We start from the raw sequence: 70907 nt of genomic DNA, 5'->3' as shown, positions 1-70907 counted from the left end.
ACACAGGGCCCTGCCAGCTGGACGGGCATGCTGAGAACAGATATTCGTTTACAAATATATATATGGATAGAGAGGAAGACCAGAACACTGCTCATCTCTAGTTTACGGTGGTGCTGGGACCTTTGGGGCCTCAGGCATGACAGTCATTTTGCATAACCATTATGCTGTTCTTCTGGCTCCCGTTACATTGTTTTTACCAGAGTACTCAGCTGACTCTGGCCAATGGTTGTGCCAGATAGGTTCGCCTGGGATTTTGGGACCTCAGGCATGACAAGTCTCTTTGTATCACCTTTATGCTATCTCTCCACCCCACCCCCTATAGATCTTGATTCTATCTTTGAATTTTTAAGACCTATGGCTTGAGTTTTCTCACATTTGGAAAATTTCAGCCTTTCGTCAAGTGTTTTTTCTCCTAATTGTGTCTTCTCCTTCTAGGACTTCAAATACCATGATGTTTTTCATTATTTTCAGTTGGTTCACATAGAGATTTGATAGTTTGAATTTTACCATTAATAAATTTTGTTAATTTAACTTAGTAGTTACTGCAGCCTATATAATATTTTCTTTTTCTCCTTTTCTATTGCCACCAGGTTTATCACTGGAGCTTGGTGCCTGCACTACAAATGCACTGTTCTCAGTGACCATTTTTCATTTTCTTTTTTTTTTTTTTGATAGGACAGATAGATATTGAGAGAGGAGAAGGAGACAGAGGAACTTCACTAGCCATGAAGCATCCCACCTGCAGGCGGGGAGCAGGGGCTCGAACCTGGGTAATGTGTACATGTGTGCTTTCACTGGGTGCACCACCACCTAGCCCCCTGCAGCCTGTATTTTATTGAAAACAAGTCCTGGTAACCACTGGAGAATTATTCTATAAAAATTAATTGTGCCATATATATATACATATATATGTAAATGTTTAAATATTTCAGTCCAACTATTTTCATCATTACTGTCCTTTTATTAGAGACTACTGTTCTCACACACACATTTTATATAAACAAAAACTCATCAAATAAGTCATATCTATTTCTGATTATCTAAATGCATTGTCAAAACAAATGGAGATGTTGCAAAATAAAGGGCCTTTTAAATTTCATTGAATTCAATACATAATGTGTACTTTTTCTCATAAAAAAAAAAAAACCTTCAAAAAAAGGTTAAGAATACCGGAATAAAAACTAGGCCATGAGCAGCCCCAAATAGCATAACAAGAAACATAATCTTAAAAAATGTCCTGAAGATGTAAGCTTTAGCCAAAGATAACACACACACACCTAGCATTGTTGAAAGCGCACTCTGTAACACGGGGTAGCCCAGCAAATACAATGCCTCGATTGATTTTTGGTTTGCTGAGGGCATAGAACTGGAGACAAATGCATAGGACACATGTGCCGAGAAATCAAAAGAAAACCCGATACAAATGACAAGGTTGATCATGGATATGGAATCAAGATTGACACGCCAGAACGCCATGAAACCAGTCACGCCTACGATCACTGAAGCAATAGCGAAAGTCACCCACAGGGAGCACAGTGGGTGAGGAATTAGAAACAAGGAAACAATGAACATAATTGCTGAAGCAATGAACACGTTTCGCACAGTGTTTTCTACAATTGCAGCATATTGGTCATAATAAATGAAGGCCTGGTTATACACTACTAGGGAAAGATCACAGCTTTTGGCTATGCTTCGAAACTGGGATAACATGTGCTTCTTATTGGTTGAGGAAGAAACACCTGTGACCTGAATGAAGGCACGGGAAGAAGTGATTTTATGTGATTTTCTATTAATGTCATACATAAAATTTGGAACAACTTTAAAAAAATTGTCAATATTATTTAAAAATACATTCTTGTCATTTACATTTAGTTTATTGGCTTCCAGATATTGCATATATCCTTGTAACCAAAACTCTGTAAGATTTTTATCTACAAAGACATTGTTTTCAAAATATTTCAGACATTTTTCCACTTGTGCCCTACTCTCCTTATCCCAGTAGTCAATAGTTTCATTAAAAATAACCATAACCCTGGGACCATAATGTGAAAAATACTCTTCATCTACGTTAAAATAAGGGGTGATGTAGGAATCATCACTTGCCAAGTTTCGAAGGTCTAACCCCTCCTCTACTTGGAAACACCCGTATATGCTGCATATCATATACACAATGTACAAAATCACCACGACAATCTTGGACCAACGTTGGATGAGTAAAGGGCCAAAATAATCTCGAAAGAACAAATTCATTGGGTGGACTTCAATGTCGACATTGTCTTCATCCAGAGAACCCGGTGGGAAACAGCACAGCCTTTTTAACGAGGGACACCTCTGGTTAGGATCTTCTTCTGATTTGTTCACCCACTGTAGACACATTTCTTCTCTTTTGCCATCTAGGGCCATAACTGCTCCAAAACAGGTGATGTTATACAAGTAACAGAAGATCAAGGTTGTTCCTGTATAGATGCAAAAGTACTGTACAGCCTTGAAAGAGGTCATAATCCCTGTATAGAAAGCCAGGACGTTGGTGATGGTGGTGATCGTAATGGACACCGCCACCTTTGAATAGACACTGGCCATTCGTTTTTCTATGTTATGCACAAGGCTGGTCTTCTGCCAGGCAGAAATCATGATAAACATGTCATCAACTCCAACACCTGTCAACGTAAAAAGAGATTCTTCATACATAGTAATGTCCATGAAAACTTTTAATAGATCGATTTAAACTTTTGTCTCTTAACATCTTATTTCTCTTGCTCAATCTCTGCGTAGGCGCTTCTTTCTCTGGTTGTCTCAGAATCCATCACTCCTTTCTCTATGCTAACTCTGTGCTCAGTGCAGACCTCTGTTATTGACTCCTGCATGCCTAGTTTTCACGGAGAGCGTTAATGGTGAGATCAGGAACCTGGCTGTCTGGAGGTTAGGTAAAGTGGGATCAGCAGCACTGTGTCTTTCAACCCACTAGATCCCTGGAGAGCCCACGGGCCATTTCGCTGTAATGCACAAGCACACCCAGCCAGCACTGTTGCTTCACGTATAACCTGGACCTCCCTGTTTACTCATGGCATCTATCAGTGTTGTATGATATTAAAGGCACTGGGTAATTCATCCACTCTCATAACCTCTCTCTTTCATACAGACACACAACAGTTTTCCTGGTAGTCTGTATTGTAGTCCTAGTACTCTGCCCTTCCCACTTGACTTTTCAGGTTAAAAGGTTTTATCTCCTCAATAGGAAAAGACCTGAATAGATCTGAAAATTGTGCAGGTTGTTTTTGTTTTTGTTTGTTTTCCCACCAGGGTCATAGTTGGGGTTCAGTGCATGCACAGCTCCATCATTCTGTTGGCCTCTTGATTATTATTATTAATTTTTGTTATAGAGGGCAAGTGACACAGAGAGAGGAGAGACCATTGCAACACTGCTTCACCACTCCTGGAGCATCCCCCCTGCCTGTGGGAACCCAGGATTTGAACCTGAGTCTTTGCTCATGGTAGCATGTGTCTTCGCTTATACTAAATGTGCCATCACGTGGCCCTTGTACGAAGATAAATCTTAAGAATCCTTCACTAGGAAACTAATGGCTCTTGCCCATGGTGACATTCCATGACGGGCTTGAATAAGGACAAGAACTTTCAAATCATTTCTACAGATTGGGAAAGACTGGCTGCAAGGCAAAGGCATTAGGAAAGACAGCATGAGTTAGCATCTGCAGACATATCTCCTCCTGCAAACGTCCTGCTAGATTGACACTGCTTTTCACTCACGTCTACCTTTGTTTCTCTGTGTATTGATACAAAATACTTGGAATTGAAATGATCTTAATTTTAACTCGGGGAGAATTTTCTCCATGGATCACACAGCAGTTAATATACACAGTGGGTACCGGCATTCACAATTTTGCTTCTAGTTTAGATGTTGCATGGATAGATCAAGCAAGGAGGATACAAACTGCCTCAATGCTGGTGGCTCAAGAGTCGGCACAGTGGTAGATCTCTAAACTCAGAAGCATGAGGTTGCGAGTTCAGTCCCCAGCATTGCATATTTCAGAGTGTTAATTCTGGTTCTCTCTCTCTCTGTAATTTTTTAAAAATTGGCTTAAGGCTATAAAGTGTGTCTTACTCATTCTCTATCTCCCCTTTCTTTCTTGATTTCTGGCTGCCTCTATCCAACAAATAAAGGTAGTTTTAAAAAAAAGTTAAGTGTGTCTCATACTGCATCTGGCACTCCCACTGCTGCCAGCTTTGAGATTTAGCAGGATAAAGAGAAGAATCAGACACACTGAGGCTAAAGAATGAATTCATTAGGCCAGGCAGGGTGCACATGGTTAAGCGCACATAGTACTATGCACAAGGACCCACGCAAGGAGCTGGGTTCAAACTTCCTTACCCACCTGCAGGGGGCTCGCTTCATAAGTGGTGAAGCAGGGCTGCAGATGTCTCTCTTTTCTCTCTCCCTCTCTCCCCATCCTCAATTTCTCTCTATCCTATCAAATAAAATGGAAAAAAAAATGGCCGCCAGGAGCAGTGGATTTGTAGTGCAGGCAGCAAGTGGGTACTAGACAGGTTTGAGATCGGTGCCTAGTACACTGAAGGAAACCAGTACTGTGGTGTATTCTTTCTAATCTGAAAAAGCTGGAAGTTTTTTCAGTGAAGTTCCAGTGACCAAAAAAAAGGAAGAATAGGAAAAAAGAATGAATTAATTTATACTTACTAGGTACCTAATGACTGGTTCTCTTACTTAGGGAAGTTTGTTCAGAATCTGTCCTCACCGGGGGCAGGTGATAGCGTAGTGGACTGAATACATTGCAAGAAGTGCAAGGACCGGCATAAGAATACTGGTTCGAGACCCTGGCTCCCCACCTGCAGGGTTCTTGCTTCATGGGCAGTGAAGCAGGTCTGCAGGTGTCTTTCTCTCCCCCTCTCTCGAGTTCTCTCTGTACTATCCAACAACAACAACAATAACAAGGGCAGCAAAATGGGGGAAATGGGTTTGTAGTGCAGGTACAGAGCCCCAGCAATAACCCTGGAGGCAAAAAAAAAAAAGAATCTGTCCTCTCACATTTCTTAGTGCTTGAGTTAAGATGTCAATATACAAAAGAACAAATACATACATTCCTATGCTAAAAATGATTTATGACAAACTGTCTTACAAATGATTTAATTAGAGTTGTTATTTGATGGCTGTGGGGAATGGAGTAATGTGGACTAGGAAAGTGAGCCCTGAAGAGCTAGAAGCAAGCTGACAGCCAGTATGCAGCTAGGCCACTCGCTCGCTCAGCCAGAACCAAACATTACTTCTCCCAAGTGGCTTATGACCCAAAAGATAAATACCTTTTTTCTCATGCTTATTGTAAAAATAAATTCTGATAGTATAAATAATTACAAAGAAAACAGTTAAATAACTACCTCACCCCTTTGGGATAATCACTGCTTACTGCCTTTCAGTATTACCCACCAGGCATTGTTCTGTACAAGTAGGCACAGGGAACTGTATCTCTGATGCGGCCTAAGAGGTGGCACTGTGGATAAAGCGTTGGACTCTGAAACATAAGGTTGCCAAAGTGGACTGAAAATAAAATGCATACCAATTTACAGTTGCTCCAAGGCTAAACAGGAGAGTACTTCAACATAATGTAGTAACCTTCAATCTTGCTAATATTCATCAATCTAATGAGAAAATAGTGTCTCCATTTTTGGCTTAATTTGCTTCCATTGACTGAAAGGTCAAATGTTTGCTTCCATTTTCAGTGATACTTCAGAATTTTGATGCTTGAGGGGTGTGTGTGTGTGTGTGTGTGTGTGTGTGTGTGTGTACTGCTTGTTCATGTCTACTAACGTTTTCTGTTCCATTGGGATTCCTAAAATTTCCAACTTCTAAAGACACACAAGTCTGTCTGAGCACCTTATTCTGGGTCTGCAGAGCCACCTACACAGAACTAAGTTGGCTGACCTACCCTAGGTTCCTCTCCTTATCTACCTCCCGCCCTGCCACACACACGGTGTGTTGCCTCAAGTTTTCTTTTACTCACCTAGGATAAGAAATGGTGAATTTGCAACTATGAGCACAAATGGCACCCCAGTGTACAACATCAGACCAAAGCCACTCACCACTGCCAGGGCAACAGAAATCACTCCAAAGGCTGCAACCCACATTTTGTTTTGTATACAGTTAACCCTGCAAATGTGAAAGGAGACATTATGCTATTGTGCTATGTTTCACACTACAAGTCCATCAACTATTCGAATCATTATAATTATAGCTCCTGGCCTCTAATGCCCACACTGTCGGCAGAAATTGTTTTCCTTCCAGAGTTATTGCTGGGATTTGGGGCATAAACAAATTCAGCACTCCTCGTGGTCACTCTTTCCCTTTTTCCTTCTTTCTTTTTGATAAGAGAAGGAAAGATTGAGAGGGAAGGAGGAGATGGCGGGAGAGCGAAAGAGGGACACCGGCGGCATTATCCCACAGCTCGTGAAGCTTCCCCCTACATGGAGGAACCAGGGGCTTGAACCCAGGCCCATGAGCATGTGTGCACTCTATTGGGTTTGCCACTGCCAGTGCCCCTCTTATTCCCACAAACTATACCCCGCCAAGTGAAATAGAAATGAGGGAAGCACAAACTTTAGGTATTTGTGTTTTTAACCAGATAATCCTGGATGAATCTTATGCAGCTAAACATGCACTAATCCACCAGCTGGCACTTCAGAAACACAAAAATGCAGTAAAACCCAGCAGATAGTTTAGTCCATGCTAATGTCCAAAGAGGCATCATACAACATGCCAACAAACGCAGTGCAGGCTGTAGCAGAGGAAGTCTCCGTACCCAGGGAGCGCCTCACCCACACCACCTCCCCATTAACATAATCCTAACAGCTCCTGCACTGTAGAGTTAGTTCAGTTTATAGTAGGGTTTTTAAAGGCACAGACATGGAGCCAGGTGGTGATGCATCTGGTAGAACGCAAACATTAAACGTTCAAGCCCCTGGTCCCCACTTGCAGGGGTAGGAGCTCAAGGAGAGGTGAAACAGAGCTGCAGGTGTCTCTCTCTCTCCCTCTCTGTCTACCCCTTCCTCTCAATTTCTCTCTCATTCTATCCAAAGTAATAAAAGAAAGAATTGTTTTTTTAAAAAAGCATGTGCAGCTCCTCCTCTTCCTCCTCCTCCTCAAACAATTCCAGGGTCCCCTCTACTGTTCAGGTGGGCTCCAGATAAGATGCCACATGATTTTTTTTTTTTTTTATCGCTACCAGGGCTATCACTGCAGCTCCGTGCCACACTGTAAATCCATCGCTCCCAGAAGCTATCTTTTTCCTTTTTTTGTTTTTTTTGTTTGGTTTGGTTTGGTTTTTCCTTTCTTTCTATTTTACTAGATAGGACAGAGAGAAATTGAGAGGGGAGGGCAAGAGATGGGGAGAAAGACACCTGCAGACCTGCTCCACCACTTCTCACAAGTGGAGCGCTGCCGAGTGGAGAGCTGGGCTCAACACATGTCCTTGTACATGGTCATGTGTCCACTAACCCGTGAGCCACTTACTGCCCCCTGCAGTCCACTTCGAGTAACACAGCCTATTGCCTGTTTCTTTGTAGAATCACCACAAATGGGGGTACAAATGTATGTGTGTAACATATATGATTTTAAAGTTTGGGTCAGTGCTTTTACCTCCTCTATGAGCACAGTAGCAAACTTTAAAATACTGGCATTGGGGACCGGGCGGTGGCACACCAGGTTAAGCACACATAATACAAAGTGCAAGGACCCACACCAGGATCCCGGTTCAAGCCTCCGGCTCCCCACCTGCAGGGAAGCTTCCCCACAAGCAGTGAAGCAGGTCTGCATGTGTCTTAGCTCTCTCCCTCTCTCCCTCCCACGTCTCTTTCAATTTTCTCTGTCACAGCCAATAAAATGGGGGGAAAATGGCCACTGGGAGCAGTCGATTCATAGTGCAGGTACAAAGCCCCAATGATAACCCTGGAGGCAAAAATAATAATGATAAAATAAAAAATAAATAAAATACTGAAATCATCCTCTGGTTCTGTATTCCACTCTTCAGTTAGCATCTTTAAAACAAATGACTGCTACCTGTCTCTAGATGTGTATAGTAAAAAATGGAAACTAAGGAGTGATGGAAGGCAGAAAGGCTCAGCGATAGAGCAGCGTTGATTCCAAATCAGCACACCATGACTTAAAGACCTTCAGACAAGACCACATTAATGTAGCTAGTCGCTTCATCTTACATATATGCATATATCCCTACTGTACAGTATCCATGTTCCACTCTGTCAGCCTGCAGGTGCTGTGAGCTAATTTCAGAGCACAAACTCACACACACAAATTCCAGAGCAAAAACAAATTGCTCTTGGCACGATAAAAGTTGACTATGATGGATATTTTCTTTGTCCAATACTTTCTTTAAACAACAATATTTTGGACAAGAGGGTAAGGTGAACGTCAGAAAGATTAATGTGGATAAAAGTTACATATTGCAAGCACACGTGGCCTGAAACACAAGGACCAGTGTAAGGATCCCGGTTCGAGCCCCCGGCTCCCCACCTGTAGGGGAGTCGCTTCACAGGCAGTGAAGCGGGTCTGCAGGTGTCTCTCTTTCTCTCCCCCTCTCTGTCTTCCCCTCCTCTCTCCATTTCTCTCTGTCCTATCTAACAATGACGACATCAATAACAACAATAATAACTACAACAAAAATGAAAAAACAAGGGCAACAAAAGGGAAAACAAATATTTTTAAAAGTTACATATTGCATATTTAGTCTAATGCCTTCCTTCAAGATTCTAGATTTTTTTGTTGTAGATTTTTCAGAGAGAAAAGTATTATTTCATTCCCCTCCACAGGGGGTGACATATTAGCTATAGTGATTCTCCTTTGACTAGTTGCTCTCTTGATGTTCCCTAGATGATCTTGATTTCAATGACTGAATGTTCAGCAGTAGCTAATGAAAGGAAGGAAAGATCTGGAAATGGAACACTGTACACTGTCTTATTTGACTGTCCTCAAAATGAAGCATGATCATCTCAATTGATGCAGAAAAGGCACTTAACAAAACTGAGCACCCTTTAAAAAAAAAAAATATATATATATATATATATATATATATATATATATATATATAGAGAGAGAGAGAGAGAGAGAGAGAGAGAGAGAGAGGCCGAGACCAGAGCACAGTTCAGCTCTGGCTTATGGTAGTGCTGGGGATTGAGCCTGGGCTCTCAGAACCTCAGGTATGACAGTCTGTTGCATAACCATTATGCTGTCTCCCCAGCCCTACCCTTTCTTGGTTTAAAAAAAAAAATCTCAAAAAGGACTCCAAGGGAACTTCTAAATGATAAGGTCAGTTTGAAAACTGTCTAGCCAGCATCACTCAGGGACCAGAGACTGAACTTTCTCTTCAAACTAGGGGCAAAATAAAGTTGCCCACTTTCACCACTAAGATTTAACATCTAATGAAGGAGCTAGCCAGAGAAACTGGATGATACCTTGTAGGAAAGTACAAAGTAAACCTATTTCTTTTCACAAATTGAATATTCCAAAGAATTCGTAAGTACCAGAGTTAAAAAATAAATTTGGTAAAGATGTATGGTAGACAAACAGCACAATAAATTACCTGTGTCGAATGTATAATGGAACATTCACAAGGGAGAATTAAGAAAACAAGGTGCACCTGCTTAATTAAGCACAAGCATCACAAAGCACAAGGACCCTGGGTTCAAGCCCTCAGTTTCTACCTGCAAGGAGAAAGTTTCACAAGTGGTGAAACAGTGCTGTAGGTGTCTCTCTTCCTCTGTCTTCCCCTTCCTCTCAGCTTCTCTGAGTCTACCTAAATAATGAATAAATAAAATACTAGAAGAAGAAAAAGGAAGAGGAGGAGGAAGAAACCAATTCCACTTAAAAGAGTGTCTAATAAAATACCTGGAGTCCAAGTAGGTCCAAGGAGGTGAAAGACCTAAAACTAAACACCTAAAACTAAAAATAATGAGAAAAAAAAAAACTGAAGGAGACCAAAATTGATGGAAAGATATCCTCAGTTTGTAGAAAGACATCTAAAATGTCAACAATTTAATACAACCTCTACCAAAGTTCTATTTTCCTTGTTTTTTTCTTTTTAGTAATAAAAGCCAACCCTCAAATTAATATGGAACTGCAAAACTGTCCAAAATAATATTGAGAAAGAAAGAAAAAATGGATGCCTGAGATTTCTAGGTTTTAAGGTGTATGGTAAATTAACAGTAATCAAAAGAGAACAATACTAGCATGTGGACAACCAAGTTGGACTGTCAGAAAAGTCAGAATGTATTTTTCTAAGTTACTTTTTAAGCAAAAAAAATGTACTATGACTTCTCCGACAACCCAATATAAGCCGGTGGAACAAAATAAATACGCACATCCACAGCCAATTAATTTTTGGCAAGGATGGCAAATTCAATCAACTTGGAAACTAAGTCTCTCCAGCAACTGGTACACGGAAAACCAGACTTCCACAGGTACTGTGAAGCTGGAGACCATATGCGTAAACTATAAACTGATCAACAGCCTAAAAATATGGCCCATAAAACCCACAGAAGGAAAACAGTGGTAATGTGTAGTATGTCGGTCTTGTCAAAGATTCACAGCAATAACACCAAAGGGACATTGTGTTTCATCAGAATTAAAAGCTTTTCTGCCTGAAAGTACTTTATCAAGAAAGTGGGGAGATAACTGAGAGAATGGAGTAAATATCTGCAAATCATATTTCCTAAAGGGCTTTATTACCTAACATATGAAGAGCAACTAATCAGAATGGGACCCCAAAACAAAAGGACAAACAATTCAGTTTTCAAAAATGCTAAAGGTATGAACATATATTTCTGCAAAGATAGGAACAGACACATAGAAATCTTCAAGTGGTTCCCATCTGCAGGAAGAGGAGATTCGCATGCTGTGAAGCAGTGCCACAGACGTCTGTCTCTCTCCCTCTATATCTCCCTTTCACTCTGTTTCTCTTTATCCAAAAATAAATAATAATAAAAATTTAAAGATATTCAACATCATTAGTATTAGCAGAGAAATCAGATTTTCACTTGGCACCTACTAGAAGAGCTCTAATCAACAAATTCAAAAATAATTCATATTGGCGGGCTAGGGAGACAGTATAATGGTTATGCAAAGAGACTTCCATGCCTGAGGTTCCAAGGTCCCAAGTTCAATCCCCAGCACCATCATAAGCCAGAGCTGAGCAGTGCTCTGATCTCACTCTCCTCTCTCTGTATCCCTCATTATAAACAAACAAACAACTAGTGTTGGGGGTGTGTATGGAGAGGTTGGAACCCTCCCATATTTATTGCTGGTGAGATATAACATAGTGTAGCCTTTGTAGTAAACAGTTTGGTGATTCTTCAAAGAGCTAAATATAAAACTGCAATATAACCCACTGACTCCTAGAGATCTGTAATGAAGACAGGGGCTGTAGGAAAGTGCATTTTGGTATACAGGTACAATGGGATATACATGTATACATGTATACAGCCGCTATACATGCTATCCCGTGGTTGAAACCTGAAAACATTATGCTATGTGAAATACACCACAAGACGACAAATGTCACCTGATCCCACTTATAAGAACTCTCTAGGAGAATAAAAAAATTTTTTTTTAAAGAGCAGCTTTGTAGAGAAAGTGGATTAAAGGCTAACTAGAACTAGGGTCTGAGTGCAGGGCAACAGAAATCATTGGTAAATGGTGAGAGGGTTTCTGTTGGGGGGTGATGGAGCGTAAATGGGAACAAATAGGCCTGAAGTTTGTACAACAGTGTGGTTCTAATTAATGTCACTGAATTGTACATTTAAAACAGTTTGAATGGCATACTGATCTTATGGACTACTGACATTTCACTATAATAAAACACTTAAGAGTTTAAAAACTAATAAAGAGCTTTACCTGTAGCAGGATACGACTGCAAACAGTACCATGAGAGTGTAAGCCAAGTGAAACAAAGGAATCACTGTTCTAGATGTTGACTCAAATTCCAATTTTCTAGAAAGGGATGTGAAGTGAACCATCTGCCACAAAAACATATTCATATCAATAACTTCTAATTCCTGTCATTTTGTGTGGATTACACATATCGAAACACTTGAGCTTATTGACTGATACAACATGGTAAATTAAACCTCAGTGAAAGATCAAAATATATCAGTTCTGATTTTAGAATAAAATAGAAATTTCCTTCTTCATATAAGTCTCTGGCTAGCTTTCCAAAGTTTCCTTCAGCATTTTACATTGTGAAATTCCTGTATCTATGTAAACTCTAAATTTCATATTTTTACATCACTAGTAGCTATAGAAATTGGAACTTTTCCTAAGTTTGTGTTAGTCTGTTATCTTTTTTAAAATTTTTTAGTCTGTTACCTTTTATTATTTTCAGTGCAAAAAAAAAAAAAGCAATTTCAGAAGTATCAGGTACTCAAACACCTTTTCCAGTAAGTGTCACTTTCATCAGACTCAGAAGTATTAAAAGTTTGCTGGCCCAACAACTACAGAACAGCTAACAGGTACCTATTTTCCACTCACTTGGGAAATACCAGTTTATCATTACCAGCAACACCATGGAACTTTAGCTTAGGTTTTGTTTTGTTTTTCTTCTTTGTTTAAATTCCAACCAACTCCAAAAACAAGTCTTAGCGGGCTCCCAGAAACAGCAAAGACTTCCCCTGAAAGTAAGAATCTCAAAGCAATTTGACTAGAAAAACCAACCCCCAAAGCTAAACATGAAGATCAACGTCTGCCCTGGACACATACACTTTTGAGGATGTGAGACTTGCGTTTTGAGTGCTGGGGAAGACAGCATAATGGACACACACAAAAAAACTTTGGCGGCTGAGGCACCAAAAATCGCAGATTCAACCCCCAGAATCACCACACCACCACAAGACAGATCTGAACACTGCTCTGGTCAGACAAAGTAAAGACTACAAAAGCTGGATAAGGGCAAGAGACTGGCATACTTTAATGATGGCTCTTTGGTCACTACTAGGCCACCCCATCATCTGGGGCCCTAGTCAGGTAGTCCTGGGATTCCCACACAGACATGATGGGCCTAGACCTCTAACAGATCCCTCTCTCCACTGTCACTGGTCATCTCCATCAGGAACAACACAATGGACCCCTTTGTGGGCCCCTATAGGACCTGGCCCTCAATGTTGACCAACAATGGACTGTTCCATTCTCCAAAGGGTGGTTAAGCAACATACTCAACCACTCGAGGAAGATGGGTCCTGAAATTAGTGCAGCCTGGAATGTTCCTAGCTGTGACCACAGAATGCGAGCTCAGACCTACAGGGAGGCAGAGGTTACATAGGCTCCTGTGCTGAATATGGGCCCCAGATCACATCGATGTTGTTTACAGTTAACAATACTCATATACTATTTGGGTGCTTCTCTTTTCCCTGATCTAGCTTTCTAGTCCTTTTGCCAACTATGACACCATCTCCCCAGACAATACCTTGGGTCTACCTACATGCTAGTTGTCAGCCTCAGGCCAAAATTAGTAAAGTCACGGGCCCCTTGGGAAAGACCTAAAATAGACCTTAGCTTTTTCCAAAATGGAGACCCACAAATCTTCATCTGCAATACTCTTGCCTTTAGGTTCATGATTAGTCAACAATTTGTTCTGCTTTATCTCTTAACTCTTTTTCAGCCACCAGGTTCCAGATGCTACCATGATGCCAACTGGACTTCCCTGGGCAGACGACCCCACCAATGTGTCTTGAGCCCCACCTACCCAGAGCCCTGCCCCACTAAGGAAAGAGAGAGACAGGCTGGGAGTATGGATCGACCTGCCAACACTCATATTCAGTGAAGAAGCAATTACAGAAGTCAGACCTTCTACCTTCTGTACCCCATGATGGTCCTGGGTCCATGCTCCCAGAGGGTTAAAGAATAGGAAAGCTATCAGGGGAGGAGATGGGTGGTGACAACTGTGTAGAATCGTACCCCATTTATCCTATGGTCTTGTCAGTATTTCCATTTTATAAATAATATATGACTGCACAAAATTTTTTTAAAAAATTAAATAAATAAGAACTGGGTGTTTTGCACTAATGTTTTACCAAGGGTTTAAGACCTATGACTTCCTTTGGTGACTTCCAAAAAAGTTGACCTAAGGACGGCCACAGTCAGGAGCACGCTATGGCTATGGCTATGGCGCTGGAAGCATGACTTAGTTACTACTCTCCCCTCCTCCCTCTAGACCCTCCAGCCTCCAGGTACCCACCTGGATATTCTTCAAGGCCAGACGACTGGTTATGTTGTTAAACTGGGCCAGGAGCTCAGCCAGCCACAGCTTGCTCCGCGCATCGTCCACTTGGTTCTCGGTTTTCAAGAAGTAAGTCAGCCTCATGGCTTTGGCCTTCAGGAGCAGCCGGTTCATCCCGAAGCTCTGGCCTAAGGTGTTGCCTCCAAAATAGCCGGCCAGATACATGAGCTGGCCCGACTGGTTGTGGATGGGATAGGTGAGACTCTTGAGGTCCAGGTTGGTGTTGGCCTTCCAGGCGGACAGGATGGTGCTGGGGGACACACAGCTGCCCTGGGCCACGGCGCACACCTCCTGGTAGGAGATCTGGGTCCCGTTGTCCAGGGTCACTACTAGGGCCTGCATCGCGTCGTCCACGCCTCTGATTTCTGACAAGATGACCGGGTCCAGCACCGTATCGGTGTTGGAGATGACCAGGATGGACACGAAGTTGACCTCTTTGCTCTGCCTGGAGTAGGAGAAGCGGTAAGAGTCGTTGGTGGAGAAGTGGCCCTGCACCAGGCTCCGCTCGGCCTTGGCGGGGCTGCCCACCGGCGTGTACAGCTCCTCCAGGTCCTCCTCCTCGCCCAGGGGCAGGTACACGAAGCCCGAGCCCAGCGCAGTCGTCAGCAGCAGGGACAGCAGCAGGAAGAGCCAGGGGTGCGCGCCCACCGCCCAGCCCAGCTTCTCGAAGCCGCGGGACAGCGGCGCCTCCAGGCAGTCGGTGCGGCAGAGCAGCGTGGGCGGCGGGGGCAGCTCGGGCTCCTCCTCGGGCGGGGAGGCTGGAAGATGAGCCTCGTCCGACCCGCCCTCCTCGGCTTCCAGTCCCGAGCCGAGTTGCGAGAGCGACTGGGGGACCTCGGGCTCCGGCTCCGGCTCGGGCTCTGGCGGGGCCTCCGACTCCCGCTGCTCCGATTCCGCCTCTCCGTCGGGCGAGCGCTCCCCTGGAGCCACTTTAAGGCGACTGAGACTCATTAAGGCCGACGGGGCTGAGCAAACCGCTCTGGGAGCCAGCCGAGGCCACCGCCGCCCCACCCCGCCTGCCACCCCACCCACCCAACGGTCTCCCCGACGGGTTCCAGCAAGGCGGTTGGCGCTCGCGCTGCGCTCAACTGATGCTGGAGGAGGCATCCCGGGGGGCGCGTGGCTTCACCCACAGCCTCCAGGCTCCAGGCATTTATTGGGCAGCAGACCTGCTCTCTAGGGAGTTCTCTGAAACCCAGAAGCAAGCACCTCTGGGTGACAGTCTTCGCAGTTTATTGGTAGAATTGGGCTTGCTCACAGGCAGAAGACGCGCGCGCGCGCGCACACACACACACCCCGCACAGATCTTACCTGTCTTCTGAGTAGCTTTTACATTTCTTAGAATCATCACCCCATAGCATAGTTCTCAGACAAGCTTTTTCTATACCTAGCAGACCTAATTTAGAATCTAGAGATAAAGAGATGGGGGGTGGGGAGCAGTGGTGCATCAGGTTAAGTGCACATAGTACCAAGCGCACAAGGATCTAGCTTCAAGCCTCCTTCTCCCCACCTGCGCCGTGGGGGGATGAAGCAGGTCCGCAGGTGTATATTATTCTCTCTCTCCCTATCTTCCTCTCCCCTCTCAATTTTTCTCTGTCTAATAATAATAATAATAATCGGAATGGCCACAGGAGCAGTGGATTTGTAGTGCATGCACAGAGACCAGGCAATAGATGACCCTGGAGTCAGAAAGAAAGTGGCATTTCTCTATGCATACACTAAGTTAGAAGAAGAATAAATCCAGAAATCAATTCCTTTTACTATAGCAACAAAACAATAAAATATCTAGGAATAAACCTAATCAAAGAAGTGAAAGACTTGTATACTGAAAACTATGTATACTGAAAACTCATGGAAATAGATAAAAGACACAAAGAAGTGGAAAGATATTCCATGTAGATGGGTTGGAAGAATTAACATCATCAAAATGAATATAGTGCTCAGAGTCGGATACAAATTTAATGCAATCCCCATCAAGATCCCACCCATTTTTTAGGAGAATAGAACAAAATCTACAAATGTTTATCAGGAGTCAGAAAATACCTAGAATTACCAAAACAATCTTGAGAAGAAAGAACAGAACTAGAGGCATCACACTCCCAGATCTCAAATCATATTATAGGGCCATTGTCATCCATACTGCTTGGTACTGGGACATGAATAGACACACTGACCAGTGAAATAGAATTGAGGGCCCAAAAGTAAGCCCCCACACCTATGGACATCTAATCTTTGACAAGGGTGCCCAAACTATTAAATGGAGAAAGGAGAATATCTTCAACAAATGGTGTTGGGAAAATTGGGTTGAAATGTGCAGATGAAATGGAATCACTATATTTAACCAAATACAAAAGTAAATTTCAAATAGATTATGGACTTGGGTGTTAGACCAGAAACTATCGAATACTTAGAGGAAAATATTGCCAGAAATTTTTTCCGTCTAATTTTTTTTTAATTTCTTTACTGGGAGATTAATGGTTTACAGTGGACAGTAAATACAATAGTTTGTACATGTATAACATTTCCACATAACGATACAACCAACCCCCACTAGGTCCTCCTCTGCCATCATGATCCAGGACCTGAACCCTGCTCCCCCTCTACCCAGAGTCTTTTATTTTGGTGCAGGACACCAATTCCATCAAAATTTTAAAGACATCTTCAATGATATGAATCCAATTACATAGAAGACTAAATCAAAAATAAAGCAATGGGACTACATCAAATAGAAAAGCTTCTGCCCAGCAAAAATACCACCGCCCAAACAAAGAGACCTCCCACAGAATGGCAGATCTTTACAGGCAATACATCAGACAAGAGGCTAATAACCAAAATATATAAAGAGTACATTACAGTACACAAGGACCCAGGTTCAAGTCCCTGGTCCCCACCTGTAGGGGGAAAGCTTCATGAGTGGTAAAGCAGGGCTGCATATGTCACTCTCTTTCCTTCTATCAACACTTTCTCAATTTCTCTCTGTATCCAATAATATAAATTCTTAAAAGGAACATATATACTCTTAACTGCAAGTATACCATCCTTCAAGTTGTTAGATTTAACTGGTATAGTTAGAGGTAAATATAGAAAATTATGTGGTCTGGGAGGTGGTGCAATGGATAAAGCATTGAACTCTCAAGCATGAGGTCCTGAGTTCGATCCCCAGTAGTACATGTACCAGAAAGATGTCTGGTTCTTCCTCTCTCCTCCTATCTTTCTCACTAATAAATAAATAAAATCTTTTTAAAAAGAAACTTACAAGAACCCAAAATGTTCCTGTATATCAGTGTCTTATGTGTAGTACAAGAACTGGATCTGCAGGTTAATGATTTAGATGAGGCATTGCTCAGTCAAAGGCTGCAGCTTTTACATTTCTAAGGTTATCGATAAATCCACATCTGTTAAGTTGGTCCCAGAGTTGTAGGTGTTGTTAAGCTGTTAATACCCATGAAGTTGTATTACTTACATGAACAATAAGTGAAGTTTTGGTTTTGATTTTCACACAGTCTATCCTAGAATGTAAGGAAAGTGATTTGTGCCCTTGATATTTAATTTTGATTTCATTAACTTATTGCTGTGAATTGTCATGTTTCCTTAAAAAATTGTCATTTTTTGTTGGTATGCATGAGACCCCTTCTGTTTCATTTGGTTTAAATCCCCCCTGCTTAACACTATTCTATTTACATAACCACTTCATTCTATTTACATAACCGCTGTTAACAAGCACCTCCCTCCAGGGCATTGGTTCAATCCCCACTGTTTCATGATATGTTCTTGCTCCACCCCCCCCTCCTTGTCACACCCTGATCCCTTCTTTGTCACACCCTGATTTTCACCAGTCACTTTTCTCTCCACCCTCTCTATGTCACATCCTGTTTCCACCCTACTTGGGAAGTATATATAAAGACAGCATTGTGAGTTTTAGAGTACTGTACTTTGAGTTTAACTTAGCTCGTCTTAGATTGTGCTGCGTCCTGCATGAATAAAGAGATACTGCCTACAACCCAGCCATGAGTCCTGGGTTGTCTGTTACCCGCCCGTGAAGCCAGCCTGGCAAAAACAACCTAACCCGTCAAAAACAACATATGGCACCACAACGTGGGACCAGACCTGCGCAACTCCCAGATAAGTGAAGACTTTGCCTACCTATGCACTATGGTCTTCTCTTCTACTTATGAAGAGGTTTGCCAAAGCCTCTACTGTTTCATCATGAGACAGTTACTCTGTCTCTGGAACATTTTGCTCTGGGCCAAACTTTGTTTCCCTGACCGGGAACTTTGGTTTCTTATGACCGGGATCATAGAGCTTGGGAGATGCACGGAGATTTCTCCTTGGACTTTCTGGATTCCCTCTCCCATGTTTCCTGAGGAAAAGGACTACATTTTGCTCCGGGCCACAATTTGGTTCTTTATGACCGTGATCGTAGACCTTGGGATATGCATGGGGATTTCCCCTGGGACTTACTGGACTTCTTCTCGAATGTTTCCCGTGGAGAAGGACTACTCTAGTTTGAGGAGCATTGTCGAGTACCCTGGCAGTTCCCAAGTATGGAGACACATGTTTAGTTCTACTCTCCTGATTGGATTCTTTCTTCGATGGGAAGACGCTTTTAAAAATGGGTGCCTGAAGCAATCCAGCAGGAACAGTCAGAAACACCCTAAATGGAATTTTGAGGAGCTTTTTGGACTAGGTCGCCCTCCGGGGATTCTTAATCCTACATGGTGAGATCTTGATAATCTGGTTCAAGTTGTGTTTCATAAGAGAATGATTTGAATGACTGAATTTTTGTTTGACATTGACTTAAAAAAAAAAATGCTGGACGCAGCCATGATTTCTAGAGACATCCAGAAACAATCCAAAAAATTGTTTTTTCCCTCCTTTGATTTCTCTTTTACATCTTGACATGAATCTGAAACGTTTAATCCTGAAAACTGTATGAGTTATGGGTGGGGCAGATAGTGCAATGATTATGTTAATTATTCTCATGCCTGAGGCTTTTAACCGTGGTTCTTCTGTTTACCTTTCCACATTTTATTGAGTTTAAACGGTTTTTCCCCCCCCATGGATTATGTTTACAGCAGAAATAACTAATTCTCAATGCCTCAAGCAAGAAAGTCGTTTTGCAAAACTGTTATACCATCTCTCTCCATCCCAAAGTAGCTAATCCTTTTACTTATTTATTTTTATTTTTTATATTTATTTATTTCCCCTTTTGTTGCCCTTGTTTTTTATTGTTGTTGTTGTTGTTATTGATGCCATCGTTGTTGGATAGGACAGAGAGAAATGGAGAGAGGAGGGGAAGACAGAGAGGGGAAGAGAAAGACAGACACCTGCAGACCTGCTTCACCACCTGTGAAGCGACTCCCTTACAGGTGGGGAGCCAGTGGCTCGAACCGGGATCCTTAAGCCTGTCCTTGCGCTTTGAGCCACATGGGCTTAACCTGCTGCACTACCGCCCCACTTCCTACTTATTTGTCGTTTTTGGCGGGCTGGCTTCTCGGGCGGGAGACAGAGACCACCAGAGACTCGTGGCTCAGCTGAGAATGCAGTTCAATCTTTATTCACGATGGGGGATGCAGTTCAAAAAACTAATCTCTTCTAATCACGACCCAATTCTGTCTTCCATCTCTCTCCTCCCGTGGAAGGGTCAGCCCCAAGGGAATATGTACGAAAGGGGTGGGGAGAAGGAAGAAGCAGGAACCACCTATGACTAAACCAAATGTCCTGGAGGCAGGGGGCGGGACCAAATCAATATCCCGGAGGCAGGGGGGTGCCCAGCCAACAGTGGCCATGCAAACAGAACACACAGCAAGCGACACAAGCGCACAAGCAGAATCCAGAAGCATAACAACACTTATTTATTTTTTTATTTTATTGTGATAGAGACAGAAATAGAGCAAGGGATGGAGGAGAGAGAAGGAATACCTACAACCTGCTATACCACTCAGAAGCTTCCCCCTGAGGTAGGGCCAGGGGCTCAAACCTGGGTCCTTGCACGTGGTAACTTGTGTGCTTTATGGATTTTGTCACCACATGGCTCCCTAATTCTTTATAGGTCATGGATATTGTGTCATAAATACCTTCCCCATTTGGAGTGTATAATTATTTTCCATTTTAAACATTTAAATATTGATCCAATTGGCATTGGTGTTCTGTGGTTATGGCCTTTTCATAACATGGCATTGCAGTCAAAAAGACTGTGTTTTCTAGTCCCTTTGTCTTTCATGTGTGGCCATGTGACCAATAAATCAGCGACAGGATACAAAGGTAATGGTGTGATGGTCAAGACCCATCATCTGGACTGGGACAACAGAGGAGTAGATTAGCATGACAGCACTGTAGGCTGCCAGACCCCTGAGTCACCAGGGACAAGGGAGGAACTCAGTGAGAGAAACAGCTACAGTAATTGTCACATGAGTAGAACTATACTCCTACTGCGAGAAGCCATCAAATGTTGAGGCACATTTACTAATGTGGTGAGTTTGGCTTTACTAATAAAGAATCCACTGACGAGAGCTCTGTCCCTAAGATGTCTCAGACATTTCTTTTCTTTTTTTTTTTTTTTTTTTTGCCTCCAAGGTTTTGCCCATGAAGTGACTCCCCTACAGGTGGGGAGCCAGGGGCTCGAACCGGGAACCTTACTCGGATCCTTGCTCCTGGCGACACGTGCTCTTAACCCGCTGTGTCACCGCCCGACCCCCCAGACATTTCATTTTATTGAGTAAGTGCTCTGCCCACTGCCAGTGCCGGGCAGAGCTCAGTTACCTGGCAGGTGTCAAGGATATGGAAGGGAGGTGGTTATCAGTGAGTGCCTCTCCGATAAGGCAGAAGTTAAGATGAGATTCCTTGTCAATGCACTGTAGCACCCATGTTGTTAGGCCAGGCCAGGCCAGACCAGGCAGGATGTCAAAGTAAAAAAAGCCACATCAAAATGTTCCAGGCTTGTGTCAATTCAGCTATTCATAGGACAACTTCATTTATTTGTCTTAAAGATTTCTTTTTAGGGGCTGGGCGGTGGTGCATCTGGTTGAGCGTGCATGTTACAAAGTGCAAGGGCCAGGGTTCCAGACCCCCGTCGCCATCTGCAGGGGGAAAGCTTTGTGAGTGGTGAAGCAGTGCTACAGGTGTCTCTCATTCTCTCTCCCTCTATCTCCACCTATCCTCTTGATTTCTGACGGTCGCTAGCCAATAAAGATAATTAAAAATTAATAAAAATTTATTTTAGGGGGTTGAGTGGTGGCACACCAGGTTAAGCACACATAGTTTGAAGCCCAAGTACCCCGGTTTGAGCCTGGGCTCCCCACCTGCAGGGCGCTCACTTTACAATCAGTGAAGCAGGTCTACACATGTCTTTCTCTCCTTCTCTCTGTCTTCCCCTCCTCTCTCAATTTCTCTGTCCTATCCAACAACAGTAGCAGCAACAACAACAACATTGGAAAAAAGATGGCTTCAGGGGCCGGGCAGTGGTGCACCAGGTTAAGCACACGTAGTAGGAAGCTCAAGGACCTGCGCAAAGATCCTGGTTCGATCCCCTTGGCTCCCCCACCTGCAGGGGAGTCGCTTCACAAGTGGTAAAGTAGGTCTGCCCATGTCTTATCTTTCTCCTTCTCTATCTCCCCTCCCAATTACTCTGTCCTGTCAAATAAAATTATGGGGGGGGGAGGAAAAATGGCCACCAGGAACAGTGGATTCATAGTGCAGGCACCAAGCCCCCAGTGATAACTGTAGAGAAAAAAATTATTTTATAACACTCCACAGACTGATGAACAAAAAGAGTTAGAATCAGAGCCTCACTGTGGCATATGCAATGGCTGAGATTGAAGTTGGGACCTCAAGCTTGCAAATCCAACTCTCTAATCACTGTACCTCCGCCCCCTGCTGCAGTGCTTCATCTCAAAGTATAGGGGCCAAGTAGTCCATCAGCAAAACAGCAGAACCTGTGTTGACTGCTGAAGCAGAAAATAGAATCATATAGAAAACTCTTCAGCCACCATTTGTAAATCTCCAGAATGTAGACAAGTCTGAAGAGCTTAGGGGGAAATGTTTTGAAAGAGAACCAAGCAGCCATGACATCATTTCCCCAGACAGTAACTTAGATCCACCTGCATATCAGATGTCAGGCTCAGGGAAAAAAAAAAAAAAAAACTAGTATAGTCATGGGCCCTTTGGAATATAACTGAAATAGGCCTACTATCTACAAAACAGAGAACCCCCCAACTCATCATCTGAACTATTCCAGCCTTTAGGTTCATGATTAGTCAACAATTTGTTCGGCTTTATATCTTAACTCTTTCTTCAGCCACCAGGTTCCAGATGTTGACATGATGCCAACCGGACTTCCCTAGGCAGAGGACCCCACCAATATGTCCTGGAGCCCCCATTCCCCAAAGCCCCGCCCCACTAGGAAAAGAGAGAGGCAGGCTGGGAGTATGGATTGACCCGCCAACGCCCATGTTCAGCAGGGAAGCAATTACAGAAGCAGATCTTCCACCTTCTGCACCCCATAATGACCCTGGATCCATACTCCCAGAGGGATAAAGATTAAGAAAGCTGGGAGACGGGCGTTAGCGCAGCGGGTTAAGTGCAGGTGGCGCAAAGCTCAAGGACCAGCATAAGGATCCTGGTTTGAACCCCTGGCTCCCCACCTGCAGGGGAATTGCTTCACAGGCGGTGAAGCAGGTCTGCAGGTGTCTATCTTTCTCTCCCCCTCTCTGTCTTCCCCTCCTCTCTCCATTTCTCTCTGTCCTATCCAACAACGACAACATCAATAACAACAAAAGTAATAAATACAACAATAAAAAAACAAGGGCAACAAAAGAGAATAAAATAAATAAAAAAAGAATAAGAAAGCTATCAGTGGAGGGGAGGAGATACAGAGTTCTGGTGGTGGGAATTGTGTGGAGTTGTACCCCTTATCTTATGGTTTTTGTCAGTGTTTCCTTTTTTATAAATAAAAATTTAAAAATATAAATAAAAATCCAAAAATAGAACCAAGTTTTGTATGTTGTTTTTCCAGAAATGTCATTCTGTTTCTCCCTTTTGTTGCCCTTGTTCTTTATTGTTGTTGTAGTTATTATTGTTGTTGCTTATTGATGTCGTCGACGTTAGATAAGACAGAGAAATGGAGAGAGAACGGGAAGACAGAGAGGAGGAGAGAAAGATAGACATCTGCAGACCTGCCTCACCACCTGTGTAGCGACTCCCCCCGGGGTCTCGAACTGGCATCCTCATGCCCACCAGTCCTTGCGCTTCAGAAATGTCATTCTTTCAGGGCAACAATACTAAAAAACCACAAGGTGGCAACCATTTTCTGTTTTAAAAGTCAGGACGAATGTACTGAGGATTCTGTATTTTTTTTTTTTTTTTTTTTTGCCTCCAGGGTTAATTGCTGGGGCTCAGTGCCTACACCATGAATCCACTGTTCCTGGAGGCGATTTTTTCCCCTTTTGTTGCCCTTATTGTAGCCTTGTTGTAGTTATTATTATTGTTGATGTCCTTCGTTTGGGGATAAGACAGAGAGAAATGGAGAGAGGATGGGAAGACAGAGAGGGGGAGAGAAAGACAAGACCCTGAAGACCTGCTTCACCGCCTGCGAAGCGACTCCCCTGCAGTTGGGGAGCCAGGGACTCGAACCGGGATCCTTACACCCGTCCTTAGGCGCATAACTCGCTGCGCTACTGCCCGACCCCTGATTCTGTCTTCTTCGATGTGCTTTTTTAGCTTTAATTATAGCCATTGCTGGAGTTACTATTCATGTGATTTATTTTTAAAAGTTTTATTTTTTTAATTTCTTCATTGGGGGAATTAATGGCTTACAGTGAACAGTAAAATGCAATAGTTTGTACATGTATATATTCATGTGCTTTAAACCTGACTTCCTCTAATCACATTTTAAAGCCTAGCTGGATGAATTGATTTGGGAATTCTATTTGTTACACCACATCCATGATAGAGAGAAGGGCTTGGCTGTTCTAAATATGAAGATGAAATCAGAGAGGCATGTTCATAAGGACTCTTCAGTGGTGCAGTTGTAAACAAGGGCTTCTTCCTTTCCAAGAATATGGTTATTCTTTTTTAAATTTTTTAAATTTTTATTGTCTTTATTTATTGGATAGAGACAGCCAGAAATTAAGAGGGAGGGAGAGATAGTGAGGGAGAGAGACAGACACCTGAAGCCCTGCTTCATCACTCATAAAGCTTTTCCCCTGCAGATGGGAACCTGGGGCTTGAACCCAGGTCCTTGCACATTGTAACATGTGTGCTTAACCAGGTGCATCACCACCCAACACTGAATATGGTTATTTTAAAAAGATTTTATTTATCTATTTATTTATTTGTGAGAAAGATAGGGGAGAGAGAAACAGACATCACTCCAGTTCTGCCAGGGATTGAACTCAAGACCTCATTCTTGAGAGTTTAATGCTTTATCCACTGTGCCACCTCCTGAGTATGGCTATTCTTTAGCACAATTTTGGCATACTTCCCCCTTAAAACACAGCCACTAGATCTACACATTGGTTACACAGCCACCACTGTAAAATACTAAATCTATGGAAAGACAGACACTTCAGTATTCTAGATGATCAACTAGATTATTTTATTAATCCAGTTAATATGGATTCTAAAGTGTGCGTGTGTGTGTGTGTGTGTGTGTGTGTGTGTGTGTAATGTCCATCAAGACTTCCTTTACATACCACATTGCCCAGGAATTTATCTCCTAGGGATTTATCCAAAGGAAGCAAAAGCACCTATCCAAAGAGAACATGTTCCTTTCTGTTCATAACAGCTCAATTTGTAATAGTCCCAACTTGGAAGCAACCCAGATCCCCAACAGCCAGTGAGTAAGAAAGTCATGGTCTATATACAACAATGGAATACTACTCAGCTGTTTAAAATATTGAAGCTATCTCCTTTGCCTCTTCTTGGATGGAACTTGAAGGAATCATGAGTGAGTTAACGAAAAGAGAGAGACAGATATGGGATGATCTCATTCAGAGGTGGAACAGGAACAGAGGGGCTGGGTGAGTGGTGGCTCACTTAGTAGAGTGCATGTCACAAAGCGCCAAGATCAAGCCCCACATCCTCATCAGCATGAGAAAAGCTTCACAAGCAGTGAAGCAGGGCTGCAGGTGTGTCTCTTTCTCCCTCTTTATCCTCCTTTCCTCTCGATTTCTCTGTCTTCAGAAAAAAGGAGAAGGAGAAGGAGGAGAAGGAGAAGGAGAAGGAGAAGGAAGAAGAAGAAAAGAAGGAGAAGGAGAAAGGAAGGAAGGAAGGAAGGAAGGAAGGAAGGAAGGAAGGAAGGAAGGAAGGAAGGAAATAATACCCGGGGCAGAAAGGGAAAGTACTTGGCTTGGGTTTGCTGTATTGCACCTAAGGAGGGGCAGGGAGGTGGCAGAGAGGACTTTGGGGTCTTGGTGTGTGATGGTAGACAAAGACCCAAGTTGGAGGAGAGAGTGTCTTGCAGACACCTGTTACAGGGAGGTAAGATATAGAATTCGTGCATCAACAACTGTACTTAAACCATTAAGCCCCTAATAAAATGGTATTTAAAAAAATAATAATAATAAACGACCTATTTCTCCCGCTAAAGTCAGGTTTGACTCCTTTGTCAATGACTGGGTGAGACAGTTTGCTGGGTCGGTGCAGGGTGTCCACCTCCTGTGTATTCCGACGCCCTGGTGGGTGGCCATGCGGGTTAGTCTGGTGCTTGGGCTCGCCCATCTGTGGTCCCAGGCTGGTGTCTAGGTGAACTGCACACCCCACCTCCAGTGACCCACCCAGGGCGCCTGAGAAGGGGGGGTCAGAATAAAAGAATCTGAATTCTTATAGATGCACCACTGCCCAGCCCTTTCTAGTCAACATTTGAGTATCTTCAGACAGTGTACATATGCACTTTGATATATTTTAGCCCTTCTTCAAATGTATTCTGCTATACTGTCTCTCACTTCTTCGAGAACCACAATTATCAGTGTTGTTTCACTATTTTTCATTGGTTCATAAAGATTGACTATTCTTCAGGCATATGTCATATCAATAACTTTTAATTTATCTGCCTATTCAATAGACACTTCACTATGGCCTATATATTACTGTAAAAGGACTCTTTCTAGATGTGCTTAGATTCATGATAAGCTCAGGAGTTCTGATACATTAGTTCTGTGTTTATATACAAACAGAAGTTTAAATATTTCAGTCTAAATATTTCATCATTACTGTCCTTTTTATTCAGAGCTAATGTTCTTACACAAATATTTTACATAAACACAAAAATTATCAAATCATATCTGTTTCTGATTATCTTTAATGTTATGCCAAACCAAATGGAGATGTTAAGTGAAAGGCCTTTGCAATTTCATTTAATTCAATACATAATGTGTATTTATTGTCTTTAAAAAAAAAAACCTTCAAAAAAAGGTTAAGAATACTGGGATAAAAACTAAGCCATGAGCAGCCCCCAATACCACAACAAGCAACATACTCTTTAAAAATACCTTGAAGATGCATGCTTTAACTAGAGTTAAGAGACACAGACCTAATATTAATGAAACTACACTTTGTAACATGGGGTAGCCTAGTAAATACAATGTCTCAATGGATTTCTGGTTTGCTAAGGGCTTGGAACTGGAAATATAAACACAGGCTACATTTATAGAAAATCCATATGAAAACCCAACACAAATGACAAGGCTAATAATGGATACAGAATCAAGACTGACTCTCCAGAAAGCCATGAAACCCATGACTCCTATAACCATAGAAACAATGGCAAAAGCCACCCAAAAGGTACACACTGGGTGAGAAATTAAAAACAAGGAGAGGAGGAGCATTATTGCAGAGGCAATGATGATGTACCGAATTGTGGAGCCTGCAATTACAGTGTACTGCTCATAGTGTACGAACAGTTGGTTATACACCATTAGGGGGATTTCACATCTTTGGGCTATACTTCGAAACTGGGTCAACAAGTGTTTCTTATCCATGGAAGAATACATATTCATAGTCTGAATGAAGGCTCTGGAAGAAATAATTTCCTGGGATGATGTAATGTTGATATCATCCTGAAAATATGGAGCATCTTTAAAAAAATCTCGAAGATTCTTTATAAAATTATTCTTAGTGTTAGCATCTAGTTGGTTTGCTTCCATATAGGCTATATATCTGTATAACCAAAACTCTGTAAGAATCTCATCTACATGGTCACTCTTTTCAAAGACCTTCAGACAGCTTTTCAATTTTTTCCTGGTAGCTTCATCCCAGTAGGCAATAGCTTCCGTGATAATAATCATAACCCTGGGGCCATAATGAGAAAAATACTCTTTATCCACATTAAAATAGAGTGTGACATAGGAAACATCACTTGCCAGAAATTTAAGGTTTAAACCTGTCTGCAGTTGAAAACATCCGTATATACTGCAGACCATATACAAAATGTATAGAATCACTACAGAGATCTTACACCAAGGGTTGACGAGAAAGGGACCGAAGTAATCTCGAAAAAACAAATTCATTGGATGAGTATTAGTTTGTTTGTCAACAATATCTAATGGGCACCACAGCCTTTTTAAGGAGGCACATTTTTGGTTAGGGTTTCTTCCTGATTTTTTCAACCACCGTACACACACTTTTTCTCTTTTGCCATCTAAGGCCATAACTGCTCCAAAGCAGGTGATGTTGTAAAAATAACAAAAGATCAGGGAGGTTCCTGTATACATGCAAAAGGACTGGATGCCCTTGAAGGGGAGCATAATCCCTGTATAGAGTGTCAGGGCATTGGTGATGGTGCTAATTGTAATGGGCACTGCCACCTTTGAATAGACATCGGCCATTCGCTGTCCTGTGTTATACACAAAGCTGGTCTCTTGCCAGGCAGAAATCATGCTAAGTATGTCATCAACGCCAACACCTGTTAACGAGAGATAGAATCTTCAGGCATAGAAATACCTATTAAAGCTTGCATTAGACTAATTCAAACTTTTCCTTGTCTCCTAAAATCTTAGATCAAGTCACTTTAAAATATTTATTTATTTATTTATTTATTCCTTTTTTTTTTTGCCCTTGTTCTTTTATTGTTGTAGTTATTATTGTTGTTGTTGTTCTTATCGATGTCATTGTTGTTGGATAGGACAGAGAGAAATGGAGAGAGGAGGGGAAGACAGAGATGGGAAGAGAAAGACAGACACCTGCAGATCTGCTTCACCGCCTGTGAAGCGACTCCCCTGCAGGTGGGGAGCTGGGGGCTAGAACCAGGATCCTTATGCTGGTCCTTGTGCTTCGCACCATGTTCGCTTAACCCACTGTGTTACCGCCCAACTCCCAGATCAAGTCACTTTTTAAAAGTTGTTACTGGGGCTGGGTGGTGGCGCACCTGGTTGAGTCCACATGTTACAATGTGCAAGGACCTGGGTTTGAGCCCCCAGTCCCCACCTGCAGGGGGAAAGCTCTGCAAGTGGGTGAAGCGGTGTTGCAGGTGTCTCTCTCATCACCCCCCCACACTCTGTCAATTTCTGGCTGTCTCTATCCAATAAGTAAATAAAGATAATAAAAAAAGATTTTTTAATACATCTCCCTAACATTGAAGGAGATGGCCTCAATTCTTTTTTTTTAATTTTTTTAATTTATTTTATTTTATTTATTCCCTTTTGTTGCCCTTGTTGTTTTATTGTTGTAGTTATTATTGTTGTTGTCGTTGTTGGATAGGACAGAGAGAAATGGAGAGAGGAGGGGAAGACAGAGAGGAGGAGAGAAAGATAGACACCTGCAGACCTGCTTCACCACCTGTGAAGCGACTCCCCTGCAGGTGGGGAGCTGGGGTTCGAACCGGGATCCTTATGCCAGTCCTTGTGCTTTGCGCCACCTGCGCTTAACCCGCTGCGCTACAGCCCGACTCCCAATAAAAAAAGATTTTTAAAAAGCTGTTATTGATGGCTGTGGGAAATGGAGTGATTTAATTTCCATTCCTTTATTGAGATGTTAATTTCTTCTTTTTTGACATTTTCAGCAGCTTTTCATTTGGGGGGGATATTATATATATATCCTGTTCATGTCTCTTGACATTTTCTTCTCTCCTTGAGATCCCATATCTTTCCGACTTTAAAGATAAAATTCTTTTCTGACATCTAACTTCGGGTCTGTAGAGCCAATCTAGTCGAGGTTCCTCTCCTTATCTACTTCCTTCCGTAACACACACACACACACACACACACACACACACACGGTGAGTTGCCTCGAGTTTTGTTTTACTCACCTAGGATTAGAAATGGTGAATTTGCAACTGTGAGCATGACTGGCACCCCAGTGTACAGCAAGAGACCAAAGCTGGTCACCACTGCCAGGGCAACAGAGATCACTCCAAAGGCTCCAACCCACATCTTGTTTAGTATACAGTTAACCCTGCAAATGTGAAAGGAGACATTATGGGATTTGTGGTAGTTTCCATACTGAAATTCCTAACATTCCAGATTTGGACACTTATTAAAAACCCTATTAGGCAAACACTTCCATAACTCTGCAGGAGACCTTTTATTCCCAGGAACTATCCAAACCACCTGAGAAAGGGAAAACAAAAAACAAAACAAAACAAAACAAAACAAAACAAAAAAAGGAGATAACATAAAAGGTTGGGTTATTTGATCCAGCATAATTGCTCACTTGGAGACTGTGATACCTCGCCATGAGTACGACCCAGCTTTGAGCCCGGAAACCTTGGTGATGTGGTCTTTTTCACTCTTTGCCTCTCTGTCTCTACCTAAAAAATAGGAGGAGGAAATTGTTACTAAACAATTTGTTCTGCTTTATATCTTAATGCGTTTTCAGCCACCAAGTTGCAGATGCTACTGTGACACCAAGCTGTCTTCCCTGGGCAGACAACCTCACCTTTGTGTCCTAGAACCTCACCTCTCCAGAGGCCTGCCCCACTAGGGAAAGATAGGGACAGGCTAGGGGGATGGACTGATCTTCCAAAGTCCATGTCCAGTGGAGAAGCAGTTAACAGAAGCTTCCACCTTCTGCACCTCATAATGTCCTGGGTCCATACTACCGAAGGGGGGAAAAAAAAAAAAAAAGGAAAGCTTCTGATGGAGGGGATGGGATATGGAACTCTGGTGGTGGGAATTGTGTGGAATTGTACCCCTCTTAACCTATGGCCTTGTCGATCATTATTAAATCTATAAATAATTTTTTAAAAGGAGAAGGAAGAGAAGGTGAAGAAAATAGAAAGAAAAAGCAAAGACATTGGATATTTGGACTTTTACTACATAATCCTCATGATTCTGATACATCTAGGAAGGCACTAATTCCAGCCCAGCAAGTGCTCAGTTGGTAGAGTGCACACATTACCATGTGCGACTATGCAGGTTTGAGCACCACAGAGGAGTACAGAAGCTCCACGGGCAGGGAAGCAGTGCTGAGGTGTCTATCTTCTGTCTCCCCCTCTCTCACCCTCTTGTCTAAAAGTCAGGGAAAAGGGTTGCTGGCAGCAGCAGAGTTGTCCAGGCACTGCGCCCCAGAAATAGCCCGGGTGGCAAAAATAAAAACATCAGCAACAAACAGGCACGAGTCCTTCAACTAGAGCTTTAGAAATATAAAGATTCAGGTGGGCCAGGCGGTAGCACCGCGTGTTAAGCGCACAAGGCGCGAAGCCAACAGACTGAAGTAAGGATCACGGTTTGAGCGCCCGGCTCCCCACCTGCAGGGGGGTCGCCTCACAGGTGGTGAAGCAGGTCTGCAGGTGTCTGTCTTTCCCTCCCCCTCTCTATCTTCTCCTCTCTCGATTTCTCTCAGTCTTATGCAACAACAAACCACAGGGGCAACAAAATGGGAAGAAATGGCCTCCAGGAGCAGTGGATTTGCGGTGCAGGCACAGAAGCCTAGAGATAACCCTAGAGGCAAAAAAGAAAAGGAGAGAAAAGAAAAGAAAGAGAAAGAAATACAAAGATTCAGTAAAACCGAACAGATAGTTTAGTCCACTCTGATGCTCAAAAAGATGTGATTGCAACCCACCAGCGAATGTAGTGCAAGTTGTACCACCGGGGAGTCTCCGTACCCAAGGAATTCCTCGCCCACTTCCCCTCCCCATAAACATAATCCTAAATAATTCCTGAACTTCAGAGTGGTTAACAAAAATAGCAAAACACCCTTTTCATATAATCTCTTGATCTCCCTCTACTGGTGAAGTGGGCTCTAGACCATTTGCTACTAATTGCAAACCAACAAAAAAAGGTTTGAAATATAGTCCATTTAGAATAATAAATGCATTTGTTGTTTCTTTGCAGAACCAACAGAAATGGGAATATATGTAGAAAGCACTTAAAGTCTGGGGTTCAGGGCTTTGCCTCCCCAAATGAGGTACATTTTAAATATAACATCAATATTTAAATGACTTACTGATATGTAAATAGTAGTTAACTGTTTAAAATAAATAACTGATACCTTCCTTTAGATGCTTCAGTAGAAAAAAGAAGCTAAGCTCGGGTTGAAGGCAGATAAGGTCAACTACTCAAACAGAGCTACTGACTCCAAAAGTGTAACATATCACAAGAACCTTTTTCAGGAGTCGGGCGGTAGTGCAGTGGATTAAGCGCAGGTGGCGCAAAGCGCAAGGACCGGCCTAAAGATCCCGGTTTGAGCCCCCGGACCCCCACCTGCAGGGAAGTCCCTTCACAGACAGCAAAGCAGGTCTGTAGGTGTTTTTCTCTCCCCCTCTCTGTCTTCCCCTCCTCTCTCCATTTCTCTCTGTCCTATCCAACAACGACATCAATAACAACTACAATAATAACTATAACAACAATGAAAAAACAACAAGGGCAACAAAAGGGAAAAATAAATATTAAAAAAAAAAATTTTAAAGAACCTTCTACAGACAAGAACCACATTAACATAGCTAGGCTTTCATCTTGTTAAAACAACAACACTCTATCATGGGCAGCTAATTAGCTCATTTGGCTAGTGCACAGCTCTGTCATGCGCTTAACCCATAGCTCAAATATAATGAGCACTTTCTTTGCGTGATGCTTTCTCCAAACAGTATTGGACTATGCAAGCTTAAGTAAGAAATCATCAAAGAATGATTGCAAATTAGTGATCTAATAAAAATTAAAAAATACATTAAAATAAAAATAGACAATACATATGATATATTCTCATTCCCCAAATTTCTAGACTTTTTTAAAGATGTAATGTTTTTGGGTAGTGACCTCAAATAATACTGTTATATCATCTTCTTCCCTTAATGCAGAGAAGTATATTATTTGACTATAGGAATGAAATTGACAATATAACTCACTATCCGAAAAGTTTACACTTAGAAATGTCTAGAAATTTGGGGAGAATATATCATATGTATCTTTTACTTTCAAAATAGGGACAAGAGAAGGTTGCCTGTTTTCACTACTAAGATTCCAGTATTGTACTGAAATGCTAGCCAGGTCAATTAGACAAACGACTGACATAAAAAGAAATCAGGATGTGATGAAATCGGGACCTTTATAGCCCCAGTTATAAATCTGGAAGTGAAAAAAGTCACACAGAAAAACCCAATATTGTCTGACCCACTTACATGAGGTCTTTAGGGAAACAGACACACACACACACACACACACACACACACACACACACACACACACACACTTACAGAATGCAGAAGGAAAATGACCAGGAGTGGGGTAGGAGAGTGGGACAAGTAGGGCATTATTGCTAAATGGTTTCTGCTGGGGTGATGGAGAATATTTGGAAACAAGTAGTTGTGATGGTTGTACAACATGTGACTGTGGTCATTCAATTGTGCCATTTTTTTTTTCTCTCACTAGGGCTTTACCACCCTAAGCCATCATTTTCTGATAGACAGACCAAAGGCGAGAGGGAAAAACAACACAACACCAAAGCTTTTCCCAGTGCATTGGGATCCAGGTTCCAAGCTAGGACGTGAACAGGGCAGGCAGGCTCCCTACTATGTGAGCTGTTTTGCAAGGCTAGAATTGTAAACTGAAAGTGGCACGGGTTTTTTGTTTGTCTGTTTGTTTGTTGCCTCCAGGGTTATTGTTGGGGCTCAGTGCCTGCACTATGAATCCACTGCTTCTGGAGGCCATGTTTCCCACCATTGGATAGGACAGAGAAATGCAGGGGGGGGGGGTTTGAGGGTAAAATAGAGAGGAGGAAAGATAGACACCTGCAGACCTGCTTCACCACTTGTGAGGTGAGACCCCTTCAGATGCAGAGCCAGGGGCTTGAACCTGGATCCTTATGCCAGTCCTTGTGCTGGTCCTTGTGCTTCATACTCTGTGTGCTTAGCCCGGTGCAGCACCACCCAGCTCCCAAAATCCCATGTTTCATGTTATGTATCTCTTACCACAATAAATTACTAGTAAGAGTTTTGGGGGCAGGTGGTGGTGCACCTGGGTAAGTGCTCACATTACAGTGCACAAGGACCTAGGTTCAAGCCCCTGGTCCCCACCTGCAGGGGGAGTGCTTCCTGAGTGGTGAAGCAGGGATGCAGGTGTCTCTCTGCCTCTCTGCCTCTCTACCTCCCCCTCCTCTCTCAATTTCTCTCTGTCTCTATCCAATAATAAATAAATAAGAGTTTAAAAAAACTAATAAAAGTATTTTACCTGTAGCTGGATATGATGACAAATAATAGCATTAGAATGAATACCAAGTAAAACAAAGGAATCACTGCCTTAGCAGCTGCCTCAAATTCCAGTTGGCTAGAAAGTGATGTGAAGTAGACCACCTGCCACAAAATATACTCATGTCAACAGCTTTTTAATTCCAGGACATGTGTACAACTTGCAAACACTATGGAAATACTACAGCATATTGATTGCAACAACATGGTTAAACTTAGTAAAAGATCAGAGCACTTGGATTCTAATTTTAGATAATGGTAATATGTTTGTTTTTTCACCCCAGAAAAACATACGGCAAGCTTTCCAATATTTCTTTTTCAACTATTCAAATTCTAAACATACATACATACATGGAAATTTGAAATCATTGACAACTGTGCAAGTTGTGACTTTTTTAAAGCTTTTGTTAGGTGGTTATCTTTTACCATTTTAATTGCAAAAAATATAAGCTCAAATGATTCTGATACTCAAAGGCTTGTTTTCAGTAGGTGTCTCTTTTCACCAGACTTTGCTGGCTAGGCAGTTACAGAACACATGGCCGGCATTGTACTCTACTCACTCGAAAAATATTTCTCCTTTTCAACAGCACCATTCTTTTACTCCAGTGAATGCCAAAACCAAATTTGCAGGAACTCCCAGGAACAGCAAAGGCTTTTGACAGAAGTAAGCATTTCAAAACCCAAACTAAACCTGCCGAACGATGGACTGCACACAGTATACTTTAAGGAGACATACGATTTGTGTTTTGCACCAGTCTGTTACCAAGGAATTAAGAGCTCTGACGTCTAAGGGGCAGGCAGTGGCTCAGCTGGGTGAGTGCACACATTACAACGCACAAGGACCAGAGTTCAACCCCCTCCCCCCACCTGCAGTGGGAAAGCTTAATGAGCCTGGAAGCAAGTCTGCAGGTGTCTCTCTTTCCCTTTCCCTATCATGCCCCTCCCTCTCGATTTCTCTTTGCTTCTACCCAAAAATAAATTTTAAAAAATAGAGCTGCGACATCCTTTCATGGATTAATTTGAAGAACACTAACCTAAGTACCACACACAGTGCAAATTTCCCTCCCCACGCCCACCCCACCGCCGTATCAAGGGCTCCAACAAATAGGGCGCGATATGGCTGCGGTGCTGACAACAGGCCTACCCTACAACCACCACCCCCCACCTTCTCCCTTGAGAACCCCCCCAGCCCCAGGTACCTGGATGTTCTTCAAGGCCAGACTCTTGACAATATCCCCAAATTGGTCCAGGAACTTGACCAACCACTTCTTGCTGTGTTCACTGTACTCTCTGTCATCAGTTATCAGGAAATAAATCAGCCGCATGGCTTTGGCCTTCAGGAGTAGCTTGTTCATTCCTATCCTCTTACCTAAGGTGGTTCCTCCAAAATAGCCGGCCAGGTCGATGGGCTGGCCCGACTGGTTGTGGATGGGGTAGGTGAGGCTTTTCAGGTCCATGTTACTGTTCACCCGCCAAGCGAACAGCAGCGGGTTGGAGGCCTCACAGAAGCCCATGTCTTTGGCGCACACGGTCTGGTAGGAAACGTGGGTCCCATTTTCCAGGGTGACAGACAGAGCCTGCACCAAGTCGTCTAGTTGCCTGATTTCGGACATAGTGGCCCCATCCAGCACCGTGTCGGTTTTGGCGACCACCAGGATGGAGGCGAAGTGGATCTCTTTGCTCTGTCTGTAGGCGGAGAAGCGACAGACGTCCTCGTTGGGGAAATGCATTTGCACGAACTGCTGCTCGGCTCTGGCCCGGGTATTGAGCGGCAGGTACAGCTCCTGCAGGTCTTTCTCGGTAACCTGGGACAGCAAAACCAGGCCCGAGCCCAGGGCGATCGTCAGCAGCAGGGGCATCATTAGGAAGACCCAGGGGTGTTCACCCACCGTCCAACCCAGGTCGCGGAAGAATCTGGACAACCGCGCCTCCAGGTTGGGGCTGAGCAGGTGCGGCCGCAGAGACTCTTCGCTTTCCAACCGGCTGGAGGACTCGGGGAGCGCGCGCCTCCACGCGACGGGGCGCGGTACTGCAGGAGCCGAAACCCTGTTCACCTTGGACGGTCGGCCCCGGATCGACCCTGACTGCGATCGGGGCGCCTGCGCGACCATGGGGGCAGCTACTATCCGGGGCAACGCTCTCTGATCTCTCTCGGAACGCAGATTACTCTGCAACCTCACATCACTCCGCGACCCTAGGTGGCGCTGCAACCCCACATCACTCTGCGCCCCTAGATAACGGTGCACCCCCACATCACTCCGCGCCCCTACATATCGGTGCACCCCCACATCACTCCGCGTCCCTAGATGGCGCTGCACCCCCACATCACTCCGCGTCCCTGGATGACGCCGCACCCCCACATCACTCTCCCTCTCTAGATCACTCTGCACCCCCACATCGCTCTGCTCCTCCAGATCACTCCGTGTCCACACAGTGCTCTCCCACCAAGAGTCTTGACCCAAAGGCCTGGGCTCCGGCCTGGGGTGCGGCCTCGCCAATTGGCGCCTGGGCTCCAGCCTGTCTGACTCGATCTCGGATTCCTTCGCAGGAGCCACATTAGAGCGATTGAGATTCATCTCCAGGAAGGGGACGCAGAGGCCCGGGGACGGACAGCCGGCGAGAGGGCGGCCAGGGGCGCAGCCTGCGGCTCCCAACGGTCTCCAGCCCGGGGGTCTCGGCCTCTCGCGCCGCCTCAACTGACGCCCGCGGCTTCCTGGGGGCGCGCTCCCTCCCCGCCTCCCGCCTCCAGGCCGCCCCTGGGGGCGCCTGGTCTCTGGGTGCTCGGCTGGAACCAGAAGCCCTGCCTGCTGCTGAGTAAAATGTACGTGCGCCTTGCAGCTGTCACACTTCACTGGCAGGAGGCTGGCTTGCAATCAAACAGCCCCGCTACACACAGTCGCAGTTACTACCAATCCCTTTCACCAATCTTTTTCTCTGTGTTTACAGGCATATTACACTATGTCTTGGTGGGGTTTTTTTTATAATTATCATTGCATTATCTATGTGTGCAAATTGCACTTTTCATCTAATGCATCTAAATATCTTAGCGCGTTAAGGCACAGGAAATTATTACATTCTCTTGAATTCTCCTTAACAGTTTTTACACTTTTATTTTTGTGACTGATAGTGGTCTTACAACGTTGTAAGGTTACAGGATCTAAATATTTTAAATATATGAGCAAAGCATTAATTAGCCATAATTTGAGTGAGATCTCTATGGGTGGTTTAGACTCTTGCTGTTAGACACAGTGCTGAGTCAGTGTCTTGTTAAAAAGGAAAACTAGGGGGGCGGGTGGTAGCGCGGCAGGTTAAGCGCAGGTGGCGCAAAGCGCAAGGACTGGTGCAAGGATCCCTGTTCGAGCCCCCGGCTCCCCACCAGCAAGGGAGTCGCTTCGCAAGCAGTGAACATTAGTCTTGGAGTGTCCTAGAGTAGTTTGCAAATGAGCTTTTGTTCCTCGTTGTAGCCATGTTTAGGATCAATTGTGACTCTGGCCAAAATATTCTCTGAAGGGAACGCCAAAGAAACAAAATTTTTAGAGCTTTTAGCAAAGTGAAACCGTTGAAAAAAATAAGTGTGTGTCTATTACTTTTACAAAAGTGTGGAAGGAAGGGTAGGAATTGAACAATGAGAGTCAAATGCTGAATAAGACTTGACTTTGAAGATTTAGAGCTGTTGAGGCCGGGTGGTGGCGCATCTGGTTAAACGCACATGTTCCAGTGAGCAAGGACTCGGGCTTGAGCCCCTGGTCCCCAGCTGCAGGTGGAAAGCTTCACAAGTAGTGAAGCAGGGCTGCAGCTGTTTCTCTGTCTCTCTCCCTATCTCCCCCTCCCCTCTTGATTTCTGGCTGTCTCTATCCAGTAAATAAATAAAGATAATTTAAAAAGAAAAAGAAAGGTTTAGGACTGTGTTTTGGGATCTGCGATATTAAGAACATTTGGGGAGGAAATGGGTTTTCTTTTTTTTTCATCTTAAAAATTTTTATTATTATCTTTATTTATTGGATAGAAACAGCCAGAAATTGAGAGGGAAGGGAATGATAGAGAGGGAAAGAGACAGAGACACCTACAGCCCTGCCTCACCACTCGTGAAGCTTTCCCCCTGCAGGTGTGGACGGGGGCTCCAACCTGGGTCCTTTTGCACACTGTAACATGTGCGCTCAACCAGGTGCGCCACCACTCGGCCCCCAGGAAATGGGTTTTTTTTTTTCTTTTTTTAAAGGATGATAGAGTGAACCTTTTTCCATGATAAACTTTTTTAAAAGAATTTATTTATTTATTCATGAGAGAGATAGGAGGAGAGAAAGAACCAGGCATCAGTCACTCTGGTACATGTGCTGTTAGGGATCAAACTCATGGTTGAGAATTCAATGCTCCATCCACTGTGCCACCTCCCGGACCATTCTATGTTTACTTGTATAAATATTTGTTTTGCATATATCTGTAGAAGTGTTGCTTTTCCATTCGGTCTAGTTAAAATTAAGCAGACAAACCATGGTTTGGTGGTTGGTGACATCCTTTTCCTTTCGCTCCCACCTACAGCGATTTCGTGGAAAGGCAGGTGGTTTTTCTGGACCAGAACCTTTTGCTTTTGCACCGAAAGCAAAAAGGTTAGGGGCCTAGGACGGAACCCCGAGGGTGCCCCATTTGCTAACCCCCTCAGACTATTTTAGTACCTCGAGATGGTGGGTGGGCACCCTCCGGGAGCGGGGAGGTGAAGGTGCGGCCAGGAGGGCAGGGGGTGCTGAGACCTCGGGGCGCAGTGGGAAGGTGCACAGTGAGCACAGAGGGTGCGGACCCAGGGCTTCCAGTTGCCTAGTGGGTGGCGGGGCAGGAATTCGCCTGGAGCTGCAATTAGAGGGACATGTGCCACCTCGCTCAGCTCTTTACGTCCCGGGAGACTTTTTTTGCTGGTTCGCTGCGGGGTGTCCGCCTCCTGAGTGTCCCGACGCCCTGGGTGGTGGGTGACCTGGGCAGGGTAGCCGGGTGGTCTGAGTCCCCTGCCCGCGGTCCCAGAGATGGTCTATCACCCTCCACCTCCCAGTGGCCCGCCCACAGCTGCGCACAGAAGGCGGGGAGGTGCGGTGCACCCCAGGGTGGGGCGGCACGTGGGGCTGGTGGCTGTGGTGTAATAAAGCAGGGCGGGGAAAGGCGTAATGTTGGATTTTTTTTTTTTTTTTGGTTTTTTGTTTGGTTTTTTGTTTTGTTTTGTTTTTGCTTTTGCTTTAATTTAATTTGAATAGCTTTTACTCGCCAAGAATTCAGAGGAGTAGATAAGAGCATGACAAGCACAGCTTTGAAAGGAGTATAAGTTGCTGCAACTTCTCTGGAAAAGGGTTTGGTTCTTGATGGCGGAGGAGGACCTAGAAGGGGGGTTAGAGCGTTATGTGGAAAACTGAGAAATGTTACTCATGTACCAACTACTGTATTTTACTGTCGATTGTAAACCATTAATCCCCCCAATAAAGAAATTTAAAAAAAAAAGTTTGGCTCCTTTTTTTTTCCTTTGAATTTGCATGTTTTTATTTTCAAAAAAAAATTTAATAGTGTTTTACAAATTAGAAAATTACAACAGTATAGTTTCACACTGCATCCATTACCAAAATTGTCTCTCCCACTCCCATGGTTATTTCTTAAATAAAAAATAAAGTTAGAAGGCTAGGAAGATAGCATAATGGCTATGCAAAAGACTTTTCATGCCTGGGCTCGGAGATCCTAGGTTCAATCCCCAGCACTATAATAAGCCAACATAAAATTAGAAATGCCATATAACCTAGCAATACCACTTTCAGGTATTCTTCCAACAGATATCAAACACTAATCGGAAAGAATATTTGCACCTCTTTCTTCATAGCATTATTCGTAATAGCTGAAATATGTCATCAGGCTAAATGCCCATCAAAGGATGACCGGCTGTATGAAGGAGTCGTGGTGAGGCTGGCAAGGTGGCCCAGCAGTAGAGTGAGTGTCCTTCCAGTGAGCTAGGGCCCATGGACATAAGTGGAGCTCTGTGGATGGGGAAGTGGTGCACTGTTCTGGCTCTGAAACTCTTTCATTCTAGAGCAAGCCTTTTTTTTTTTTTTTTTTTTACTGGACCAGAGAGGCAACACACTGATCAAGCACATGCATGAGACACTGGTTTCAGTCTCTGACACTGCATTTAAAAAAAAAAGTTGTGATATATATATATGTATATATATATATATATATATTCAGTGGAATACTAATCCAGTGAGCTATTAAAAAATGGAGTCATAAAAAAATAAAATGGGAGTCGTATCTCTACTACATGGATGTAATTTGAAGAGATTATGGTAAATGAAGTAAATCAGATGAAAGGCAATTATAAGAATATTTCACTCGTGGAATATAAATAGTGAAAGCAAATAAGCTGGCAAGACAGAAATGGCTTCAACTCTGAATATTATGGTTATGAGAGGGAAGGGAGAAGTGGGTAGAAGCATCATTTTGATGTGATGAGACGGCTCCTGAACTTTTTAAGCTTCACAGACATTTATGCATGGAGCTATACTCCTGAAATTTTCTACTGTTGTAAATCAATGGCAAATCAGTAAATTACGATTTTGCTTATTTAGTAGGTGGCTGATAGTTCTCCACTCTCTGTAGAAGTGTGTCGGAATATCCAGGGGAATAGTACCTGAAAAAGAAAGTTTTCTATTAGATTTCTATGTAGAGATTGGGCAGAGTAGACACAAGAGATTCAGATTTTTCTGAAAGAATTCAGTAAGTAAAATCTCAAGCACAACCCTAAATAATTATACTCAAGGAATACGGGCCTCACATCTCTCTCTCTCTCTTTTGATTCTCTGTATCTTTTAAAAAAAGGGAGGGCAGGGAGTCAGTAGGTAGCACAGCAGGTAAAGCACATGTGGCGCAAAGCACAAGGACCAGCGTAAAGATCGAGCCCAGGTCAAGCCCCTGGCTCCCCACCTGCAGGGGAGCCAATTCACGAGCGGTGAAGCAGGTCAGCAGGTGTCTATCTTTCTCTCCCCCTCTCTCCATTTCTCTCTGTCCTATCCAATGACAACGACATCAATAACAACAACAACAATAATAACTACAATAAAACAAGGGCGACAAAAGGGAATAAATATTTTTAAAAAAGAGAGGGGGCAGTAGTGCACCCGGTCAAACATGGAACCATGCGCAAGGACCCGGGTTTAAGCTCCCACTCCCCACCTGCAGTGGGGAAGCTTCATGAGTGGTGAAGCAAGTACTGCAGGTCTCTCTCTGTCTCCCTTTCTCCTTCTCCCTCCTGTCTCAAGTTCTTTCTGTCCTATCAAATAAAGGTTTGGGGAAATGGCCACTAGGAGCCATGGAGTCATTGTGCAGGCCCCAAGCCTCAGTTGATCACTCTGGTGGCAATAAAAAACAGCTTCCTGCTACGCGCACCTGTACACATCATAAACAACAGTGTTTGCTTTCCCTGTAAGTAGACAGTAACTCTTTACAGCTGAACGTCACTTGCATGTAATACTGTCACTACTGCAAACACGAGCTTTAGGCAGAAAAGTAACATGGAAGGAAATAGGGCACTTCCTAAGCCAGTTTCACAGGAGAGATCACTAATTGAATCTGAATTCTGTATTTGAGCACTTGTGAGCAAACTACGTGCCAGATTAGTACAGAAGTGTCTCATAGATATAACTGATGTACAGACGTGTTAATCTGAGCATTGTTTGATTTGCGAGGAAAAAGTGAGACATAAAAAGACACACTGGTCTTGTGTAGTATTTCAAAGTCCAAATTCTGACACCATAAATGTAAAATCTAGATGTGAAAACACAAAGTACATTATAGTTTTGAATTTCCCCACCTGACTATTTCCTCTGGGTAGCAGTTGTTAATGCTGTTGATGTATTCTTGAAGGATAGATCCGGGTTCAGCTTTGATCTCTTGAACTTTTTTAAGTCCCCCGCTTGTGACAAAAAGTTGCCGAGCTTTGCTATCGTGTGGCAGCACCTGGTGAAGGGAAGCACATAAAAATGTCTGCAGTATTTTTTAACAGTTAGGCTGCTGGGATCAGGCGACAGCTCACTGTGTTAAGCGCACATAGTGCTAGGACTAGTACAAGGATCCGGGTTCGAGCCCCTGGCTCCCCATCTGCAGTGGGGTCGATTCACAAACTGTGAAACAGGTGTGCAGGTGTCTATCTTTCTCTCCTCCTCTCTGTCTTCCCCTCCTCTCTCAATTTCTCTCTGTGCTATCCAACAATAACAGCAACAACAATAATAATGGACAAAAGATGGCCACCCAGAGCAGTAGATCTGTAGTGCAGGCGCTGAGCCCCAGAGATAACCCTGGAGGGAAAAAAAAAAAAAGTTAGACTGTTACTACTGAAAAGCGGTATTACTGAATCTGAGAAAATGTAGAGAACTTGTGGCCAATATACCTGTAACAAAGTGAGCCCCAATTTGTTTTGACTAGTAGTAAAAATGCAATCTTTTTTTTTTAATGTATTAACTTTCTGTACACTGTGGAGGCAGAATGAAGGCAGTGGGCCTAAGATCCACTGGGGCACCTGTGGAAGACGAAGGGGAGCCCTCCTTTGCTTACACCTTTTCCAGGTCTCCTCTACAAACCAGAGATGAAACCAGGCCCGGAGGACCTTCCTGCTCCGGAATTACTTCTCCCGTTTCCTTCTCATCAGTTTTACTAACTCAGAGAATGCTTGCCACATCATTTCCTGCATTCGTGTATGCATTCCTCTCCCCCTCAGGCCCTGCCAGCCTGCACACACCCTTTCCCACTTGCTGGCCCAACTCACTTGCCCAACTCTTGTTTGAAACAAAAATTTTTTTTTCTTTTTCTTTTTTTCCAAATTTCTTTATTGGGGAATTAATGTTTTACATTTGACAGTAAATACAATAGTTTGTTCATGCATAACATTTCCCAGTTTTCCATATAACAATACAGCCCTCACTATGTCCTCTGCCATCCTTCTTAGACCTGTATACTCCTCCCCACACACACACAATCCCACCCACCCCAGAGTCTTTTACTTTGGTGCAATATGTCAATTCCAGTTCAGGTTCTACTTGTGTTTTCTCTTCTGATCTTGAAACAAAATTTCTATGAGAGTTTCACATGAGACCAAGAGAAGATAGATAGACAAGCCAGAGCACAAAGGCTCCACCAGCTGAGCTACTCAGCTGTTGCTTGTCCAACTGTCGCTCATTGTTTGAGACTCAACTCAGGTGTCACCACCTTTACTAATTAAAAACAATTTATTGCCAAAAAAAAAATAGGGAGTTTGAGTGGTAGTGCAGTGGGTTAAGCACACATGGCCCAAAAAGTGCAAGGTCCCAGTTCAAGCCCCAGGCTCCCCACCTGCAGGGGAGTCACTTCACAGGTGGTGAAGCAGGTCTGCAGGGGTCTCTCTTCCTCTCCTCTCTACTTCCCCCTTCGTGCTCAATTTCTCTCTGTCTCTATCCAATAACAAATAAACAATTCAAAAAATATTTGTTTTAAAATAAATAAATAAATAATAAAAAAAAAAAAAATAAGAACAGTTTATTTCATGGTACAGGAGGGGCTCAGTGGATAAAGTGTTGGACTCTCAAGCATGAGGTCTAGAGTTCAATCCCCAGCAGCACATGTACCAGAGTGACATCTGGTTCTTTCTCTCTCCTCCTATCCCTCTCATAAATAAATAAGTAATATATATATATATATATATATATATAATATATACATATATAACAATTTATTTTGAACGGGCAAGGTAGTTCATCCTGGAAGTACTCCTGCTTCACTATGAGTAAGACTTTGGTTTGAGCCTGGCTCTTGACACCAGGGGGATCTGGCTCTGTGGAGTCACTCCCTCCCTCCCGCTCTGTTTTTGTCTGTATTTTTTCATTTTAGAAAGAGGGTAAGAGAGTGAGGGGTGAGGCAAAGAGATAAGGAGAAGCACCACAGCACTGTTCCACTGCTTGTGAAATTTCTCCCCATGCAAATGCTGCCATGTGGTGGTGGGAGGGCTAGAACCTGGGCCTTCGCACATGGCAAAGGACACACCCAATCTATCTGAAATAGTTGCCCGGCAGCTGTGAATTCAGGGCAGTGACAACAATTAACTAATTAATTGAATGCAGTAGCAGGGATCTAGCGAAGGGCCTCAGGGTCCACACTGACTCACCTCCCACTGCAACATCTTTGCATTTTTAGAATGAGAGAGGCATTGAAAGAGAGGTAGTGAATGGCAGCAAATTACTGCTCCACCTTCCATGGAATACTCTCACTGGCCCCATGTGGTACCAGGGACTGAACTCAGAGCCCCCCCCACACTGGAAGTGGGTGCTCTACTGCTGAGCCACCAACCCAGCACCTACATCCTTTATTTATTTACTTTCTTAAGTGCTGTCTGGTCCTCACAGTCACAACAGACCATTGCTAAGCAGCCTTTCTTATGCCTATCTTCCTAGAGAGACAAGAAACAGGCAGGCAGGCAGAGGACAGACACCATAGCACTGCTCCACCATGTCAGAAGAACCAGTCACCGGTCCTGTATTATCCATGGTACTTCCATATGGTGCAGGGCTTCAAACCTAGAGCCTATGCATGGGAAGGCATGCACTCTGACTGCATTGTGCTACCTCTTCGCCCTCATCTATATCCTCAACCTTTTTGAAAACACCACTAAACTCTTATAATAGGGTACGTTTGGTACTTTTCTTCTCCCATAGAATTCTCTTTTTAAAAATATTTATTTATTCCCTTCTGTTGCCCTTGTCTTATTGTTGTAGTTATTGATGTCACTGTTGTTGGATAGGACAGAGAGAAATGGAGAGAGGACGGGAAGACAGAGGGGGAGAGAAAGACAGACACCTGCAGACCCGCTTCACCGCGTATGACGTGACGCCCCTGCAGGTGGGGGAGCGGGGGCTCGAACCAGGATCCTAAAGCTGGTCCTTGCCCTTTGCGCCACATGCGCTTAACCCGCTGCGCTACTGCTCAACCCCCCTGCCCCCTCTTTTTTTAAGATTTTATTTATTTATGAGAAAGATAGGAGGAAAAAGAGAAAGACCAGACATCACTTTGGTACATGTGCTGCTAGGGATTGAACCTGGGACCTCATGCTTGAGAGTCCAGTGCTTTATCCACTGCACCACCTCCCAGAACACCATAGCATTCTCTTAAACTCCCATCATGCACTTGCTACATACTCTTTCAATGGTCAGTTTTACGTCAGTCACACATAACTGTCTATAAAGGCAGAAACTTTCATTCATTTATTGCTCTAGGACCTGGTACCTAAAAGATGTTCAATACATGTTAAATGAAACGACCAAACTATGGAGCGGTATTTCCAGACAGATGAGAATAACAGACACAAGAAAAATAAATGACCTGAATTATGAGGCTTTATGTGTTAATATCCATTCATTTCTTATTTCCGAAGGGCACAAAAACAGTACAGAGTACAGTAAAGAGTATGAGGAAGGAGGAGGTGAGGACACTTGTGAATTTTATTAATCTATTATTTTACATTTTAATATGGTTAATTAAGACATGAAATCCTGCCCCCATCTTACAAGGAAAAAAAACAAAACAAGTCCACTAACCCAGAAAAAAATCATGCTAACAATTCATTTTTGCTTTCTCTCCAACTCCCAGGCCGAGAGAGCTTTTCCTTACCTTACTGAACTGTCCAACGACATGCTTCAGAATATTGGGAGGCGCATCATACAGAAATGGCTCGAGGGCTGGCAAGTAGGTACATTTTTGTAGAATATTCTTTATGGCTTTCTTACACTATTGAGATATAAAGCAGAATACACGCCAACATAAAAATGACAGCTCAGCAAAATTCATGTCTCAAGTACATGTTCTGGTTGAACCTGTAGTTTCCTTTATTAAAGTTTATCAAGGGGTCTCCCCTGGGAAGATGATCTCATCAGTGTGTTCCAAAGTCTCACCTCTCCAGAACCCTTCCCCACTAGGGAAAGACAGAAATAGGCTAGGGGTATGGATCCACCTGCCAACACCCATGTCCAGAGGAGAAGCACAGGACTTTGCTGGTGCATGTGGTGTGGAACTATACCCCTGTAATCTTACAATCTTTTAAGTCATTATTAAATAATAAAAATTTTTTATTTTAAAAAAATGGATAGAAGTTATAGTACCAGTCATATTCAAAGCCCTAAGTTTACCCCAGCACCTCGTTAAAAAAAATGTTTAGAGACAAAACTATTCTATAATCCATTTTTAAACATCAGTCATTTCAAGTCTTCTAATAAATTTGTATTACCTATCTGGGAAGAAACAATATTGTCAGGGGTAGATAACATATTGGCAAAGCTCTTATGCCTGAGGCTAGAAGTCCCAGTTCAGTCCCTGCACTACCATGAACCAAAGCTGATCAGTGCTCTATTAAAAAAAAAGGGGGGGGGGGAGAAAGTAGGAGAAAAAAGGAGGAGGAAGAAGAAGAGAAAAGGAGAAGGAGAAAGAAAGAGGAGGAGAAGATGGAAGAAACAGTATTGTCTGCAATGAAAATTTTAAATGTCTGAAATCCCTATTATAATGAATGGGTCAAAAATCGAACAAATCTTTATACAACCGTTCAGAATTAAGCACTTACTTTTGTCTGCAGGTCTTCAGTACTTCCTGCTGACATGTACAAAGAAAGCAGAACTGGCAGAGCATTCGTGACCGCGACAGCCTTTGCATGCTCAGGAGTGTGTCTCCCAATCTGTCCTAGGGCCCAGGCAGCAGCAGCCTTAATATGATCTTCTGGCTCTTCTGACAGGCAGATTGACAACTGAGGCACACCCTGCAGCGGGATCAGAAGAGCGAGTGCTAAGCACGCCAAGCAGGATTAAGGAGTCTTCCTGTCTCTGACATGAGAAGGAATCATTTGGCCCTTAAAGGGCTCGATAAATGAACATAACACTGGGGCTGTTAATTTTTAAGTCAATAATGTGACTAAGACTAATTTAATTATCAGTCACAATCCAACTAAACTAAGTATCTTAGGGGCTAGCCAGTAGTATACCTGGTTGAGTGTACATGCCACTACATACACTTTAAGCCCTGAGTCCCCACCTGCAGGGGGGAAGTTTCATGAGTGGTGAAGCAGTGCTGGTGTCTTTCGGTGCCTCTTAACCTCTCCTTCCCTCTCAATTTCTGCCTCGAGCCAATTAATTAATTAATTTATCAATTTAATAGTTTAAAAAGCTACAAATCTCTCTCCTGGTGTTTACTCCCAGAGAGACATTAAACAAACAGATTACACGGACTCAGAATATAGCCAAAACTACAGTTCATTGTGACAAATTATAAATGCTTAGGATTTTAAAACTCTTTTCTTTAAAAAACTGAAAAAGGTAAATTCTTTAACAATTGCCTATTCACTCAGACTAAGATGTAAGAACAAAATAATACTACAAATCTAAAATCAAGTGAATAATATGAGTAAGAACCCTATTTAAGTAAACCTTAGGCAAAATATATTCACTATGGGGGGGGTCGAGGGGTGTGGTCCTCATGCATGATGAGAGTGTATTACAGACACCTGTCATGGTGAGAGGAAAAGTCATAACCATGTCTCAACAACAGTACTATAAACCATTAATCATTAACTGTGTGTGTGTGTGTGTGTGTGTGTGTGTGTGTGTGTGTGCGCGTCTCCACTAAAACCTTCCCTGAAATGACAAATTTCCATTAATTTCAATCAACTTTTAAACTATTGTCCCCATTTTAATGTGATTGTCAAAACAGAAATGATTGTTTTTGTCACACAGTATGCACTTGGCACTTTTGTCCTCAACTTGATCTAAATAATCAAAACAGAATCAATTAAAGGGCCTCAAACACATCACAGTTTGGGTACAATACATAGGAGCTCTAAGAATCCAATTCAAGTCACAACCACAATGTCAGGAAGGAAGGAAGGAAGGAAGGAAGGAAGGAAGGAAGGAAGGAAGGAAGGAAGGAAGGAAGGGGAAGAAGAAAAAAGGAGAGACACCAAAGCATCAGCCCATCACTCTCGGAGAAGGAGCTCCGTTGGCACTACCCATAGTAGGTGGCGCTGGGAATAAAACACAGGGCCCCAGGCAGGCCAGGCAGGCCCAGCAGTGCTCAGCCGCCTCCTTAGCCACTGGGATTCTGATTGTGGGCGCACTGAATCTTTATATTGTTTGTGATGGAGCCATCAATCCTTTCAATTCATGTACCCGAATATCTTTCTAATTATTTGTGTCTTAACTATGATTTTCAACAACATCTTAAAGTTTTCCATACAAGTCTTTCAATTTTCTTATTCGATTTACTTCTATTTATTCAATTCTTTTTGATTAGGAATTTCACGTATGACAACCGTTTTTAATCAAAGCATGTTTTACATGTTTATAAATATGTATAGCCAATCCTTCAAGATACAAATAAGCTAAACATTTAGGTACATATAGTTGTAGTACTCAAAGGTGTTGATAGTGCTACTTTAAACTTCGTAATTAGAGGGCTGGGGAAACAGCACAATGGTTCTGCAAAAGACTTTCATAGCTGAGGCTTTGATGTCCCAGGTTCAATCCCCAGCACCACCATAAATCAGAGCTGAGCAGTGTTCTGGTCTTTCTCTCTCTGTATCTCTCTCATTAAAAAATAATGATGGAGGGGATGGGTAGATAGCATAATCGTTATGCAAAGAGACTCAGATGCCTGAGGCTCCAAAGTCCCAGATTCAGTCTCCTGTATCACCACAAACCAGAGTTGAGCAGTGCTTTGGTAAAAAAAATAATAATAATCATAGGGGGGCTGGGCGGTGGCACACAGAGTTAAGCACACACAGTACAAAAAAACAATCACAGTAAGTAATTAGAACATTGCTTTGGAAAACTTACTAAAGCATTGTGGTATTGTCTGGGGAAATCTTACTCTAGTCACCAGAAGAAAAGGAAGTGAGAACAAACCTTGGAAATGATCACCGCCATGGCCAGGTTCTCAGAATGAGCTGCCACGTAGCCCAGCATCATGATTCCAGGCAGCCGGATGTTTCCTCTGCAGGAGCCAATACAATCGATCATGGCAGCTACTCCTCCTGCGTTAACGATCAGCTGGGAAAGCTAAGAGGAAGGAAGGAGGGTCAGCACATGACCAGATGACCTTCAAATATGTGGTTAGTATTGCCAAGCACAGTATTAGACCTGGGACACTGGCACACCTTCAGGTATCATTTAGTAAGCTTACTATTTTTATCAGAGAAATATAAAAGGACAATGCTATTTCAACTACACGAATATGCTCACTGTGTGGTGGTCTACTCTGTGGTTCCGTCTTTCAGGCATCATTGGCACAACTTTCATTCCTATTATAATGGGTTCCCAAATTCCTCATCTAAACACTAAATTTTGACCTAAGTCATAACTAGCTAACTACTGTAACTCACGATCACAATACACTATAGGTAAGACTAGTGCACAGCTGTTTCTCTAAGAATGTTTTTAGCCACTCATCTGTTGTTGGGCACCTGGGTTGCTTCCAAGTTTTAGCTATTATGAATATGCGGACTCTCTCAAACGCCTAGACCAAGTAGATCAGAAGCATCCAATAGCACAGCTATATACAAGATACTGGGTACTGTACAGCAAACCATAACAAAAGGGCTTTTCAAAGTTAACCCAATTACCAAATAATGTGATGATAATATTAACTATCCATTGTCTTTTTGAACCCTAAGACAGCAGGAACCTCACATCTCCACTATAGAGCCCCTACTTCCCCCAGTCCTGGAACCCTTGGATAGGGCCCACTTTTCCGTATGCCTCTCCCAATCCATATCAAATAATATTGCATCCGCCGATCACAACCTAACCAACGCAACGATTGCCACCTCAACATGCTTCACTTCAGACTGTGTCCAGAGACTTCACGTGTGGAATGACAACCCTTCAGCTTCATTACTCGGGTGAGACCTTTCCTTTCATAGTATACTCTAATTCCATCTCAGGTGGTTCACTTTCTAACAAAGTCCCAAAACCTAGATATACACCAGTTTCTGTGAGAGAGAGCATATGTTCACACGTATCCATAAACTACTGCAAATATATATACCTGAAAGCAGAAGAGTTTGCAGTGAGTACCTCCCTAACACTTCCTCTCCACTATTCCAAGCTTTGGGTCCATGACTGCTCAACAATGTTTGGCTTCGTATGTTAACTCTCTTTCCCGTCACCAGGTTCCAGATGCCATCAGGATGCTGGCCAGGCTTCCCTGGATTAAAGACCCCACCAATGTGTCCTGGAGCTCAGCTTCCCCAGAGACACACCCTACTAGGGAAAGAGAGAGGCAGACTGGGAGTATGGACCGACCAGTCAACGCCCATGTTCAGCGGGGAAGCAATTACAGAAGCCAGACCTTCTACCTTCTGTAACCCACAAAGACCCTGGGTCCATGCTCCCAGAGGGATAGAGAATGGGAAAGCTATCAGGGGAGGGGGTGGGATATGGAGATTGGGTGGTGGGAATTGTGTGGAGTTGTACCCCTCCTACCCTATGGTTTTGTTAATTAATCCTTTCTTAAATAAAAAAAAAAAAAGAATGTTTTTAGGGAGTTGGGTGGTAGTGCAGCAGGTTAAGCACAGGTGGTGCAAAGTGCAAGGACCAGTGTGAAGATCCCAGTTTGAGCCCCCCCCCCCCGCCCGCTCCCCAGCTGCAGGGGAGTCACTGCACAGGCAGTGAAGCAGGTCTGCAGGTGTCTGTCTTTCTCTCCCCCAGTCTGTCTTCCCCTCCTCTCTCCGTTTCTCTCTGTCCTATCTAACAACAATGACATCAATCACAACAACAATAACTACAACAATAAAACAAGGGCAACAAAATGCAATAAACATTAAAGAAAAAGTTTTTTTTTTAAAATGTTTTTAAAATTTTATTTGTTTATGTACTTATTTTCCCAGAGCACTACTCAGCTCTGGATTTAGGGTAGTGCTGGGGATTGAACCTGGGACCTTGGAAGCTCAGGCATGAAAACCTTTTTGCATATCCATTATGCTATCTCCCACCCCTAACTATTAAAACTCCCAGTCATAATACACTAAAGTAGGACTAGTTCATACCTAGCTAACTATTGTAACTCCCAATTATAATACAGAATACAAGCAGAGTACTGAATGCTCAATGACAGAGTCAGACTTAATATTCTAGCCTCATTATTTAAACCTACCCCATCCCCCCGGTAATAAGGGTTACAAGGTGATCACACTTTAATCACAAAAAGTCTCAACTAATTAAAATGTTAGATAAAGATAAATAAAGAATAAAACTTAATAATCTGGTGAAATGAAATTGGTCAACACACACACACACACAACTTTAAGATCCACCCAGACAGGTATACATGTATCAGTAAGCAAGGGACAATTATATAACTCAAAATTAAAGTGCTCACTAATAGTTGAAATGCCTTAAGAATGCATCATAAAGTCTCTAATCAATTGGACTTAGATCAGATTAACTGGGCAGCCTAGCAGAAAGGCCCTAAGAAGTCAGACCCCAAAAATCTAATTCTGGTTGGGTTCAACATATGACAGACACTTAATGCTTAAACAACTGGGAGAAAGTCTAAGGTCATCAGATAAAGAGAGGACTACAAAAGTTGGTTAAGGGCAAGAGACTGGCCCACTTAATAATGGCCCTTTTGGTCAATAGCACACCAGCTTATCATCTGGGGCCCTAGTTAGGGAATCCTTGGACTCCCACACAAATATAACAGGCCTAGACTTCTAACAGATCCCTCTCTCGCACACCACTGATCACTTACATCAAGAACAGCATCATAGGGGCTGGGTGGTGCACCTGGTTGACCACACATGTTACAATGCACAAGGACGCAGGTTCAAGTCCCCAGTCCCTACCTGCTTCATGAAAAAAAAAAACTTCATGAGTGGTGAAGCAGTGCTATAGGTGTCTCTCTGTCTCTCTCTCTCTCTCTCTCTTCCTCTCTATCCCCCCTTCCCTCTTGATTTCTGGCTGTCTCTATCCAATAAATAAGTAAAGATAACTTAAAAAAAGGTTTGTATCATTAAAAAAGAGAGAGAACAGCATCATAAGCCCTCTTATGGGCGCTCCCAGGGCCTTGACCTCTCTGTAAAGCAGTGATGGTAAGGACAGCCCCAGCCTCCAAAGGGAGATAGGGTGATGGTAGGGACAGCCCCAGCCTCCACAGGGAGATAGATAGGGTGATGGTAGGGACAGCCCCAGCCTCCACAGGGAGATAGATAGGGTGATGGTAGGGACAGCCCCAGCCTCCAAAGGGAGATAGGGTGATGGTAGGGACAGCCCCAGCCTCCACAGGGAGATAGATAGGGTGATGGTAGGGACAGCCCCAGCCTCCAAAGGGAGATAGATAGGGTGATGGTAGGGACAGCCCCAGCCTCCAAAGGGAGATAGGGGTTCCCACCCTGACACTCGAGGAAGACTGGCCCTGAAATGAGTGCAGCCTGCAATGTTCCCAGATATGACCGTGAGCTGCAAGCTCAGACCAATAGGGACTCCGCGGGTACACAGGCTCTGGTGCTAATATGCGCCCTGGGTCAGGTGGATGGCTGCAAATAGTTCCTTGTATCCACAGATTTTTTTTTTCCCAAGAATGGGAGCTACTCACTGCCCTAATCCAACTTACTAGCCCTTTTCTCTACTCTGACACCATTTTCTTAGACAATCCAACTTCAGGCTTGCTATCAAACTCAAGCAAAACTATAACTGTGTGCCTCCAAGGACATGCCTAAGATGGACTTTCTAGCTTCCTTCTACCTTAAAATCCCTAATCTCATCTGCTCTATCTCTATTTTTTGGTTCCTATTCACTAACCATTTTGTCTCAATTTACATCCTGCCATCTTCCAGACACCAATCTGTAGATGCTACCATGATGCCATCCTGACTTCTCTGGGCAGAGGACCTCACCAGTGTGACCTGGAACCTCGCCTCTCCAGAGCTCTGGCCCACTGGGGAAGGACAGAAACAGGCTGGGGGTATGGGTGGACTGGCCAATGCCCATGCCCATTGGAGAAGCAATTACAAAAGCCATAATTCCTACCTTCTGTGCCCCCAAAACAACTTTGATCCATACTGCTAGCAGGGAAGAAGTGATAGGAGAAAGAAAATAAGAGGGCTTTGAACTCCAGCTTCATCAGCACCCAGAGAGAGAGGAGGAAAAGGAGAGGGACATATGGAGGTAGTAATGTTGTCATGAGTGGCTCAGAAGGGAAGAGAGCATTGGATCAGGAAGAACAATGGGGCCATTATGTGTAAATGCGGACAGACAGTTGTAGAGATGACGGCTGGCCCATGTGGTGGCTTGCAGTGGGGTGACTGAAGATTCGGAACCCTGGTGGTTGAAGTGGATTTATACTCCTGTTAACATGTAATTTTGTAAGTCAATATTAAATCACTAATAAAATTTTTAAAATTTAGTGGGGCAGGCAGTAGCACAGTAGGTTAAGCACACATGGCACCAAGTGCAAGGACCAGCATAAGGATCCGGGTTCAAGCCCCCGGCTCCCCACCTGCAAGAGGGTCACTTCACAAGCAGTGAAGCAGGTCTGCAGGTGTCTATCTTTCTCTTGCCCTCTCTGACTTCCCCTCCTCTTTCAATTTCTTTCTGCCCTATCCAACAATGACAATAACAACAATATAATAATAACAACAGTGATAAACAATAAGGGCAACAAAGGGGGAGAAAAAATAGCCTCCAGGATTAGTGAATTTGGAGTGCAGGCACTGAGTCCCAGAGATAACCCTGGAGGCAAAAATAAATAAATAAATAATTAATTAAAAAAGATCCAGCCAGCCAGCCTTGTTTTGTCTGCTCCTTCTGCATCTAAGAATTCAGGAACCATCATGTAAGAACAGCTATTAATGTTTACACTGGGAGAGAGGCTGACAGGGCCAGTGGTCTCTCCCAGCCTGGAAGTGTACCAGCCTGCACTACTTTTAGTTAACTTGGCATGACAAGGATAACAAAGATCTACTCTATAATCTAGATGTAGAAAGCAGGAATTGATTTAAAAATTGAGAATTCAGACTCAACTTCTATTGCTATTACTCAGTGGCCCTCAACTGAGGGAAATTTGGAGGGCGCCTCCCAGGGTACCTTTCAAAGCACATGGAGACACTTAGTCACTGTTGAGAAGGTACCAGGAGGTGCCCTGACCTGACCAGATCACACAACATAACACTTGGGGCCTTTAAACAAACTGGTAAGAACCTGATGACACATTATTACATTTTGATTTTTTTTTTTACCTCAGGCGTATGCTTTGCAATCTCTCTAATTAAAGTAGAAGCATTTTTTTTCACATGGTCAGATTCATCCTTTAGACAGGTAAGTACAACTGGGAAAATCTCTGCTTCAACCACCATTTCTGCCAGATCCACAGAGTGTTTTGCAATCTGACTGAGAGCCATGAGGACCTGATGCTGTTGCAAAAACCAAAGTAAAGTAAAACATTACTGTACATCACATTACATCAGACAGCTTTATTCACATCCAAAATGCATTTTAAAAAAAGGAAAAAGCTTACATAGCCAGCACTACAAGAGAAAACTTAAGAGTTTAAAAAAAACGCTTGTCTGGAGCTAGGTGGTGCGCCTGGTTGAGCACACATGTTACAATGCAAAAGAAACCAGGGTCAAGCCCTCTGTCCCCATCTGCAGTGGGAAAGCTTCAAAAGTGGCGAGACAGGGCTGTAGGTGTCTATCTCTCTCCATCTTTATCTCCCCATTCCTCTCAATTTCTGGCTGTCTCTATCCAATAAATAGATAAAGGTAATAAATTTTTTTTAAATAGTGGGGGAAAAAACCTCATGCCCTAATATTAGTTTTAAATACTCAATTTCTTAAAGTCCCAAACTAAAGGTCTTTACAGACAGCGTAAATCTCTAGTGATTGCAGAGGATCAAAGAAAAATAATGCCAGATTACTTGTATTTTTAATAATTATTATTTTGACTTTTGGATAACTAGACCCCTAGTTATTAATTATGCAATAAATAATTTGTGGTGCATGTAAGAATATAGTACAAAAGTGACCATGCAGAACTTAACATCTTATTTTTGGAAGGATCTTGATATTCTTAAGAACTTCCCATTGCTCTATCATTCACAATTTTAAATTGTTACAAAATACAAGCATTAGAATATAAAAAGGGGGGTCGGGCGGTAGCGCAGTGGGTTAAGCGCAAGTGGTGCAAAGCGCAAGGACCGCGTAAGGAACCCAGATCGAGCCCTTGGCTCCCCACCTGCAGGGGAGTTGCTTCACAGGAGGTGAAGCAGGTCTGCAGGTGTCTTTCTCTCCCCCTCTGTCTTCCCCTCCTCTCTCCATTTCTCTCTGTCCTATCCAACAACGAACAACATCAACAACAACAATAATAACCACAACAAGGCTACAACAACAAGGGCAACAAAAGGGTGAAAAAAAGACTTATATGTCTGAGGGCCCAAATTTGATCCCTACCCCCTGCACTGCCAGAGTTGAGCAGTGCTTGTTCTCTCTCTATCATAAAAATTCTTTACAAAAATAACAATAATTCTAAGGCTATGAAACAAAACTGAGATTACCAAAAGGGGTGGAGAGGAAGCACACTGAATGAGGAGGGAAGGAGACTGACACTTATTGGTTGTTGTGGTGTTATAACACACAATTTGGAGATGAGATGTTTTACATAAATCCCAAAGTCATGTAAGCCAACATTCACTGTAGGAAAAAACACTAAAAAATATTACTACAAGTATGACAACTTTCAGGAGAAACACATATAGTCCTCCACTCCTCACCTGCAGGGAGGACACATGACAAGCACTGAAGAGGGTCTGCAACTGTCTTTCTCCCTCTCTTATCTACTCCTCCCCTCTCAATTTCTCAGTGTCCTAATAAAAGAGAAGGAAATAAAATAGGAGGAAAAAGAAAAAATGGCTACTGGGAGTGGTGGATTCATAATGCTGGTACCTGACCCCCTGGTGGCAATAAAAATAGAAAAAAAAATCTAGCTGTCTTCTAATCCTGAGAGTCAATCATTGTGATTATTCATTTTAGTGGTTCATGTCATTGCCGATATTAGTTTTCAACATGACACATTTTCCTGATTCATGTTTTTACTCATGTCTAATCCTTATTACATAATCTTCACATAGGAATAGACCTACTATATATATATTCATGTATAATATAAATACTCATGAACACTCATATATATATATATATATACTCATGTATACTCATATATATATATATATATTTATGTATATATACTCATGTCCAATGCTCCTGGAGTCTATTTTCCCCCCTTTTTGTTGTCCTTGTTTTATTGTTGTTATGGTTATTACTGTTATTGATGTCGTTGTTGTTGGATAGGACAGAGAGAAATCGAGAGAGGAGGGGGCAACAAGGGGGGAGAGAAAGACACCTGCAGAGTTGCTTCACCGCTTGTGAGGCAACCCCCACTTGCAGGTGGGGAGCCAGGGCTCGAACAGGGATCCTTACACCCCTCTTTGTAATTCACACCATGTGTGCTTAACCCACTGCGCTACCTCCCGACCTCCAATATAATCATGTTTTCAGTGATCATCTACTAATTGTTTCTAGGTATATAACATTAATCTGTACACATTCATACTTTCTTAGGTTATATAACAATATTGGTGTGTGTATTAACCTTATTTTAAAATACCTTTAAGTTAGCATCGGGATTCAGGATCATCTGGGCTAAGTGAGCAATCGCTCCTGCATCCACCACTGTCTGTGCCAGTTCTGGAGAGTGCTTTGAAATATCACTGAGAGCCGAAGCAGCAACCCCCTTCAAAGCAATTTCTGGCTCCTGGATACAAAGTACTAAAAGAGGAACCGTTCCTGCATCCACCACAGCTTGGGACAGCTCTGTGAGTCCAAGAAAATCAGCGAGTGAGTATCAGTGGCTGACCCTCAGGCCAGTCACTTTTTCACACTGACAGAGGAGGGAAGGATGCACTTCATTGTCTCAACATCTGCATCCCAAATCAGCTTTCCTGGTTTCAGAACCATGTGGACCAACTCAGAGCTAACAGGAATGGAGGTCAATAGCCACACCTCCATTTACATGAAAACACATTTGAGGCAGACTGGGCTGTAACAGTTGTTATTCTTTTTAAGAGGGTAAGAAGATGTCAGTTGTTTAAGCTCTGAAAATTCTGCACTTTTAAATTGGTCAACATTTTATGCATTGTTTATAATACTGGAAAAATTAAAATATGAAAAAATGTACCAGGTAGGAAAACGTAAGTTTTCATAAGTAGTCTTTGATTACTTGCAAAGTTTACTATTCTCCCAGGTTTCTTTTAAAAACTGTATTTTCCATAAGGATCCCAGTTCAAGCCCCAGTTCCCCACTTGCAGGGGAGTCACTTCACAGGCAGTGAAGCAGGTCTGCAGGTGTCTGTCTTTCTCTCCCCCTCTCTATCTTCCCCTCCTCTCTCCATTTATCTCTGTCCTATCCAACAATGATGACATCAATAATAACTACAACAATAAAACAAGGACAACAAAAGGGAATAAATAAATATAAAAAAATTTTAAAAAACTTTTCTCATCACTTCTTCATATTATTTTTGTTAAGATTTTATTTATTTATTAGTGAGATAGGAACGATAGGAAGAGAGAGAGAAAGAACCAGGCATCACTCTGGTACATGTGCTGCCAGGGATTGAACTTAGACCTCATGCTTGAGAGTCCAATACTTTATCCACTGCGCCACCTCCCAGACCACTTCTTCATATTATTTAGTAAGTTCTGTGAAGTGGTGGGGTCAATTCTGTTCCCTGTGTGCTGGTTTTTTTTTTTTTCTTTTGTTAGTAGTTAGATATGTCACAACCTTCATGCAAGAGTTCCAGATCCCTTCTTGATGTCACTGAGTCACCATTTTTCTCCTTCCTTTAATATAGGCTGAATACAGATATGTTATAGAATGTTCTTACGTCCAGTCTTTTTTAACACCTCTCACTTATGTGATATGGCTCCTGGCCATTTTGGAACGTAGTGTATTGGATGAGAGTAAGACCTAATGTCCCCTAAGAAATGTCTAACTATAATGTTTTTTTTTTTTTTAACAGAACCAATTTTTGAGCCTTATCTCAGTCTCCCTCATCGCTCACTTCATGCTTATCTTCCAATTTCTATTCAACTAATTAAAGACTGAATTGGGCGGCGCAGTGGTGAACAGAGTTAAGAATACATTGTATGAAGCACAGAACTTGCATAAGGATCCCGGCTCCCTGCCTGCAGGGGGGTCACCTCACAAGCTATGAAACAGGTCTGCAGGTGTCTTTCTCTCCCCCTCTCTACCTTCTCCTCCTCTCTCAATTTCACTCTGTCCTATCTAATAAAAATGGGAAAAAATGGCCACAGGAGCAGTGGGTTCATAGTGCAGGCACCGAGCCCCAGTGATAACCCTGCAGGAAAAAAATAAAAAGAAAAAAGACTGAGATGTGTAGGATTGGGGGACTACCTGAGCCAAACAGTCTCATGATCATCCCCAACATCTCTAACATCTCTCCCATAATGTACAGGAAACTCATTAAGACCCCACCAGTGGTCTGCTAAGCAAACCATATTAACCTAATATGTCTAAATTTGAATGATCCTACTTTTCTTTATTTCTGTGTTTATTCATTTATTTTTGCCGCCAGGGTTCTTGCTGGTGCTTGGTGCCTGCACTGTGAATCTACTGCTCCTGGAGGCTTTTTTTCCCTTTTGTTGCCCTTGTTGTTTATCCTTGTTATTGTTGTTGTTGAATAGGACAGAGAGAAATCGAGAGAGGAGGGAAAGACAGAGAGAGGGAGAGAAAGACAGACACCTACAGACCTGCTTCACCGCCTGTGAAGCGACTCCCCTGCAGGTGGGGAGCCGGGGGCTCGAGCAGGGATCCTTACTCTGGTCCTTGCACTTCGCGCCATGGGCGCTTAACCCACAGTGCTACCGCCAGGCCCCTGGTCTTATTTTTCAAATGTTATCTAATACCTGCATTATGTCTTGCAATAAATCCAAGAGCCCCAGAAACAGCCTCCTTGACTCCAGGGTCAAAATCTTCCAAGCATATCACCAGTGTATCCAGAGCTCCGCAGTCAACCACGGCCTGAGCTAGCTGAGGAGAATGTTTGCCAACTGCCCTTAACACAAAGGCCGCTGCTTTCTTGTAAAAACGCTGAAAGAGTAAAACAGGTAAAACTCAAAAGTGAAACGAGCAATTATATAACCAAATATTAATACAGACCAAGACCAATATAAACACGGCACTAGTGTAAATAAAACTCAACCGTTTTTAAGTGTAAAAAAAAAGATGGGGAAAAAAATCCTGCAAAGTTACTTTGACTTTTTTGGCATTCCCCCCACTGCTTTTTGTTCAGTCACTAAACTAAAACATTGCAGGTCTCGAATCATATCCAAGTGTCTTACACTGACGTGCATTTGGAAATTTTATAAAATAAAGTGTAAACATTATACTGCCTACAAATCCATAAAGTAGCAAGAGTTTTTTTTTTAATATTTATTTATTTACTTATTCACTTTTGTTGCCCTTGTTGTTTTGTTGTTGTAGTTATTATTGATGTCGTCAGTCGTTGTTGGATAGGACAGAGAGAAATGGGGAGAGCAGGAGAAGACAGAGAGGGAGAGAGAAAGATAGACACCTGCAGTCCTGCTTCACCGCCTGTGAAGCGACTTCTCTGCAGGTGGGGAGCCAGGGGGCTCGAACCGGGATCCTTACGCCGGTCCTTGCGCTTTGCGCCACCTGCGCTTAACCCACTGTGCTACCGCCTGACTCCCAGTAGCAAGAGTTTATGTATCTGCAGTATACTGAAAGAGGAACTCTCAAATTGTTTGCGTGAGCAACTCAATCTGCCAACTGCGGGAACCATTTCCACTACTTGTCCTCAAGTCTCTGATCCTATAGTCCTGTCATGATCTCAACTAGCCTATGTGATGTCCTTAGTTCCCCTGAAATAATAACCATGTTCTAGGATCTACATATCAATCATCAGAGAAACACAAAGGCAAAATATTCACCAAGCAATTTAAAACATTCTTCCTTGCCAAAAGAAGATTCCTCTGCACTGATGGAATCTTCATACTATGGTCTCCTTGTCTCTCTCTCTCCTTTTTTTTTTTTTTTAAGATAGTTGTAGTTATTATTGATGTCGTCAATCGTTGTTGGATAGGACAGAGAGAAATGGGGAGAGCAGGAGAAGACAGAGAGGGAGAGAGACAGATAGACACCTGCAGACCTGCTTCACCACCTGTGAAGCGACTACCTTGCATGTGGAGAGCCGAGCGCTCGAACCCGGATCCTTATGCCGGTCCTTGCACTTTGCACCACATGCGCTACCACCCAACTCCCCTCTCTCTCCTTCTATAAAAAAAAAAAAAAAAAGGAAGGATGGAAAGAAGGAATGAAGAAAGAAAGAGAAAAAAAGGGAAGAGAAGAGAAATAATTGATAAACCTGGAGCCCAGGAAGTATCACAGTGCATAAAGCATTGAGTTCTCAAGCATGAGGTCTCAGATTTGATCCCTGGAATCACATGTGCTAGGGTGATGCTCTGTTTCTCCCCTTTCTCCTCTCCCTCTCATAAACATTTTTAAAAAGAAATGGGAGCCGGGCGGTAGCGCAGTGGGTTAAGCGCAGGTGGCGCAAAGCGCAAGGACCGGCATGAGGATCCCGGTTCAAGCCCCCGGCTCCCCACCTGCAGAGGAGTCGCTTCACACGCAGTGAAGCAGGTCTGTAGGTGTCTATCTTTCTCTCCCCCTCTCTGTCTTCCCCTCCTCTCTCCATTTCTCTCTGTCCTATCCAACGACGACGACATCAACTATAGCAACAACTACAACAACAATAAAAAGACAACAAGGGCAACAAAAGGGAAGATAAATAAAATTACAAAAAAATATTAAAAAAATAAAACTGAAACATAAGACATATGTTGTTGTTCTTAGCTATAGGACCTATTTTGCAGCATTCACTATTGTGTTATTTTTCTATTTTACTATGATCATTTTAGTAGGTAAAGTAAAATCTCATTACAGTTTTCATTTTCAACTGAATTGTCTTTCATTTGCACATATAGAAATCTAATCTTAAAGATAGGTTAAGAACGATAAATCCCGGGATCAGGTGGTGGTACACCTTGGTTAAGCGCACACATTACAGTGTGCAAGGACCCAGGTTCAAGCCCCCTAGTTCCCACCTGTAGGGGGAAAGCTTTGCAAATAGTGAAGCAGGGCTGCAGGTGTCTGTCTGTCTGTCTCCCTCTCTGTCTTCCCTTCTCCTCTCAATTTGTCTCTATCCAGTAATAAACAAATTAATTTAAAAAAAAAAAGGAAGATAAACCCCAAGGGCCAGGTGGTCACACATCCAGTTAAGCACATACAATACAGTGCACAAGGACCCAGGTTTAAGGCCCAGATACCCCACTTGCCAGCTGAAAGCTTCACAAGTGGTGAAACAGGGCTGCAGGTGTCTTTCTCCCCTCTCAATTTCTGTCTCTATCCAATCTAAATAAATAATTAAAAAACAATTTTAACAATTTAAACAAAAATAATCTAAATTTAAAAATTTAAAGATAAATCCCTAGGTCGTGACAAACTAACAGAATGGAATGAATAACCCAGATCTTTAGGGCCAGGGTAAATAAGTCAACTTGCTACAGCACAGTGTTATTAGCACTGAGGTCCCAAAGCTCAAGGATCATTGCCCAGCACCACCACAAGCCAGAGATGAACAGTGTCTCTCTCTCTCTCTCTCCCCTCTCTACTGTTCTCTTTTGTCTATTTAAAAATTAAAAAGTAGTGGTTCAGGAGGTGGTGCAGTGGATAAAGCACTGGACTCTCAAGCATGAGGTCCTGAGTTCAACCCAGCAGCACATGTACCAGAGTGATGTCTGATTCTTTCTCTCTCTCTTCCTATACTTCTCATTGATAAATAAATATTTTTAAAAATTCATTTAAAAAATTAAAAAGTAAAAGGCTGCTTGCTGGGAGAAGTGGTGCTGTGCAGGCAAAAGGTACTGACCAGTAAGACAGCTCATTTGGATAGTGTGCTGCTTGCCATGTGCACAGTTCAGGTGTGAGCTTCAGTGCTATGGTCTATTTCACACTCTCTCAGTATCTGTCTTCTGTGCATTTTTCTTTAAAACAAATCCGTGCAATCCAAAGAGCTGAAGGTTGCAGTGGCATCCAGATGATTCTAACATCTACAGTCTTATAATAGTAACTGAAGTATCAGTTTTTCATAAGTTCAAAACACAAAAACCACATATAGGGAGGGGCTAGAGAGATAACCTAATGGCTATGCAAAAAGAATTCTTTTGCCTGAGACTCCAAGGTCCCAGGTTCAATCCCCAGCACTACCATAAGCCTGAGCTGAGCAGTGCTCTGATAAAACAAATACAAATATACTACATCTATCTTATTCTTTACAACTCTCTTACATTCTGTTCTGCCATTGAATAGACAAGCTGTGGGAGAATGTCACCCTTCACAACGGCTTCTGCTAGGTCATCATTGTAATTAGCCAGTCTCCCAAGAGCCAGAGCTGCAGTCTGCTGAATTGTGGGGACCACGTCCAGAAGAAGAGGCCGCAGCAAAGATATCACACCTGAGTTAAATTATGGAAAGAGAGCAGTCAGCAAATTTTAAATTTAAACAGGGAACATAACTGGCATATATACAGAAAAGGGAAAACAGTAAAAACACAAAAATTATGCACTGAAAACTAATATTTAAAAATATCACATGGCTAAGACCTAAAATAATAAAAATGATAGATAATTATCAAAACAACAGAACAGCATGGAAATAGGAAATGTTTTAGAAGTAGATTAAGGCTGAGGAAATAATCACACAACTAATACAGGCTGGCACAAGGTTACAGAGCCAGACATTTCTCTATTAATTGTTAAATAATGTCTTGAAAAGGGAGTGGGAGAATATAAACCAGTAAAACAAACGCAGACCAGCTAAACAAAATTTATCAGTATTTTAATTACAGGGTTTTCCTAAAAGAATATGAATAAAAATAGGTCAAGAAGCAAGAAAAAAAGCAAGAATGAAAGAAGGGGGTGGAAGGTAGGTGGCAAGACAAGAAAGAAGCAAGGCAAAAATAAAGGGAAGAAAGGAAGAGAAACATCTGTAACATAAGAAGTTATTCCTTACCTGTCTATAATGTAAGGACTCCATCGTGACTGATCCTTGATGAGCAAAGGCATGAGATATACAGAGTCCACACATTACATCAGACTGAACAGATGCTACATTTTTTTTTTTTTTTTTTTTTGCCTCCAGGGTTATTGCCGGGACTTGGTACCTGCACCATGAATCCACTGCTCCTGGAGGCCATTTTTTCCCCTTTTGTTGCCCTTGTTGTTTTTATCAGTTGTGGTTATTATTATTGTTGTTGTTACTGTCATTGGATAGGACAGAGAGAAACTGAGAGAGGAGGGAAGGCAGAAAGGGCGAGAGAAAGATAAGACACCTGTAAACCTGCTTGTGAAGCAACTCCCCTGCAGGTGGGGAGCCGGGGGCTTGAACCAGGATCCTTAAGCCAGTCCTTGGGCTTTGTGCCACGTGCACTTAACCCGCTGTGCTACTGCCCAACTCTCCAGATGCTACAATTTTTGTGAAGCAATGTGCCTAGTGGACAGCAAAATGACCTCACTAGTGTTTCCACTGCAAGATCCATGATGCTAGCTAATACTATATCTAGCACCAAAAATAACCCATGTATATTCACACACACACACATCAAACTCTTCAAAGCAGGTGAGAATTTCGGTATGTGTTTATATACACATTTAACATATATACAGCATTTATTCTGTTCCAGGAACCTCAGAAAGTTACAAATATTAACCATGACCCGCATGACAATCCTGAAGCAAATATTACTTATAGCTACAGAGTCAGTGTTCTCCTTTTTCTGTTTCTACAGTTTTGAGGTATCTGAGCTCTGTATTGCTTTTTTTATGACATTGCATGAATCTATAATTATTCTCAAGTGTTTTGAATTAAATCTTTATTAAAGTATGCTTTATGTCTTATTAAATATATTCCCCCAAATAAAAAATATCAAAGACTACCCTGGTGTAATAATAATTCCCCTTAAACAAGACCAGAGCAAACATTATGTCTAAACATTCTTGCCTCGTTAATATGTTTTTTAAAAAATATATTTTATTTATTTATTAATGACAGGCATAGGAGGAGAGAGAGAGAGAGAGAACCAGACATCACTCCGGTACATGTGCTGGCTGGGACTGAACTCAGGACCTCATGTTTGAGAGTCCAACACTTTATCCACTGCGCCACCTCCCGGTCCACAATACATTTTTTTAATCTTTATTTATTTAATAGAGACAGCCAGAAATTGAGAGGAAGGAGGAGACAGAGAGACACCTGTAGCACTGTTTCACCACTCGTGAAGCTTTCCCCCTGCAGGTGGGGACCAGGGGCTCGAACCGAGCTCCTTGCGGACTCTAACATGTGCGCTCAACCAGGTGCTCCACAGTCCGGCCCCTGTTAGTACGTTTTTCTCGCCTAGAACCCGCACCTCAGCACGTGCAATGTCCCAGCTCCCAGTCTCCTTTGTTCAGCGAGAGGAGCAGAGACAGACAGACAGACGGAGAGGCAGCACGCGGTGGAGTCCCCCCGGGGCCCCATGGTGCAGGGACCCGGAGCTGGTCGGCGGCATGGCAAGGCACGTCCCTTTACCCTGGAGTTCTCTCTCCAGCTTCATCTACTGTTAACCTTTTCGTTGCGTTGCCGCATTCACGAATGAGGTTTGAGGATCAAGCACTATAAATGGACCAGCTGTCAATGGCGCCCTTTGAGTCCAGGTGTTGTAATCGGATGATCGTCCGCCCCACGTGAGGGAAGTCTGGACTAAGGTGTTGAATGATCTTCACCTACTTAAACTCTCTCACGCCCTCTCTTCTCAAAGATAGAGTTGTCTTTTTTATTTATTCATTTTTATTCTTGGGATAGAGACAGAGCAACTGAGAGGGGAGGAGGAGATAAAAGAGGGAGACAGACAGACAGACAGACAGACACCTGCAGCCCTGCTTCACCACTCGTGAAGCTTTCCCCCTGCAGGTGGGGATCAGGGGCTGGAACCCGGCTCCTGGCGCGCCGCGAGGTGAGCGCGTAAGCAGGTGCGCCACCGCCTGGCCCCTCCTAAACCCTCCTGGGACCATCCAAGCGCATCCTCGCTCTTTCACCAGCGCGATCCAAGAAAGGGGCCGGTCGGTCGCTCTGCGTTTCCTTCGCTGTGGGGAAGTGAGAGGTAACCAAAGGCGGCGAGTGACACACACGAGGTGATCTGCCATGGCACCCGGCTAAACTCCGTCTCGTGGGGGTCGGGCGGTAGCGCAGCGGGTTAAGCGCAGGTGGCGCAAAGCCCAGGGACCGGCTTAAGGATCCCGGTTCGAGCCCCTGGCTCCCCACCTGCAGGGGAGTCACTTCACGGGCGGTGAAGCAGGTCTGCAGGTGTCTATCTTTCTCTCCCCCTCTCTGTCTTCCCCTCCTCTCTCCATTTCTCTCTGTCCTCTCCAACAACGACATCAATAACAACAACTATAACAATAAAACAACAAGGGCAACAAAAGGGAATAAATCAATATTTTTTTAAAATCTGTCTCATGAGGGTAGATACCCCTCCACCTGCAATGACTTCTTCGCAGACTGACTGGCCTTGGCCTTCTGCCTGGCCCTGGTGCCAGTTAGTGATGGAAATGGGCACACTGGGCCCCTCTCACCCCCAGCCTGGAAGCTCTTGGCCTCACCTCACCCCACCGCCCCCCATCAACAGGTGGCACTTAGAATATGGTCCACCCTCCCCATCTCGCCCTCCCCCCAAAAAGCTCCGAGTGAGACCTAGACGAGGCTGGAGAGAGGAGGCGACCCGGGGTCGGGAGCCAGGTGACGCTGGGGGCCACCGGCACTCACCTGCGTTCTGCAGCGTCTCGATGTTCTGGGACCTGGTCGCCAACTCTGCCACCATCTGCACGAACTGGGTCCGGGCATTCTGGTACTGCTCGAACACTGCGGGAAGACACCCGGTGGTTAAGGCCGCCCCCGCCCTCCGCGAGGATCGTCCTTCAATCCGTCGGTCCGGCCGTCTGTCCGCTAGCCCCTACCGTGCAGCACCCGCCTCTGACTCATGGCGCCACGGCGCTGCTCCGCGGCTGCTCTGCGTGGTTGCTGAGACAACGACGCGGTTGTCCGCTCCACTTCCCGCTGACAGTTGACGAGCCTCGTGTGTATCCGCGTCTCCCAGGCAACCGACCGGAAAGGGAACGCCCCCTCGTCGCGCGGCTCTAGCGTTGGGGCCGTGACGTCACCGCTGGCGCGCCGCCCGCAGGGTCCCCGGATGTCCTCCCATTCTGTCTTGGTGGGTTGAGGCATCCCTGGGTTCAGGCGCCCCTGAGACCTTTCCAGACGTCGTTCAAAGGAAATTGGTGCTGGAGTTCAGAGTCACGCTCTACCGAGTCTTGTTGAAAATTCCAACTATGTTGAGTTTTAATTCTTTTGACCCATATTCAAATCAATTTTATGATTATGCAGTTATTTCCAAAGGACAGGGGACGCCCAAGTTAATTTTTCCCCCCTATACGTTCTGAGTAAAAATAAACTTTTTAAGGTTACCCCCACACACACACACCCACACCCAAAATTCGTTAAGAAAGTCGAAAAAAGTGAGTTTGATTTTTGTTTGTATGTTTCGAAAGACGTTGTGCTTGGCTACTGTGGTCATAAATAGTAATTTTGGTTTGTAAATTGGTGTTAGTATCCTCGCTTTGCAAGCAAAGAAATGCAACACAAGGATTTTTCAGAAGTCTGCTCCGAAGAATTTTAAAGGATTGGTCATAGGTCTTGCTTAGCACGTTTGCCACTATCACGTGTATGTTTGGCGGGGCTGTGGGGCCTGCACTGAGACCACGCTATTCGTGTTGGCAGGATTTCACTGTCAGCTTTAATCGGCTATTTCATATTCCTAAATTTCTTTCATCACTGAATTGTGCTCCTGGTTTACAAATTTAAGAAACCCAAATAAATGCTCTTTCGTCCTAGTAACATCATGGTTTGTTTTTTTTTCCTCCCCCAATCAACAATTTCTTTAATATATGAATGATCCCTATACACCAAGAGGGTACACTCCAGTTGTACAAAAGGAAAATGGTGATCTGTAAGATCACCGAAAATAGATACTAGGTATAGTCTAAGCAGCACATTAAAAACAAAGCCAAAATAAAGTACCAAAGGTTCAAATCAAACACCTTAATGACATTCCAGAATAGGCTGGACACAAAACAAAAAACGCATATATTGCTTACAAGAATGCACACTGATACGATTCTGCATTATTTAAGATTACCAACCATTTTGTTAAATTATTAAAGACCCAGTACACTGGCTTCCAAAACTTATCTTGCAAATACAGTTCTTGGGCCTTTGGAGAATGACATCTGTTGTTAAAAATTCGGAGACTCCAGCTGGCCGGGCTAGCTTCACGGGCGGGTAACAGAGACGCAGAGACAACGGCTGGGCAGGGAAGCTGTATTTCTTTATTCAGGAACAACGATTCATAAACTAAACCAAACTAATCACCAAACAGAACTCTGCTGTCTCTTTGCTGTGGCGCAAGCACTCTCTCTTACTCTGTCCCTTTCCCACTCTGGAACTCTGGCGGGGTTTCTAGGGGCGGGGCCAAGCAGGGGTGGGGGGAACTAACTGGACTGATCCAATTCTCTTGGCGGGGGAGAATTAGAACAACCCAATGTAAAGCATACAACAGACATCATTTCACTTATCGCTGAGTACAATAGCAAAAGACACTAAACTACCCAAGGCTGTCAGGATTATGACGAATGTTTTACCGTGTATTAGAAAAATTGGGGGGGCCAGGCGGTGAGGCACCTGGTTCAGTGCACACATACAGTTCTCAAGGACCCAGGTTCAAGACCCTGGTCCCCATCTGTGTCTCTCTGTCTCTTTCCCTGTCTCCCCCTCCCCTCTCAATTTCTGTTTCTGTCCAATAATAAATAAAAATAAAATTTTAAAAAAGAAAAATTTGGGGCAATTCAGAATAATAAGGTAAATGTATAGACACTAACAAGATCCTTGATGTTTTTAGATGATAAGTAATTTGCATACATAAGTAATGCAATATTTATTAAAAACACATAGTTTACATGCCTGTAAGTGAACAGAAATGGATAAAGACAAACACTCACTTCTTAACAATTTCTTTCTTTAAATTTTTTTTAAAATTTCATTTATTGGATAAAGACCATGAGAGATCCAGAGGGAAGGGGGAGATAGAGAGGGAGAGAGGAAGAAAGAGACACCTGCAGCTCTGCTTCACCATTCAGGAAGCTATCCCCCTGCAGGTGGGGCCCAGGGGCTTGAACCTGGGTCCTTGTGCATTGTAACATGTGCGCTCAGCCAGGTGCACCACACCTGGCCTTTTTTAACAATTTCTTTAAGGGAAGGGAAAAAATGGAGGGTTTATTTTTCATTCCCACTTGTTGTGTATTTACTTGTACACAAACATATTTTGTGTGTTTACTTCTGTTTATACAAGGAGAATGAATGAACTTCCTCCCCGTCTGCACTGGAGGAAGCTTTTTCAGTACTGTTATGCCTCTCCTTTCCGCCTGTTGTCACTACTTGAAAAAGTCAGCCAGGAGTGGATATGCCCCTAGGGGTTGGTTGGTCGTGGGGGAGAAAGGGAAGGAAAAAAAAGGAAAAAAAAAAAAAAGGAAAAAAAGGGGGGGGAGGTGTTCTAGGTTCACAAAAGCCTTAGTTGAAAACTGCTACAGGGGCCCAGGAGGTGGCAAACCTGCTTGAGCGCAGCACACATTACCATGTGCAAGGACCCGGGTTCAAGCTCCCAGTCCCCACCCGCAAGGGAAGAAACTTCACTGGTGCTAGAGCAGGTCTGTAAGTACTTCTCTTTTCCCTCTATTCCCGCCCCCGTCAAGTTTTGCCCTATCACATAAAATAGATTTATAGAGCTAGCACTGAGCCCCAGTGATAACCCTGGTGGCAAAAACAAAACAAAGTTATGCTACAGAATGGTTCTTATAAAAAATAATTTAAAAAAAAGGTGCCGCCGACCACCCAACTGGGGGCTCAGCAGGCCGATCCAGGGAGAATGAGACTTATAGGTGGGAGGTGGATTCGGCGCGACAGACAACACTGAGACACATGAGTTTCAATGCTGCTGCAATCTTTTACTGATATAGAGATTCTTTTTATAATAGCATAACAAAGAAGCATAAATCAAAAGCTGGCCAAGTCAGTTGACCACAAAGTACGCAGGGTACATTTTTTATAAGTAACACAGACAGGAGGAACTGAAGGCATACAACTACCAACAAAACGAAAGCACAGCCATACTGTTCTTTCATGGGTTATTAACCACATCCCTTTGGTTTCAGACAAAAGTCAATTTATCAGTAAGAACTAAATGCTTTCACTGCTCTCATTTATCCAAAGGGCTATTCTTTCTCCTTCCAAGCACTGGACCTTAATACCCAGAATAGGGGGGGGGCACTAGTGGGAACACGGCGCCTTGCTCTGATCCTTAAGCCAAGCTCACTTTCCTGTAACCTACCTAAGACAATATGCAGGTGCATTTCAGGGTTGCTATGTAACATGTTTCCTGGGAAAGCTAAAGGACCATTGTCTGTATGATTGAATGTAATATTTCTGAGAATAGTGCTCAGTCCTTGCTCAACCTGGATAGCCAAGTCATTGGGGCTTGAAGTGCTGGGATTTATTGTTGTAAGGGGCTTTTCATCCAGTGGGGTCTCATCTGGAATGTCCAGACTAGACTTGGGGGGTTGCACTGTAAGCGTCTCCGGAGTCTCCTGGACATTCCCTGGGTGGCCTGCATAAAGCATGATAAACAACAACAGTAAGCTTTCAGAAGCGAAACCAAGTCCACCTAGCCCTCCAAGGCCTTTCCGCCAACCGGGAGACCCAGGGATCCGTCCACACAAATATCCAGGCTTCTGTCCACCACCTATCTTGGGTACGGTCTACCGTACAGGAGCTTGTAAGGCCCCTGTCCGGTTCCCTAACCAGGTCACCCGCACTGTTTTGTCACACCGCGGTCGTGGCCTGCCTATCTGGCCAGACAGGTGTGGCAAAAAGGTTAAACGCTCTTACTAAGCGTATATGTAATAATCTCTTTGCCACTTGTCTGTGAACAGGTGCAGTTCCCCCAGGTGATCCTGACAGCTGCAAGGCGGACCTGTATTGTACTCACCTGCAGGCTGGGTTTCTGGTTCTAGCTGAGCACCCAAGAGACCAGGCGCCCCACAACAGCCTGGAGGCTGGAAGAGGGGAGCGAGCGCGCCCCCAGGAAGCCGCGGGCGTCAGTTGAGGCGGCACGAGACCCCCCACCCCTGCTGGAGACCGTTGGGCGCTGCAGGCTGCGCCCCTGGCCCTCTCTCCCCCTGTCGGTCCCGAGGCCTCTGAGCCCCCTTCCTGGAGATCCAGGAGATGAGCCGCGCCACGGTAGCTCCTGCGAAGGAATTGGAGCAAGTGTCCGAGTCGAAGAGGCTGGAGGTCGGGGGACTGTCTAAAGACTCGTGGAATGAGACTGATCTGAGGTCGCTCCCCGAATACCTGCCGGAGTCTGAGTCTGAGCCAGAGCTGCTTCATAGATCCCTGAAGGAGAAGCCGAAATTGGTGCAGCTCCCGGATTACTTACCGGAGTCTGGATCTGAACCCGAGCTGCAGAAGCAGGAGTCCAAGGAACTGGACCCGCAGCCGCGCCCTCAGTCTCTGCAGAAACTCGAGCCGGAGCCAGAGCCGAACCCCGAATCCTCGCAGGAGACACGACCCGAGCCGCACCCTGAAACCCTGCAAGAGGAGAGGTCTCGGGGCGAATCCCTTCAAAAGGCAAGTTCCCAGGGTGAACTCCTGCAGAAGGCGAGTTCCCAGAGTGAACCCC

The 70907-nt window shown here is 43.6% G+C and overlaps 4 protein-coding genes and 1 long non-coding RNA gene across 7 annotated transcripts in view; 1 reads left to right on the top strand and 4 right to left on the bottom strand.

Moving 5' to 3' along the window:
* Positions 1-500: 500 nt before the first annotated feature.
* On the bottom strand, positions 501-15301 carry LOC103116057 (patched domain-containing protein 3). Its single transcript, XM_007525918.2, has 4 exons — positions 14262-15301; positions 11927-12048; positions 6030-6175; positions 501-2657 (listed from the first exon to the last, which is right to left on the bottom strand). Exons 1-4 carry the CDS (start codon positions 15252-15254, stop codon positions 1150-1152), a joined length of 2769 nt encoding a protein of 922 aa, XP_007525980.1. The 5' UTR covers positions 15255-15301; the 3' UTR covers positions 501-1149.
* Positions 15302-21242: 5941 nt separating this feature from the next.
* Positions 21243-25166, bottom strand: LOC132538949 (uncharacterized). The gene is made up of 2 exons (XR_009550275.1): positions 24995-25166; positions 21243-21382 (listed from the first exon to the last, which is right to left on the bottom strand). It is a non-coding gene; the product is annotated as an uncharacterized LOC132538949 (long non-coding RNA).
* A 1333-nt stretch (positions 25167-26499) lies between these two features.
* Positions 26500-40437, bottom strand: LOC132539044 (patched domain-containing protein 3-like). The gene is made up of 7 exons (XM_060192657.1): positions 40428-40437; positions 39166-39278; positions 38456-38534; positions 35118-36784; positions 33902-34023; positions 29545-29690; positions 26500-28203 (listed from the first exon to the last, which is right to left on the bottom strand). Exons 1-7 carry the CDS (start codon positions 40435-40437, stop codon positions 26705-26707), a joined length of 3636 nt encoding a protein of 1211 aa, XP_060048640.1. The 3' UTR covers positions 26500-26704.
* On the bottom strand, positions 39405-66210 carry SPAG6 (sperm associated antigen 6). 3 transcript variants are annotated; one of them, XM_007525905.3, is made up of 11 exons: positions 66079-66204; positions 65888-65983; positions 62377-62543; positions 58918-59101; positions 56598-56803; positions 54176-54349; positions 48846-48998; positions 46517-46708; positions 45574-45690; positions 41753-41898; positions 39405-40573 (listed from the first exon to the last, which is right to left on the bottom strand). In XM_007525905.3, exons 1-11 carry the CDS (start codon positions 66101-66103, stop codon positions 40504-40506), a joined length of 1530 nt encoding a protein of 509 aa, XP_007525967.1. In that variant the 5' UTR covers positions 66104-66204; the 3' UTR covers positions 39405-40503. The 3 variants fall into 3 exon arrangements, with proteins under 3 accessions (XP_007525967.1, XP_060048338.1, XP_060048337.1); XM_060192355.1 differs by lacking the exon at positions 62377-62543 and having other exon boundaries at positions 66079-66210; XM_060192354.1 differs by lacking the exon at positions 54176-54349.
* A 4184-nt stretch (positions 66211-70394) lies between these two features.
* LOC103116058 (patched domain-containing protein 3-like) overlaps positions 70395-70907 on the top strand; it is a 13800-nt gene continuing 13287 nt past the window's right edge. Inside the window, exon 1 of the mRNA XM_060192643.1 lies at positions 70395-70907. This exon is cut by the window's right edge and continues 1334 nt beyond it. Within this exon, the coding sequence (XP_060048626.1) occupies positions 70454-70907 (454 nt within the window). The 5' untranslated portion in view covers positions 70395-70453.

Source organism: Erinaceus europaeus, chromosome 6, assembly GCF_950295315.1.
Source record: "Erinaceus europaeus chromosome 6, mEriEur2.1, whole genome shotgun sequence".
NCBI classification, from domain to species: Eukaryota; Metazoa; Chordata; class Mammalia; order Eulipotyphla; family Erinaceidae; genus Erinaceus; species Erinaceus europaeus.
Note: the sequence above shows the minus strand (reverse complement) of the source record. Positions and strands in the feature narration are given on the sequence as shown.

Bases quoted from the DNA above. Each gene is read 5' to 3' on its own strand.
- LOC132539044 (XM_060192657.1), bottom strand. The intron at 36,785-38,455 runs GTAGGTGGGAGC...TTTGATTGCAAG, and splicing joins TGCCTTTCCACGAAATCGCT to CCAGCCTCCTGCCAGTGAAG. The intron at 28,204-29,544 runs GTGAGTAAAACA...TCTCGTTAACAG, and splicing joins TTCACCATTTCTAATCCTAG to GTGTTGGCGTTGATGACATA.
- LOC103116057 (XM_007525918.2), bottom strand. From the start codon at position 15,254: ATGAGTCTCAGTCGCCTTAAAGTGGCTCCAGGGGAGCGCTCGCCCGAC. The intron at 6,176-11,926 runs GTAAAGCTCTTT...TCACATTTGCAG, and splicing joins GCAGTCGTATCCTGCTACAG to GGTTAACTGTATACAAAACA. The intron at 2,658-6,029 runs GTGAGTAAAAGA...TTACGTTGACAG, and splicing joins TTCACCATTTCTTATCCTAG to GTGTTGGAGTTGATGACATG.
- SPAG6 (XM_007525905.3), bottom strand. From the start codon at position 66,103: ATGAGTCAGAGGCGGGTGCTGCACG. The intron at 59,102-62,376 runs GTAAGAGAGTTG...TTACTCTTTCAG, and splicing joins ATTCAATGGCAGAACAGAAT to CGTTTTTACAAGAAAGCAGC. The intron at 56,804-58,917 runs GTATTAGATAAC...TTGGACTCACAG, and splicing joins TATTGCAAGACATAATGCAG to AGCTGTCCCAAGCTGTGGTG.